The sequence below is a fragment of the Schistocerca cancellata genome, chromosome 5, assembly GCF_023864275.1.
Source record: "Schistocerca cancellata isolate TAMUIC-IGC-003103 chromosome 5, iqSchCanc2.1, whole genome shotgun sequence".
Lineage (NCBI taxonomy): Eukaryota > Metazoa > Arthropoda > Insecta > Orthoptera > Acrididae > Schistocerca > Schistocerca cancellata.
In genome coordinates this window covers 16,564,953-16,637,041 of record NC_064630.1, presented here as the reverse complement: position 1 = coordinate 16,637,041, position 72,089 = coordinate 16,564,953, and the positions used below count along the sequence as shown (strand labels likewise).

The 72,089-nt window shown below is 43.5% G+C and overlaps 1 protein-coding gene across 1 annotated transcript; it reads right to left on the bottom strand.

Moving 5' to 3' along the window:
* Nucleotides 1-25,249: 25,249 nt before the first annotated feature.
* Nucleotides 25,250-70,348, bottom strand: LOC126187759 (serine protease persephone-like). The gene is made up of 6 exons (XM_049929020.1): nucleotides 70,264-70,348; nucleotides 29,789-29,877; nucleotides 27,882-27,997; nucleotides 26,208-26,458; nucleotides 25,538-25,689; nucleotides 25,250-25,408 (listed from the first exon to the last, which is right to left on the bottom strand). The coding sequence occupies exons 2-6, from the start codon at nucleotides 29,855-29,857 to the stop codon at nucleotides 25,250-25,252; spliced, it is 747 nt and encodes a 248-aa protein (XP_049784977.1). The 5' UTR covers nucleotides 29,858-29,877; nucleotides 70,264-70,348.
* Between the last annotated feature and the right edge of the window lie 1,741 nt (nucleotides 70,349-72,089).

The window sequence follows — 72,089 nt, the reverse complement described above, 5'->3', positions numbered from 1 at the left end:
CAGCAGTTATAGTGAGAGTTTTCACCATGGTGTACAAGTGTTGTGTTCCTCGCTGTAACGGGAATTGTCCAAATGGACCTAAAGCCGTCGGCACACGGACCGTGCTGTTGAACGTTAACGTGGAGCGTGGCAAGTTCAACGTGCTGCTCAACGCTCAGGAACGATGCGACTTGTGCATACGGTACGTGGGCCCCAACGTGGTATACGCGATCGCAACGCACTCCAGCGGCAGTTGAGGGATGCTTCTAGTTCGTAATCACACTGTTTACTCAACGGGAGCGCGTAAAATTTCCACGCTAGCTCTATTAAAACGCACATTTCCTCCATCGTCCACGAAAAGGAAAGTACCATGTCCAATTAATGACACAGGCTTATGGAAGTTCCATTACAAACAGTGCATTACAAATTTGGAATACTTCTCCACATAAGATTTCATCATTCCCACATTTTAGTAAAAACCCCAAGGTCAGTCTTACTTGATCACTGTTCCTACGCAGTAGCAGAAACTTTGCAACATGTGAACTACGAGGCGTAAAAGAAAAAGGAACAAAATATCTTCATACAAGTAGCGCAAGCTGTCCTGTAGATTAAGCCAATCCAACAAAGTCAAACTAATAATAAAGTATCAGAACCTAATAAAAACACGAATGTTAGGAAAAAATTTTGGGAGAGTCAAAACGCGAACCACGGCCTCGTTATAAAAGTCGTTAGGCGTCAGTGACTCTACTTTTTTTTTTTTTACTCATTACGCTAAACCAACATCGCACCTTTGTTACCTAATCAGGTCCAACATCGCACCTTTGTTACCTAATCAGGTTATATTACCCCTTGCTGAAATCCTTAATCGTAGATATGTTACTACCTGAAATTTAATTATAACAAAGTGTACCAAGATAAATACGTTTTGGGTCGATCTTCAGTGTGTCGCTGCCTTCAAATAGCCTACTCTCACAATACGCAAGTTACAATAATTCTTTTGCCACGAATATGATGTTTGTCATTATTTTATTGTAACGAATTACACAGTTAACAACGGGTTTTCCTGTGATTCTCAATTTGCTGGTGCTCAGAAACGGCATATATACAAATATGCTTGAAATGAATGCCAATATGGTGCCTCACAACTCTGTACTGAAGGGAGACGGAGTGCGTGTGACGTAGGTGCCGTTGTGTCATCTCATTGGTCAACGCTCAGACGCACGCTCAGAATATCTGACATGCTAGATACTGCTCTGCACGTTCGGAAAGACTCCCGAGCGTGCTATCCCACGGTATGACGTCAGAAACTCGGCACGCTCAACGCTCAACGTTCGGATGCACGGTCCGTGTGCCGACGGCTTAAGGTCCAAGAGTTTTCGTTTCCTAACGACGAAGACCTTCGTCGCAAGAGGATTGCCGCCATTCACAGGGTTGCATTTTCACCAACCAAATACTCCAAAGTAAGTAAATCCGATAGTGTACCATGTTTTCAGTTTTTGTAGTTCTTTATTCTTTATTTATACGTTTTTAAGACCTGTACGATATTGTACCCAGGCACCACTACTGGTTTTGTGTCGTCAGTCTTACGTAGTAAACGAATTTTGACCGGTCATTTCAGCAACTAGTATTCACACTTGAATAGACGAAATCGCGTTTTCTACATTACTTTTTATTTACTGTAAGGAACGATTTCTTTGACCTGCATGTAGGCAAAGACTTCTTTTCAGAGTAAAGATCATACAGTTAGCTGTGTTGTGACAAGTCAGGTTTTAGCAAAGATTTCCAATGAAAATAATAGTACGATGTGTAAATTCGAGGTTATGAGCTCTAATACAATCGAATTAGTGTTCAACTTCAGTCATTATTTTCGAAATTATTTTCAGGTATGTAAACTACATTTTGCAAAAAAGAATTCAGTAATACCTGACACGTTCCACATCATTACGAAGTGTCGTATTCATGATCTATGGAACAAGTACTAATCTAATCTAATCTAATCTAATCTAATCTAAGAACTATGATCTTCATTTGTAGCTTTACGATAGTAAGAAAGTCTTTCATATAAATAAAACTGCTGAATCCAAAACAATACCAAACATTTATGTCCAAAAATAAGAGATTTATAGTGATGAGCACGCCCAGGCGTTTCAGCCTGCAACAGACCTGGCGTTCGCCGTGCCTAGCTGACGTGACGTCACCAACAAGCGCCGAGGCCTTCCTTTGAGTCGGTGTTGGTTGAACTCGGCACGCTCACGTTAACGTTCGATAGCACGGTCCGTGTGCCGACGGCTTACAGGGAGGGAAGACCGTTGTGTTCGGTGTATGGGTGTGGCGCTCGTACTGCATCTGCAGCAGCTGCAGTCTGAGCAGCAGTTGGCACCACTGTGACACAACGAACTGTCACAAATCTGTTACTTCGAGGACAGCTCCGAGGTAGATGCTCTGTAGCGTGCACTCCATTGACCCGAAACTACCGCCGTTTGCGACGTCAATGGTGTCAAGCCAGAACTCATTGGAGGGCGGTGTTGAAGTCTTGTAACGCCGGAAATGCATATCCTCCTATTTCCATCTATTATACTATAAATTTGTTTTCCTTATTTTTGTTACCTGAATATATAACATTTCTGTGTCTTCGTATATTGTAATTGTTTTACTATTTGTATATATATATATTTATGCATTTATGTCGATGTATAATTGGTTTGTTTCGTAAATATTATTTGTATTTTTACGCTGGGTCTTGCCTAGGGAAAACTGCTATCGAACGATTACATCGATAGGTCGTGTGAAGAATCAAAGTGTGTAGGATCTTTGGTAGTGTTAACTCTGTCGCGTTGGGTGCGGGCAGGGGGGGAGTCTGGCTGGAGTAGCGAGTGGAGCAGGTGTGTTGTGTGAAGCTCCCGCGAGTTGCCGCGCTTTCGGGGTTTGGCAGCATGTAATTGCGCTCGACTTGCGATGACAGTTTCTGACATGGTGTCGCGGACGGGAATCATTAGCTGGCGCACATCAAGAGCCCGTTTCGTCTGGTGACCGTGTCGAGAAGAAGGCGCGCCAACATCCAGCTTCTGCAACAGCGACGGCCGACAATGAGTGACTGTCGCCACCTCCTCGATCGACGGCTTCAAACCTTCAATCAACTAACAAGGAAGACTGGAAGCACGTAAAGTTTTAGAACTGTATGGCAGACCTCAGCTTTTCAAACTTTTAAAATTGTCGCATCACAAAATTACAGCTACTTAGCATGAATCTTTGTTGCTCATTGTCCCAATTGCATTACCAAGCAGGGTCCCTTCCTTTTCCGGAGTGAACCCGAGTGTCGTTGAAATTCAAACGCCAGCATTAAAATACAATCATTCCATTTCACTACTTTAATTTCAAAGTTCAGTTAAAGTATTCATAGCTGCCTACAATACTTTAGATTACACAAGCACAAATTAAGAGTGTTAGTTTTGTTACCATATTTTAGCTTACCTGTGACTGCAGCTCAGCTTGGTACATACTAAATTTTACTATTGTTAATTGTTCAGAATCATTTAATTCAAGTTCAAAGTTAAATCTCTTATTTCTAAATTGCGTAGATTCAAGTAGCTTTGGAAATGATTGTTGAGGTAGTCCAAGACTAACCGTATTTTACTGAATTTCAATGTGCTTCAGAAAGAAAGCTCACTATTAACTTCAGTCACTAAATTAACTTTCGATTTTCCGGTTTTATTAATTCTTTTGCTAAATTAAGTCAGAGTGTAGCGAAATTTATTACTTCTGACAAACTTTCAGTTTTCACACTGCACTTGTCAACCTTCAGTTGCCACGCTTCTAGTGCTAATTATATGTGTAATAATCTTTCTTTTTCAGTTACTATAGTAATTGTCCTTAGGACTGGCGACCGTAATTTACCCCAAATCTCAAATATCTAATTACCGCTAGCTGATTGTTAACGTAACGGCCGCACATTTACTTTCTTTATCAACTTTACCCCTATTTCAAAATTAATTTCCACCAGTTTCATTAGCATTTTTCCTTTCATTTAGATGTAACCCTTTCCTCCCTCTTTACCGACAAATTAACCTCGGTGACGATTGCTTTTCCCAAATTTCCATTAGGTAGACGCGGTTTAATTTTTCACTGTCATTAAGGTCGATAAGTGAGGGGGAGGTTACAGTCTGTTGTGTTTTATGATGAAATCCAGTTCTGTCTCGGTGCCGGTGATGGCCGTGTGTTGCTTACAAGGAGGCCAGTTGAGGGCGTGCAGTCATCCTGTCTGCGTGCTAGACCAACACCGACTCCGAGGAAGGCCTCGGCGCTTGTTCGTGACGTCACGTCAGCTAGGCACGGAGAACGCCAGGTCTGTTGCAGGCATACTCATAATGGTGGTGTCTCCCTCTCTGACACAGGAAAATGTGAAACTACTGGTGGTAGTTGACCAACACACATTGTTCTGAGAGATTTCTGCAAACAGTTAATCGTGCAATTCATTACACTTCTTAACAAATAGTGTACTCCTGAACTTAAATTTCCACCTGTTTTAAGGATTGACATACAAAAACAACTTCATGGTCCAGCAGCAACAGAATTCGTGCTTCTTCAGCTTATTTGTAAATCCGAGGAAGTTGCGTTTGTACTTGGTTGCTTTTACAAGAAACTGTGAACATATTGGTGGTCTTCTTTAGGTATCACGGTTGACTGTGGGGTGAGGAGCACTGAATGTTAATGAAATATCTTACGATTGTACACGTCGGGGAGGGGGTGGGGGACAGAAGAAGAAGAAGCAAAAGAAAGATACTTGTTTTATCAAACTAATTTTTTTTATCTTATAAAGTTTCTCCTTTCAGTTGCAAGAGGGGAATATTTATCTTTTCTAATGTGCATGTTTAAAAAAGTTTAAGCTCAGCAGTATTTTCGATGTATGAAGCTATTTTGTTTCCTGTTTAGAATTCCTTTCGTTGAAAACGACTGTGATCTAATGACTGGCAACAGTTGGACATTTACACAAGTAAATTAGTTCACATTTCCAGTGACGATGTCAAACGAAAATGAATAAATAAATAAAAGAAACGAGTTCATTGTAAGGGGGTTGGGGTAAGTTTCGATAGCAAAATGGATCAAGTAAATATAGTTGCTTGAATGTAAAATTTCCGAAGCTTGCAATGGGGCAAAGCATCTTCTCATATTGATCTACGTTTGTTTTGACAGGATTCAGTAATACAGAACTATGATCTTCATTTGTAGCTTTACGACAGTAAGAAAATATTTCATCTGAATAAAACTGCAGAATCCAAAACAATGCCAATCATTTTGTCCAAAAATAAGAGATTTATAGTGATAAGCAAGCCCAGGCGTTTCTGCCTGCAACAGATCTGGCGTTCGCCGTGCCTAGCTGACGTGACGTCACCAACAAGCGCCGCGAGGCCCACGAGAAAGACAGGCCGCGGCGCGTACGTCACGAAGGTAGTCCTGAACTCGCGCGCTCGCTCAGCTCAGCAGACAAATTGCGTTTCTAAACCTGTTAACTCGCAGCTGGGCGTGTAACTACTAACGAGAATTACATCTTCCACTGGAATCTGCTATTATGAAGTTTTGCTGATTAATAGTACAACAGCAAAATTTAATTTAAGATCAACACTCGATATAAATAGTATAACGGCTTGTTTATAGCACTTAGTCTCTTCTGCTTAACAGTACTCATTACATGCTAGAAGTGGTGCCTTATGCAACTGATAATCATTTTAGCATAATTTTATTTTATTGTACAGCAGTACAATCGTAACAAATTATAAGTAGGCCCATGGACTTCCTATCATTATAGGACTAATAACAGTAAGATTCCATAACAGCGGATTCCAGTAGAAGATTCAGTTTTCGTTTGTACGGACGCGCCTAGTTACCAGTTAACAGGTGTAGAAACTTAGTTTGTCTGCTGATTTGATTGAGCGAGCGAGCGCAGGACTACCTTCGTGACGTACGCGCCGCGGCCTGTCTTTCTCGTAGGTCTCGCAAGCGCCGAGGCCTTCCTTTGAGTCGGTGTTGGTTGGACGCACTGGGCTCACACCTGGAGCTGTGGTCTGGCGTGCAATTTCGTACGACAGCAGGACCACTCTCGTGGTTAGCCCACGCAACTCAATTATTTGCTGATTATATTTCGACTTTTATCCATTCTGTACCTTCTTCTACAGTTTGATATGTTAGACTGACGATTCGGCCTGTTATGCTGCCATTCGTGAACAGCATTCCGGCGGGTGTTTCCCAACAGGATAACGCTAGTCCCCTTACCGCTGCTGTAACTCAACATGCTCGTGGAGAGTGGACATGTTGCTGTGGCCCGCTCGATCATCAGATCCGTCTGCAGCCGACCACGTGTGGCACATCGTCGGACGACTAATCCGTCGCAATCCACAACCAGCATTAACTGAACTGCATTGACCGACAGAGTGCAACAGGCCGTGGATCTCCGTCGCATAAACTGACGTCCGCCACTTGTACGACACGGTGCACGCACTTTCGCGTGGCTGCATTCAACATTCCGGCGGTTATACCCGTTATTGCCGGACCGGCATTTCGCATTTGCAGTGGCTTGTATGGAAATTTGTGGTAAGTTCCTACAGGACCAAACTGCTGAGGTCACCGGTCCCTAGGCTTACGCACTACTTGACCTAACTTTAACTTAGGCTAAGGACAACATCCACACCTACGCATGAGGAAGGACGGCGTGGGGATCCGCGAAAACCGTGGCAAGGCGCCTGAGACCGCGCGGCTACCCAGCGCGGCTGCAGTGGCTTATCTCACGCTTACATTACCGTCTGATCTTGCTATGTTAATCACTTAAATATATTACTTAGACAAATATATTACATGTTGTTGTTGTTGTGGTCTTCAGTCCTGAGACTGGTTTGATGCAGCTCTCCATGCTACTCTATCCTGTGAAAGCTTCTTCATCTCCCAGTACCTACTGCAACCTACATCCTTCTGAATCTGCTTAGTGTATTCATCTCTTGTTCTCCCTCTACGATTTTTACCCTCCACGCTGCCCTCCAATACTAAATTGGTGATCCCTTGATGCCTCAGGACATGTCCTACCAACCGATCCCTTCTTCTGGTCAAGTTGTGCCACAAACTTCTCTTCTCCCCAATCATATTCAATACTTCCTCATTAGTTATGTGGTCGACCCATCTAATCTTCAGCATTCTTCCGTAGCACCACATTTCGAAAGCTTCTATTCTCTTCTTATCCAAACTATTTACCGTCCATGTTTCACTTCCATACAATGCTACACTCCATACAAATACTTTCAGAAATGACTTCCTGACACTTAAATCTGTACTCGATGTTAACAAATTTCTCTTCTTCAGAAACGCTTTCTTTGCCATTGCCAGTCAACATTTTATATCCTCTCTACTTCTACCATCATCAGTTATTTTTCTCTCCAAATAGCAAAACTCCTTTACTACTTTAAGTGTCTCATTTCCTAATTTAATAGCCTCAGCTTCTCCCGACTTAATTCGACTACATTCCATTATCCTCGTTTCGGTTTTGTTGATGTTCATCTTATATCCTCGTTTCAAGACACTGTCCATTCCGTTCAACTGCTCTTCCAAGTCCTTTGCTGTCTCTGACAGAATTACAATGTCATCGGCGAACCTCAAAGTTTTTATTTCTTCTCCATGGATTTTAATACCTACTGCGAATTTTTCTTTTGTTTCCTTTACTGCTTCCTCAATATACAGATTGAATAACATCGGGGAGAGGCTACAACCCTGTCTCACTCCCTTCCCAACCACTGCTTCCCTTTCGTGCCTCTCGACTCTTATAACTGCCATCTGGTTTCTGTACAAATTGTAAATAGCCTTTCGCTCCCTGTATTTTACCCCTGCCACCTTTAGAATTTGAATAATATTACATAAATTTCATTATTCTACATTAATTATTTTTTGGATCTGCGCTTTTTGCCGTTTGTTTGTTTTGGTTGGTTAATATGAGGCCTGTTTCTTTTTGTCGTTTTGAACTTAAAAAAAGACGTGCTAAGATATCTCAATAATTTTATATGAAAGCCTGAACCTTGATCTACGCACTGACACCATTACAGTCTGATTCTTCCTTGTCTGAGTTGTGTACAGAGTGTTTAACATACCTCCGATAATCGTGAGTCCCGCCGACTGTGAAGTACGGGCTGTTATAAGAGTTCTTAGTGCTAAAGGCCTAAAAGCGATCGATATTCATCGTAAGTGCAGTTTACGGAGAAAACATTATGAGTGATGATGGGATGGTAAGAAAGTGGGTGAGAGCCATTTAAACATGGCCGCACAAATTGTAAGTACGCAGTTTAGATTTTTATATTGGTAACGCCACGTAGCGCTCTGTATGAAAATCACTGGCTGTGCTGTGTGCAGTGTGTAGCTAGTTTGCATTGTTGTCTGCCATTCTAGTGTTGGGCTGTTGGCTGTTAACAGCGCGTAGCGTTGCGCAGTTGGAGGTGAGCCGCCAGCACTGGTGGATGTAGGGAGAGAAATGGCGGCATTTTGAAATTTGTAAGACTGGATGTCATGAACTGCTATATGTATTATGACTTTTGATGACTATTAAGGTAAATACATTGTTTGTTCTCTATCAAAATCTTTTATTTGCTAACTACGCCTATCAGTAGTTAGTGCCTTCAGTAGTTTGAATCTTTTATTTTAGCTGGCAGTAGTGGCGCTCGCTGTATTGCAGTAGTTAGAGTAACGAAGATTTTTGTGAGGTAAGTGATTTGTGAAAGGTATAGGTTAATGATAGTCTGGGCCATTCTTTTGTAGGGATTTCTGAAAGTCAGATTCCGTTGCGCTAAAAATATTGTGTGTCAGTTTAAGCACAGTAATTCAATAATTTTTCAAAGGGGACGTTTCAAAATGTGTGTGATGAACAACAGTGTGGACGTCCTTCACTCGTTAGTGAAAATTTGGTGCAGGAAGTGGACAATAAGGTGAGAGAAAACAGACGCTTTACGATTTCCTTCTTGCGGGATGACTTTCCAAATGTTTCTCGTAGTGTTTTGTATGCCATTATGACCGAGCACTTGAATTACCGAAAATTGTGCGCACGTTGGGTACCGAAAATGTTGACGGATGTGCACAAAACCAAACGTTTAGACAGTGCATTGACTTTCCTTGAGCGGTACCACAACTACGATGATGATTTCTTAAGCCAAATTGTTACGGGCGATGAAACATGGGTGGCCTACGTCACACCAGAATCAAAGCAACAGTTCATGGAAGTTGAGCAAGGGCATCCTTTTGCTGCAAGACAATGCCCGTCCGCATGTGGCGAATCAGACCAAAGATGTCATCACATCTTTTCGATCGGAAACTCTAGATCATCCTCAGTACAGCCCCAATCTTGCACCCATTGACTACCATCTCTTCCTGCACTTGAAGAAAAACCTGGGCGGTCAGCGTCTTCAAGACGATGACGAAGTCAAAACAGTGGTGATGCAGTGATTAACAAGTCAGGCGGCAGACTTCTATGAGGAGGGTATTCAAAAACTGGTACAACGTTTTGACAGGTGCCTCAATATTGACGGAAATTATGTTGAAAAGTACATTAAGGTACAGGCTTTCATGTAAAAATAAAATTATTGAGATATCTTAGCACATCTTTTTTTTAAATTTCATAACGGTACTTATTTAAAAAACACACCTCGTAGTTCAGTTCTGAACTACATGTTCCACAAACATAGAAATTTATAAAATCCCTCCCGCATCCTTCTCCAACAAAAGCAGTTAGTCATCTGTAACGAATTTTTTGACGACGATACTGCAAGATCTGCCGCTATTTCATTTCTTTCTTTCGTACGAATGAACACGCTGTCTCATAGGTAATGTGGCGGCTTGATCTAGACAGTTAAGACGTCTTAGGTAGATGTGTACCTTGTTTATTAAGAGGAAAGATCAATCATATGACATTGTTCCTATGTTTCGTAATATGACCAGCCCTTCACTTATGTGTAAAGTGCAACTGATGCATGACATGTACCCTCTTGTATGTTCCTCCATATTGACGTGGCGCTAAAAGATGTTTCGAGGAGGCTAATCGGTCTTCGTAAAATAGGAGCGTTGGTTTCATGAGCTCCAACCCCGCTTTTACTGACGCCCACAGCGCTTGACTCACTCTTCCCTTCTTCTTCACAATGACAGTCGTTAAGACGTTATGATAAATCAGTTGTCACTGTGTTCAACAAACACGGGAACGTGCTGCTCAACGACAGCTTGATCACAAGAAGGAAAATTGAAGTCTCGGTTTATCTGGCTTTTGACGGCAGCAGTGCCGACCACAAAATCTGTGCCCCTTCTGAGCTGTCAACAAGGGACGGTAATTCCCCAAGGCGTTGACGAAGCAAAGGTCAAACTGGCGGACTGAACCGGTGGTGCTTCGCAACAACAGACCACAAAACCGGAGTTTTCTCGTCACATTTCATCAGTAATGACAAATCACAATGGCTGTAGTGAAGACTAATCACACTTCATTCATGGGTTTAGTATCGATGGATCAATTCTGATGAGATCGTTGGTTTACGTTCCTCCAGCAAATGAAAATCGTGTACTCTGTCAATTCTTCCCGATTCACAGTAACAGAAAGAATTCTACTAGGAAACAAACAAAAAATGCCATTCACGCGCAAAAGATCATTATCGGCAGCTCAGTATCTTCAAGAGGCACTGCACTGCCTTTAGTAGACGCGCCCCAAGCAGCATAGAATCTGATCACATAAAACGACACGTCACAAATTTTTTACACTAGCGTGAGGTGTATGACTAGCGGCAATATACATAAAAGATTGAAGTATCAGATCAACATGTCACTACTATGTGAAACCACCATAATCAGGTCGCTATGCATGACAGCGTCTATGAAGCAAGGGGCTGATAATTCGATGCTGCGTCCGCAATGGCAATGACAATGACATTGTGCGCCTGCGCACACTACAGGCAAAATCACTGACGCGAATGACAGCCCAACACTTTCAGCCAACCCGTGAGCCAAGCAACTCTCAAACCTGCTGGACACACTGGGACTTTATAAAACAGCATATGCAGGCACCCGCTATGCCTTCTGCTTCCATGTCGACAATGATGGCCGACTCCACTGCAACATGTGTAATTTATAGTGCTACCAGGATAGTTTATCATACCAGAAGAAAAAATCTCAGCACAACAGCAGCAAGTCAAATATGTTTTTTTTTTTTTCTTTAGCTATAAGTCTTACGACTGGTTTGATGCGGCACACCACAAGGACTCTTCCGAGCCAACCTCTTCACTTTAGAGCAGCACCTCCACACTACGTCCTCAATTATTTCTTACGTATATACCAATTTCTGACCAATCTCTGCCTTCCTCTCGAGTTTTTACCCTCTACAGGTCCCATGAGTACCCTGGACGTTGTTCCCTGATATCTTAACACATATCCTATCATCCTGCCGCTTGTTTTTGCTTGTCAGTTCACCTAATTTCCGATATTATTTCGTAGCACATCTCAAACGCTTCGATTGTCTTCTGTTACAGTTTTTCTGTAGTTCATGATTCACTGCCGTTCAATGCTGCGCTCGGAACATACATTCTCAGAAATTTCTTTTTCAAATTAGAACCTGTGTTTGATACTAGTAAACTTCTTTTGACCAGCAGTGCCCTCTTTGCCCTAGTTCGTCTGCTTTTATGTTCTCGTTGCGTCGTCCGTCATGGGCTATTTTGTTTCCGACTTCGTCTACTCTCTGGTCAAACATTTTGATGTTAAGTATCTCGCTAGTCTGATTTCTGTTTCTTCTCATTAATTTTATATTTCTCACTTTCAATCCATATTCTGTCTTCATTAGACAGTTAATTCCTTTCAACGGGTGTAGTAATTTTTCTTCAGTTTCGCTGAGAATAGCAATGACATCGGTCAATGTTGTTACACACATCCTTGCGCCTTGGATTTTAATACTATTCTTGAACCTTTCTTTTATTTCTGTCATTGAGTCTTCGATGTTTACACTGAAAATTAGGGACAAAAGGCTGAATCCCTGTCTCACTGACGCATTACTAATCGGTAAAAAGATTTAAAAACTGAAATTTCTAAGATCTGATGCAAATTGGAAAATAATTTGTAATAGGGGTAGACGTTACCGGGTGCTGCTTTTGCGCGTATTGTCGTCCACAATACGTAGGACTCTGCGGATAAAAAGTGTTTGTCAGCGCTTCGTGTCGAGTTCAGCGAGAAACGAAATGCATAAGATATTAAACCCACCATCAAATGCAATTAATCATGGCTGCCTGTGTTCGACTGATGTAGGCAGTACGACAACATCGTTGGTAGAGGACAAATGGGCGAATCATCCAATGTACGGCTTGCAAGAAAAAATCCATAACATACAAGAAATGAACGGTACAGATATCTAGTGACGTACTGCGTGATACGCAATGAAAAACAATGACGGTACACAACGAGTGTTCAGTCCCTAACGTCCACCAACGATGTGCCGTTGACTCCCGTGTTCCAGCCGCGCATTTCCGAGAACGTATCATATGGAAAAAAAATGGAGAAATGAAGAGGTTTAAAATATAATTGAAAGGCAGAACAATGTTGACGTTGTATTATATTAAGAAAACTTACATAAGATTTTCATAGGAGTCTTTACAAGAGCGCAGCAGAATGGCTGCGGTATTTTACCAGTCTAACACACGAAAGACGACTCTAACAAAATTATTCGAAACATTCGCAGAACAAAAATAGCGAACGAACGAATATCTTGTAGATATGAGGTTTCAACGATCGCTGCAGCAAAATAAGTGAGTAAATTCAGAGTAAGTACGCATGTACATCGTTTAAGTACTTATTGTATGAACAATACGTATGTGTAAATTCTGGCAGACAAAATGTAACAGAACATCACCCACTTTTTAATGTGAGCACTGCATTCTTGGTTTTCCAGTCTTACAGCCCCCTCAGTGTTTCTGGTACAATTGCATATTACTCGTATTTCCCTACAACTTACTCCTTTTTTTCTCCGAATTTCGGACATCTTGTATCACTTTACATTGTCGAACGCTTTTTCCAGCTCGACAAATCTTATGATTGTTTCTTGATTTTCCTTGTGCCATTATCAAGTGCAACGTCAAGACTGCCTCTCTGGTTTCTTTATCTTTCCTAAAAACAATCTGATTGTCATCTAACAGATCCTCAATTACCTTTTCAATATTCCTGTACGTTATTCTTGTCAGGAGCTAGGATGTATGAGCTGTTAAGATGACTGTGCTATAATTTTCGCTCTCATCTGGCCTTGCTATCTTTAGAATTGTGTGGACGACATTTTTCAGAAATCATGATGATACATCACCAGTCTTATAGATTCTGAACAGCTTGAATACTGACTTGATTGCCACTTCAACTAAAGATTTTAGAAATTCCGATTGAATGTTATCCATCCTTCCTGCCTTTTTTAATTTCAAGTCTTCCAAAGCTCTTTTAAATTCTGACTCTAATACTGGAGCCCCTATCTCTTCCTTATCGAGTACAATTTACTCTTCTATCATGTCATCAGAAAAGTTCTACCCCTCATAGAGGCCTTCAATGTGCTCTTCCTATCTATCTGCTTTCTCCTCTGCGTTTAATAGTATAATTCCAATTGTACTCTTAATGTTGCCATCCTTGTTTTTAATTTCACCAAAGGTTGTTTCGATTTTCTATATGTGGAGTCAGTCATCGCAACAATCATTTCTTTTTCGATTTCTTCACATTTTTCTGCAGCCATTTCGTTTTAGCTTTCCTGCACTTCACATTTTTTGCATTCCTCAGTAATTTATTTTGCTGCATTCTAATATTTCTCTGAACATTGTTATTTTGCCTTCTGTCATCGATCAGTTGAAGTATTTCACCTGTTATTCTATGTTTCTTCACAGTTACCCTCCATATGTCTATGTCTGACTGTTCATCACCTGTGATTGCCATTTTTAGAGATGTCCACTCGCCTTCAACTGAATTGGCTGTTTTGGTGTTCGTTATCGCAGTAGCCACATTTTTAACGGATTTCAAACGCATATCATCATTCCTCAGTACTTCAGTGTCCCACTTACTTGCACAACAATTCTTCCGGACGATTCTCTTAAACTTCGATCTAATCTTGATCTTTGAGAAGTTCTGATCTCAGTCTGTATTTGCTCCAGGTACGCCTTACAGTCCAATATCGGATTCGGAATCTCTGTCTGACCATTCTGTTAATCCAGCTGGAATTTTTCCGTGCCTCTTTTCCCCATGTGTATCTCTTTCTCTTATAATTTTTGAACAGCGTATTTACTATTACTAACTGAAATTTATTGCTGGATTCTATTATTTTTTTTTCTGTGTCATTCCTGCTACCAAGCTCAAATTCACCCACAAATCTTTGTTCAGTTCCTTTCACTACCACCGCATTAAAATCCCCCATGATTATTAGATTTACATCTCACTTTGCGTACTGAATTACTCGTTCAATATTGTCATATCCTTTTTCTATCTCCTCATTTACTACTTGCAACGTCGGCATGTTTACCCGAACTATTGTTGTCGGCATTGATTTGCTGTCGATTCTGATGAGGAAAAACCTATCATTGAACTGTCTGCAGTAACTCACTCTGCCTGCTGCCTTCCTATTCATAATGAATGCTACTCCCGTTATACTGTTTCTGCCGCTCTTGATATTACTCTATTCGTCTAACCAGTTATGTTTATCTTCTTTCCATTTCACCTGACCGGCCCCTACCGTATCTAGATTGAGCCTTTGGATTTCCCTTTTTACATTTCCTAGCTTCCCTAGAACGTTGAAATTCCTGATATTCCACATATCAATTAGTAGAGTATCACCCTTTCGTTCATGATTCTATATTTTTCTCATGGTCAGCTACGGTTCAGTGGAAGGTAAACGAAGTTGGTACACCTAGATACAACGATCACGTAATGCTATAGATTCTAGAAGCATCTCTCATGCTAAAGTCAGCTGTATTTATACCTGCAGAGACGGCAATCCGTGAAGCTTGGGGCGAAAGTTGCAGTGGTGGCGACATAGGCGACGGTATCTGTGACAGCACAGTAGGCAGTTGGCAGCCCTCACTAGCAGGCATCGACGTATGAGTCAAAATCTGGTATAGACGTCATGTAACCATGAAAATCTAAAGCGGAGTTATTTCATTTAAGACAATAAATGTACCATGAATGTTTGTAAAATAACATTTTTTTTAAATTTTATTCTGTACACTTTTCATTTTTCACTTGTTGAGCTACCGTTTCAGTCCTTCGTTCGGCGACACACTAGCGGTAAGCAGACGTGATGCACGACTGGAAGTTCCCTGTCGCCTGTTGGAGACGCCGATAGCGGCCTCTAAATGCTCGGTTAACTTCAAAAAACTGCAACTGGGACGCGAGCCAGTCTCTGACACCAGTTGATGCTGCAGGGGAATTTCGCAGGAGATATTACCTTACCTATAATTACCGGCGTTCAGCTTCAATCACACAAGTAATTTCAATAAGAACTTGTTACAAGCTTCGTGACCACACGGATGGGGCCGTCCTACGGCTGGTGGTCATAGAGTTTTAATTACGACCGCGAAGATATAGATGTAGGTAACTATTTTATGATGTTAGGAAGAAATCCGCTTACGGCTGGTGTAACTGTTGTTTATTAAAACACAACGGGTTTCACGGCTTAAAGCAGCATCATCGGGTGCAACCTACACGATAAAAAGCAAAGTACAGTGTCAACACCATTGGAGGGTATCAAAATTGATGACGGAATGTCTGAAATTTACTCGGAACGTTAAAGGGTCGTAGGCATACCCATTACTGCTAGTCAAAATTTACTATTCACAGAATATCGTCAGTATTATGTTGACCGAATGGTAAAGAAGACGTGCTGCATTCTTTAAATTTTTCCTGCATCTAAAAAACGAAAAAGAAAATATTTTATAGTGAGCAGACGATAAAAGTTTTTAAAAAGGGGCCCGATTGGCGATAAAAAAATTGTCACTCCTTATAGAGGTAGCAACCCAGAGCTGGTAGTAAATGACGTCACACTGTCCAGACGGATAGCTTCCGTTCCACCAGCCAGCTGGCCTCTGTTTGTCGTTCGTGCGGACCGCTTTTGCCTCGCCCTACACTGAGCTGCCCTACTCTCACACTGGTAAGACACTGCCACCTGATACTCTTCACGTAGTGACTTGCATAGTGCAGCGACTAATCATGTTAGCAGCCAGAATTTTTTATCGCCAATCCGGCCCATTTTTTTAAAACTCTTACCATCCGCCCAATATAAAAAAATTTTTCTTTTTCTTTTTAGATGCAAGCAGATTTTATAGAATGCATCACGTCTTCTATACCTTTAGTTCGACATAGTATTGACAATATTCTCTGAATCGTAAATTTTGACATGGAGCGATGGGTCTGGCTATGATCTTTTGACGTAGTGAGTATATTTGAGAGGTTCCTTTATTAATTTTAATATCCACAAAATGTGGTGACACTATACTTTTCTTTTTACCGTGTAGGTTTTACCTGATGATGCGGCTTTAAACTGTGAAACCCGTTGCGTTTTAATAAACAGCAAGTACACCAGCCGTAAGCAGAGTTCTTTCTAACATCACGCCTTTCAACAGCTACATTTGCCGCGAGTAAAGAATAGTTTGTAACTATTTTATTTGTGCTTCTGCAGGAACTTGTCTGCAGCCGTGGTTCACGTTAAAATACACGCGAGACAGTACCGTAGTACGCCGCTAGGAGAGCAAAAACTAGATGAAGCACACCCAATTACAAAAAATTATTACTTACGTAAAAATACTTTTTCGAGGTGACAGCGATAATCTTGTGTCTGACTACCTTCTGAAATGTTACTTCTATGAATGTTGGTATAACTCTCTCTGTCTCTCTCTCTCTCGCAGAAAATTAGTCGCCCCAGGAGACCTCCTGGCAATACGGTAAGTGTCGCTGCGCTGCCGGTCCGCTGACGAGGAACACAGTGGCCGAAGTCTCTCGCTGGTGATGAGGTTCCGTAGAGATAACACAGTTCCGCGATGTCCACTGATACGTTTCAGCCGCTGCTCCCTATACGCCTAGACGTTTCCTGTGAGATTAAGGTCGGATTATTTACGGTACCAATCGAAGTTCGCTGGGACACCAGAGTGTTCGTCAGAGCAAGGCCTGATGCGTGCATCGCTGAGAACACGGCTGTTGTCTTGGAAGACGGGAAGGTCCACGACAAAGAGGGCACCATCTGGTCACCGAGAACGGCGTCATTCAGTAGCCTGGTAAGTGGGTACACGTCGTGGCGTGAAAAACACTCCCAAATCAGAATGGCGTCAACGCTCGGTTGAATGTGCGCTGAATTCCTCATTGGGGTGTTGGTGCACTGGACAGCTTGCGTCATTTGAAAACAGGCAAAATCGTGACTCGTCGGATGGTTCTACACGCTCCAGACAGTGGCTGCATACCTTCTGTGTCGTCTGGTTCATTGAAGGTATCGCTGTGAGGAGTGGCGTTTTGAGAGGTACTCGGTGTCCAGAGCACCCCGTTCCCTTCCCAACGCACGCTCGGTAGTGGATTAATATGGATCGGCATTCGCTGGCAGCAGCGATTCCTGTGCAGCTGCAGACAGCCGCCTCCGGCCGCTGCCGCCTAGGGTGTTTACACGGTCACCGTTCTTACGCCCGGCTGTTTACGAGTGGGTGGTGCACCACCGCTTGTACAAGGTGCGGCGCTTAACTACGGACAAATTTAAATCTGAATCTCCCACCACACCGTAGTTCCGCTGGAGGTTGCGACTGGTGTTCTTGAAACTCACAGGCATCTAGTGAACAGTCAGAACCTCAAAATGTCCGAGGCGTTACGTACGAGTGCGGAGTACAACACAAGTTGCAAGTCTTGGCGCTGGGCGTTCTCCCACTGAAATAGTTCGATTCTTCGAGTACCGGAGACTAACTGTTTACGATATTGTGGGCAACTATAATGCTTCGGAGATGTCTGGGGTTTACATCCCAGGTGTGTCCAGTGAAAGTGATATCATGCCGCCACATTTTTTTTAAAAAAGGGACAAACTGTCACAAAAGAAGTTTATCTGCAAGTTTTGACGAATGTGACCTGTGGCCTCGGGAAGACAATATGTCTTTCAACAGGACGGGGCACTGGCTCACAAGAGCCATTTCGTACATAACTGGCTCTCGAATAACGTTGACATGTTCTGGTCAAAGGAGTTCCGGCCCCGAATAGCCCGCATTTGAATCCCCTCGAGTTCTACCTTTGGAGCGTGATCGAAAGAGTTACCCATTGACGAGACACACTCACGTCGCATCTCTAAGGACTGCTGCCGAAGCAGCATTCGCGAATATAGAGAGCACTGTTTTGAAGAGTGCGTGCGATCGCTTCAGGACGAGACTGGAGGTGGCCATTGCGTCTGACGGGAATCACATCGAGTAATGTTACTAGTCAAAGATAACACCACTTGTATAATGAAGTTCCAAAGATACTGCAACAGGCATGCGTACTCAAATACACAGATATACTGTATAAACAATCGGAATACGGTGCTGCGTTCGGCAACGCATATATAAGACAAGTGTCTGGCGCAGTTGTTACATCGGTTACTGCTGCTACAGTGGCAGGTTATGAAACTTTAAGTGGGCTTGAACGTGATGTTATAGGTGGCGCACGAACGATGGGATACAGCATCTCCGACGCAGCGATGAAGAGGGCATTTTCGTGTACGACCATTTCGCGAGTGTACCCGTTTCGTGATGTACTATTTGGAAATAATGACTAACAGATGAGTTTGCAGAAAAATCAATTTATTTATGAAAATACAAAGTACAGTCACCGACAAACTTTACATATTCACATACTCCTTTACCTTTAACCCAAATGAACACAGACTCATTTAGAGATATTTTCCTCTTACTACGAGTATACAAAGACAGTGCCGATGGAGACGTATACGCTGATTTACCAAAGTCTTTATTAGCAAGTTCGGCTACATGGTAGGTACGATAGGCAATAATGTCTCTATCAACAAAACTTTCAAGTCCAGGAACACTAGGTACACTTGTACCTCCACGTACAACAGCTACGGTAAGCCACCCATTACCGTGCGAAAATGTATCATTAATATCAATACTAAAATTAAGTCTACACCACAGAAAACACAAGGTCCGTCGACAAGTGCAGCAGCAGCAACACTCTTCACTGGTATGCGGTTCTTCCTGTCCCCAGCTGTTGTGGCGAACTCGATGTTCTCGATGGTTTTATACACTGTCTGCTTAGAACGGCGACGAATTCTCCTATAAGGCATCGTGGGTGCGTTCATCAAATCTCCGACACCGCTGCGGCCGGAGAAAGATCCTACAAGAACAGGACCAAAGACGACTGGAGAATCGTTCAGCGTGACAGAAGTACAACCCTTCGGCAAATTGCTGTAGATTTCAGTTCTGGGCCATCAACAAGTGTCAGCGCGCGAACCATTCAACGAAACATCATCGATACGGGCTTTCGGAGCCGTTGGCCCAATCGTGTACCCTTGATACAAAGCTTTACGTCTCCCCTGGTCCCGTCAACATCGACATTGGACTGATGACGACTGGAAACGTGTTGCCTGGTCGGACGAGTCTAGTTTCAAATTGCGTCGGACGGATCGACGTCTACGGGTATGGAGTCAAACTCATTAATCCATGGACTCTACATGTCATCAGGGGACTGTTCAAGTTGGTGGAGGCTCTGTAGTGGAGCGTGTGCCGTTGGAGTGATCCGAGATCCTTGATACGCCTAGATAGACTCTTGACAGGTGACACGTACGTAAGCATTCTGTTTGATCACCCGCATCCGTTCATGTCCATTGTGCATTCCGACGGACTTGGCCAATTCCAGCAGCACAATGCGACACCCCACACGTCCTGAATTGCTACAGACTGGCTCCAGGGACACTCTTTTGTGGTTAAACACTTCCACTGGTCACCGAACTCCCCCCAGACATGAACATTATTGATCATATCTGGGATGCCTTGCAACGTGCTGTTCAGAAGAGATCTTCACCCCTCGTACTGTTACGGATTTATGGACAGCTCTGTAGTATTCATGGGGTCAGTCCCTTCCAGCACAACTTCAGACATTAGTCGAGACTATGTCGCGTCGTGTTGCGGCAGTTTCGCGTCTCGCTGGGGCCTTTCACGATGTTAGGCAGGTCTACCAGTTTCTCTGGCTCTTCAGTGTAGAAGGAAGTTGTTGTTTTAGAAGCCGGCTCGGCTGAGCATGTTGCATTGCCGCGTGACCAGTACAACTAAGTCGGACTACGACCTTGGAAGGCCGCTAAGTTTCAGTAGCACTGTAATTGATGCACGTATTCGGCCTCCAAGAAATTTTTTTTCTGATTTTAAAACCGTAGCTTTGTAAGGTGTCAGGCAAATCCAACACCTTCCATGAAAACCCTGACATGATAAGCAAATGCAGTAGTATGTCACATAGCTCCGAATAAATCGTGACATTAAATTAACCAAAGTAATACGAGTAACGAGTGAGCAAATGGAATACCACAGACTAACACAAGAATGCCTAAATGCATGTCATACCTTCCCACCGTGAGACAGACGCAGTTCCGAGGGGAGAAACGAGAACAGAAGCCGAGAGCAGAACCGTGTTAAGCTGGAAGGCCCTACGATAAGGGACGGATGGACACCCACGTCACCAGCTAACTGCTAGGACCACACCACCCGCAAGTTTTAGCGTGAGACTTTTTCGCGACTCTGTTACGTTAGGACAACCCCCCAGCCCATGTTAAAAGCTAGAGCCCTCCAGAAGAGCAGTATAGATCTTACGATAACACAAAATGGGCTACACCACCCGCAAGTTTTAGCGTGAGACTTTTTCGCGTCTCTGTTACATTAGGACCACCCCCCAGCCCATGTTAAAAGATGGAGCCCTCCAGAAGAACAGTATAGATCTTACGATAACGCTAAAAAGACCACACCAGCTGCAAGTTTTAGCATGAGACTTTTTCGCGTCTCTGTTACGTTGCAAACAATAAATACATGACCCCACCACAAAAAGTATAACGTTTCTCATTGGATAGACAGAATTTTTGTAGGCGGAGTTTAAGGTTAACATTGAGACCCTCATTGGTCAGATGAAAACACAGCCAGATTGTTTTTCTTTAAACCAACTTCGATAAATTGTAGTAAGGAGAAGTTAGGAGAGAGTTGCTTCTGAGAGGGCGAGCTGGATGGAGCTGCGCCAGCCGCCGCCCCCTGACGAACACCGACAAGGTAATGAACGCACGCGATGCCGCATTTTTAAGCGCATAAGGCTTCACTCAGAACTGCAGAAGTCTCATCTGTTACATCCCCTTTTTACGTAATACTAGTGTCGATCGTCAATTAAATCTCATGGTGTTCACATTTGCCACTTGAAGTAAAAATGTGAAACGCGATGATTTTTTTGTTATATAATTATTAAGAAGCCACATCAGCCACTGTAATTTACGACAAGACAGATAAGTAATTATAGATAATTGAGGGTCACTTTAGACCATTTTGATAATTTTCTCTTTTGTGAAACTTAATTTAAACCTAGATTATAGATGTGATATGGCATAGGTCATCCTTGGATCCATTGTAGAACTTGGAAACACATTCAGGGAATATTCGTTCACATGTTGAACGAGGTTGGTTTTTATCATCCTGTATTAAAACATTTCCTTTTATCAATTGTGCAATTTATAAACAATGTTTTGTGAGTAGAATAAAATTTCCAATGGTAAACTTAACTGCTATTTCGACGTTATTTTACCAGCTAACTAAACATAGGAGAGCCTTGAACCCCTTCCACTAAATTTTGTTAGTATTAAGATGCCTTTACAGGGAGTGCAGTGGAGCTGACGCTGAAATCATTAAGTATTTGGTTATATCATCGCTAGTCTCACTGAACTCTTCTGAACTCTACATGTCATGTGTGGTCTGGCGTCTCCTTATCGGCAACAGGTCCCAGGTTCAAACTAGTCAATTCCCTAAAAAACACGCTCATCTTGCGAAAGTGGTAGGGAGACACGACATAGAAAAACAGACACTACGCAGAATGTTAGAGCTTGTAAATCATGTTTTTTGGTGTTTTAAACTATTCAAACTATTTTAACCCCTTTCGGAGCTGCTAGGTTTATTAGTCCTCTGTCAAATAATTTTGTTTGCGTATTTGCAGTGAGCAAGTAGAATATCTATTAATTCTTTTTTTTTTAAAGAAACTTATTTTACAACTAAGATCTGTAGCATGCTGTTATTCAAGAAAATCACTGCCAGTTGTCTTAAAGCGCATGTTCTTAAACGTTACACTCATTGCTTTGCAAGATTTTCTGAATTTTTGACGTCATTTATTATTTGAACAATTAATCAGTTGTAATATCATCGTGTCTCTGTGTTATTACCAGTGCTGGTTGTTTCGATGCCTGTAAGTAAAGTCTTTTGTTGAGAATCCTCTACCGACTTGGCGCTTTCACTGCCCGCAGCCTTGAGACCTGCTATCAACATATCAAAAGTGGTAGAAAAACGTTGCAGCTACCGCAAATGCTTACATTTTGCATTTATTATTACCGAGTATACACACAAAAAGGTCATATTTGAGAAGGAATTGACGAGAAATTTATGGGATTTGGAGATAAATTTCTAAAGCTGATGAAATGCAAATACCAGGTTTATAACAGCAGCTCTTCTGTGGGCTGTGTAGCCGTACCAAGTGTGCCACCTCTATCTGTCACAAACAACGATCCCCTCTATTAAGACTGTTCCATATTGTCCCTCAGACTGTGAAATAATTTCCTAATGGTGAAGCTCTTATAATACTCCAGTATTACGGCATCCCATTCCAATATAACTTCTTTTTCACGAGCTTGGTTTTCTACCTATGACTTGGAATATAAAGTAAGAACAGAACGAACGCTTGCTTTCAAAGTAATATAATTGTACAGCATCGGTAAATGATATCTAACAGCTTCGGAGCGTGTTATGCGTACCCGTCCTCAGATGGTGTGGTAGCGTTACGGCGTGGTGGACAGATATCTCTATTACATTCCAATTCCTGCATTTTTCTTATTACAACTGAGTCTTTGAGCATTTAATATAGTATAGTTGTAGCTTACTGTCTAAACAAGCGTATACCGTAAGTTATTGAAACACATGGTACTGTTTTTTGCTGTTAAGTGTATTAAACGGCACTGCGTTCGTAGCCTGGAGTAGGCGTATTTTTTGTTTTGATTGAATGAACATTGTAGAAGGCGTCAGATAGGTTCTACCCTAGTACCACCGTAGCCTGTGTGGTGCACGCATTACTATTACCCAAAGTTCAGTCACTAATAATAAATTAGGAATCAGATATCTACGTACGACATTAGATCTCCGTCTGACGCTATTTGCAATCCGTTGCTTTTTTAAGCAGCACTGTGACACAATGAAGCCTTCCGCTCAGTTGCCTTCTTTGACTGCACATCTGAAAAGTGTTGTGCTTTTGTCTCAATTCGTTAGTAGACATTTTCCAAACCCAGAAACTCTATAGCCCATTGTAACTATTATCCCCAATTTATACGTAACTAGCTAGTACATTCCCGTACTGTATAAATTCTGGTTGCGAAATGGACAAAGAGCGTGCGGTATAATGAATAATAAGAGTGTGATACACATTTTTCAAGAGCGGCTGAAACAACGCAAAAGTAAACCAAAATAGGGAAAAAATCTACATTGAGTCAGTATGCATTTAAATACAATGGCGCGTGTGCTCTGTGTTCGTCATATTTAAGACTTTGTGTTACCCCATGTACTCAAAGCACAGACTTTTAGCAATATATTATTTCTATGGGTACTACTTTTCGCACTCAGTATTCATACATCAGTTCCATTTGATAAAACATAAAAGACAAAAATGGATAAAATTTATTTTTATTACAGAACTTGATAATAGATGAACAATAAATTATGGTACATTATATCAGAATATGATAATGATATTTTGGTACAAAATTATAAATATATGTAAAACGTATAAAACCTTTTTAAGGCTTAAACTATTCATTACATAGAGCTTACCACAAATTCAGTTATATCACAGATTTTGTACAATAAATAATAATTTAATGTAAATGCTTTCAGAATGTGACGATGGCTAAACAATAATTAAGCTACGTCATATTATGTAAGCAGAATTTGATGGTGATATTTTAATACAGAATCCTAAAAATATGTAGAAGTTAATAAATTACAACTGTAAGGCAGCTACAATGAAACAGGGTTTATCTTTTCAACATTTAAACTATTCATTAAGCAATGCTTTCTAGTCCAAAAGGATGAAAAATGGGAAGCTAGCAAGGTATCATTCTTTTTTCACTACTTTAAAACGTTACATATTCATTTATATCACAGATTTTATACAATAAATAACAATGTAAATACTTAACATTATTATTCCTCGAAGCTATTTTCTAGCTTATTTTTGTACTATAAGTGCAATTTGCACGACACACTTTCTATTAGCTTTGAACTTGTGTACACATCGAAATCTGTTGGATCTGACGTTGACACAATAGTCATAAATCAGATAAACATTAAAGTTTCACGAATTTTGCAACCAAACCTTATTAGAGTATGATTCAGTCAGGATAAAAAACTGTCAGTAGTCTTTAAGTGAAACGGAAACCTAAGAGCTAATTGAGCAAGTTGTTTAGTACGTTTAGAAAATAATTCTACTTATGTAGTACCTATTTTATTACGGAACAGACTTCTGGGAGTGCAATTCCCAACTAACAGATAACTTCGTATAAATATACCGACTTATATCACATGTAACTTATCACAGATTCACAGAGTTTGGAATGCAGGTGAGTTGAGGCTCCGAGCCGTCCTTCGGCCATGAGCGCAGCGGTAGGGCATTATACTTCTATACACTTGTCACAAATATGATGAACTATCAAATTGTGCTAGCGAAGTACTTCAGGAAATGATAGCCTCAGTAAAAAAAGAAAAGCAAAAACGTAAGAGAGAGTTGTAGTGAGCTGTAAAAGTAAGTGATAATCGAGCAGCAATTACTTGTAGTAAATATTATAGAACAGACTTTCGGAAACACAATTCTCAACTAACAGGTAACGCAGTATAAACACACAAATATATCACATGTAACGTATCACAGATTGGCAGGTATCCTGTACTACTCAGGCTACGAAATGCAGACGAGTTGGATCTCCGGGCCTCCCTTTGGCCACGAGCGCAGTGGCGCCGCTAGGGAGGGCCTGTGGCTAGGGCCAGACGCGTCCCTCCAGCCAGCCGAGGTGTGCGGAGACGCGCGTGTAGACGCCGGGCAGGGCGCCGCCGCAGGGCCTGGGGCCGACGCTGGTGACGCCCACCGCCGTGTAGGGGGCGGAGCCGCCAGTCACCAGGGGGGCGCCGGAGTCGCCCTGCAAAAAGTAAACACGCCGCACTGAGGGGCAGTCGGTGGGCACGGCTCACTGGAGGAGTCTCCAGTTGTCTGGTGCTGTGGGATGCATCAGGTACGATGCGTCAGGTGACATAAAGTGGGTACTTACAACACAGGTGTCAGTCTTCCCCTGTGGGTCTCCGGCACAGATAACTGACGAGTCCATTCCCTGTGGAAATCTCTCCTTGTAGGCATTCTGGCACTGGGATAACGCACGTGGGTAGATGGTGGTCTTCAGAAGCACAGGGCTCAGTCGCGTTCCTGGAACAAAGGGAGAGTGACGACTTTGTTTCTTTGTTTCAAATTATAACATGCTAAACGTGTGGCTTGTACCAAGTATGATGTAACTATCATATGTTCGGCAGAGGAAGAGTCAGAAAAGGTAGAGAAGGATGAACTGAGTGGATGTTGAAAAGTTTTTGCATATGAAGATACTCTGCTTTCAGTCTCAATGGATAGTTCTGCTTATAATGACAATGGATCCACATGCTACGAACACTCAATGTTTTCTGATATTCCTTCATTTTAGAAGTTGTTAATCATACTGACACAGTATTTCGGGTATGATATGAAGAGTTTCCTTTTCAATTGAGGAAGCGCAAGTGACGATTTTTAAGGTTTAAAACAATAAGTGAAAGATGATAATTGTTTGGATACGTTGAACTGGGAACGATAGAAGGAAACGGATATTTTGGAGCTCACGTATTTAAGAAAACGTTGATTGGCACACGGCGCTGTACATGAGTAGGACTTCAGACAAGACGGCCCCCTTCGCTTACCGGCAGCGTTCGTGGCCCCCCAGCCGGCGGCGGTGAAGCTCGGCGGGTCTCCGTCCTGCGTGTTGAGACAGGCGGGGAAGACGGCGTCGCTGAACTCCACCCTCCTGTCCAGCCTCAGCAGCGCTATGTCGCCGTACGACTGCCGCTTCCTGTAGCTGGGGTGCAGCACGATCTCCGAGATCCCGTAGTCTGCGCCGTCTGCTGCCGCCGTGAGGTTGTTCACTCCCAGGCGCACCGTGACTGGCCTTCCCCTGGAACAATCACACACAGTGCTTTTCACAGCTGCTTTGACCGCTCTTGACCTACAGTTAGTGCATACTTGCATCTGAAATATTGAGCTATCATGTTCATTCCTTTCAAAGCGTTAGAGCGAAAATGTAAACAATAGAAATTTGAACCTCCAGTTAACTGATCAAGACGTGCTTCGTAATTAGAGGACACTGAAGATGGGCGCACCATTGTCCATAATATACCGAAATAAAGATCCATGGCTTCCCTAATCTCTCGTACTACGAACGTCATATTTCTGACCCCTAAATGGTATCAGAGAGCAGAAGTAGGTCTCACATAACAAACTCTGTTCCCAGACATGTGTGGCATTTGGTGGATAAGGGCATCAGGGTCTAAATATAATGCAAGTGTAACTTTCTTTAATGGGGTCCGTTTTCTAAAGACTGATCTATGCTCCCTGCTTGAAACTTCCTCCGTCTGTCCTTCCACCTCTACGTTCGCCGTCTTTACGAGATGTGCTAGGTTTGTCACCTATGCCAGTGTGCTTACTACGTCTTGCATCATGGGAAAGTGCCTCATACTTCTAAAATAGCGGTTGATCAAAACATCACTATAAATTTGAAAACTGAATAAATCACGGAAAAATGTAGATAGAGAGGTACAAGTTGACACACAAGCTTGGAATGACATGGGGATTTATTAGAACCAAAAAAAAAAAAAAAAAAATACAAAAGTTCAAAAAATGTCCGACAGAATAGCAATAATAAGTATAACAAAGTAAGACAAAGCAAAGATGATGTTCTTTACAGGAAATGCTCAATATGTCCACCATCATTCCTCAACAATAGCTGTAGTCGAGGCATAATGCTGTGAACAGCACTGTAAAGCATGTCCTTAGTTATGGTGAGGCGTTGGCGTCGGGTGTTGTCTTTCAGCATACCTAGAGATGTCGGTCGATCACGATGCACTTGCGACTTCAGGTAACCCCAAAGCCAATAACCGCACGGACTCAGGTCTGGGGACCTGGGAGGCCAAGTATGACGAAAGTGGCGGCTGAGCACACGATCATCACCAAGCGACGCGCGCAAGAGATCTTCCACGCGTCTAGCAATATGGGTTGGAGCGCCATCTTGCATTTTGGTTCTAATAAAACCCCATGTCATTCCAAGCATGTGGATCAATTTCTGCCTCTCTATCTACATTATTCCGTGGTTTATTAAGTTTTCAAATTTATACTGATTTTTTGATCACCCGGGTAAAAGTGATATTTTTTGTGAGACACTGAACTAGCCATGTTATCGAGTCCCGAGTCCTTCTCGCAGTTCAGTGAACTACCAAAAGTGAAAGTACGCGACTCGTGACAGGAACATTATTTTTTTACGCGTGTGGAATTAAAAGTGCATTTCAGTTCTCTTGAGGAAATGTGTAGAGAAGGCTACTCACGTGATCCTGCTGGCGCAGCAGTGGGCTGCGGTGAGGACGAACTGGTCGCTGATGAGGGTCCCTCCGCACAGCCAGCTGAGGCCCTCCGTGTTGGGGACGTTGAAGCCCAGCGCCGCCTACAACACAACAGGTTTCCCTCCTTGTACTGCCAGGCAAACAGAGAACTCACCCACAAACACCTGTATGCATTTGTCAAAAGTACTGTACAAGGTCGTTAGAAGCAGTCTCAAAAGCTTGCAAGGCTATTGCTGTGAGGGGGGGGACTGTGCTTACAAATAACTCTTAAGAAAAAAAAAATTCAATGATACGTTGCGTCGTTCGCGAGCTATTTAGGATTGAAACTAGGTCGTTGCGCTTGCATATTCAAGCCCTTGCAGGCTCTAAAATGCGGTAATGCACTGACATCCGCGGGTCTGTTAATTACTACTTGTCGAAATACTCATTACCAGTTCAAATATGCCTTTTTCAGAAGCGATAAATTTAAGCTAGGTGAGCAAAAGCTACGTATGTTCATTTTGAGTACACCAAACGAAGAACACGTTTCCCGACATCGCCTCTGTCAGAATGCTTGAATTTGGACGTGCGACGACTTGCTTTGCTAACGTCAGTGTTAAATAACTCTGAAAAGGCGCAACGTACCGAATTTTGTTCTTAACAACTATTTCTCAGCAGAACCTCCCCTGCTTCACCCTTACAAGCTTGTCGGACTATCAGACTCTGGATTCGCATTGGGAGTATGCCGGATCAAATCCTCATCCACTCATACTGTCAGAGTTTCTGTGGTTACGCGAAGTCACAGAAGGCAAATGCCAGGATGAGTCGTTTAAAAAGGACACATCTTTGTCCAGCTCGAACGTGTGTTTTGCGTCTAATGACGTTTTGAAGTCTGCAGTAAGTCAAACCTTAACCTCAATTCTGAAGTATTAAGAAATCGTACAATAATTCTGACGTTTGCGTAACGCTCGCTATAGCTGCCCCGTCCATAATCAAGTGTTTCTCGCTTCCCTCCTGTACTCCAGAGTTGTCGATCGTTGCAGACACCTGCCACGTCAGAGCTAGTTTACCGCAAAAGTGAACCATTGAGTGTTAAACTTGCATTGCATTCAACGAGAGTTTCAGTATACAAATTTTTGACAATATCATGGGTCGATCAAAGGACGTTGTGTTTAACATTTAGCAACACTAATATTAGATCCAAAGATGCTAAAATGTTTGGCATGGTGACTTAGATTAATAATCGTGTTATGCTTCTGAACGCAGTCACTTGACATAAGACAAATTAGATGTTTGTTGACAACAGAGCCCCAAATTATTTTCTCTGATGAACGACGTTATATTATTAACTAAGGTAAACATATCTAATATGATAATTCTTTAAATGCAGTGCATCAGAAAGGTCGGTGGATCACCTATGTTTTGGTTAATAATGCATGATGAAATTAAGATTCCCATAAAATGGGCGTATCACTAGCGAGAAACGCCTTCTCTCAATATTTTATAGAAAGTGTACAGGTTTAATCACTAAGGGCACGCACAGCATTTTTAACTGTAACGCGTAGCCTCATTCCTTTGTGTGAGCATTGCTATGATGGATATTCTTGCTTAAACAACTCCTAAAGAATGAACAAGTGTCTCTCACATGCTTCATTACAAAAACACAGTCTCTTAAGAGGCCCAATTAAAGAAAACATGGGACACCATTGCATAGCTTCTGCAGCAGAACTGCTGTGCTCTCCTTAACAGATAGTCGCTACAGTTGTACGTTCTCTATTGTAAAAATGAAGATTCATTCGTTCAGAAAATTTATCCTTGCATCACGTTATGTCAAATAAAATTGTTTACGACGTCATTCACACAAGGGTAGATGGCGACGCACATTGTTGTAAGAGTTTTCAGTCTGAACTCACCATGTGTGGAAATTCATGCAGCTCAGCCAGTTTACCACGTAGGATGTAGTCTTCCAGACCATCCCGCATGGCTTTGTAAGAACTGCAGGCTGTAGATAAGAGAAAAAAAATTAATGTAAAACATGCTGCATATATCCATTCCACTCATGTAAGCGGCCTCATTATCACCACGGAGCAAACTGTTCATGACTTACGTTAAGGCATGCACAGTTTTCGTAATGCGCGAAAATGACTTCACAAAATAAACGAATACAAAACTTTTTAGAAGATACCTGTTCCATTTCTAAATGGATAAGTTAGGCTAATGGGATTAAGTGAAATAAATTTGCTGTAGGCTACGTCCCTTCTCTTACTGAATGCTTATCACTTGGGGAGTTCCGAGTAGCTTAGCAGTGGTGGTTCAAACTCTGATATCATGTACCATGAATGAACGAATGCCGGAAAACGAAGCACTTATCTGACAAAAACTATGTGGTTGATGTCATTACAGTTGTCGAATTCTTATATATATATATATATATATATATATATATATATATATATATATATATATATATTTTTTTTTTTTTTTTTTTTTTTTTTTTTGTCGGGTTCAGGTGCGCTGTAGTCTGGAAGTAACTGTAGGCTGTTTGGTGGCTAATATGATGCTTGCATTGTGCCAGGGAGACGAGATATTTGCCAATAAGGGCTGCATAAAATTAGTAGAAACAACGAGCCCGGGTTCCCAGGTTCGATTCCCGTGGGGTCAGGGATTTTTTCTGCCTCGTGATGACTGGGTGTTGTGTGATGTCCTTAGGTTAGTTAGGTTTAAGTAGTTGTAAGTTCTAGGGGACTGATGACCATAGATGATACGTCCCATAGTGCTCAGAGCCATTTCAAATAACGAGCTTTTCACATTCTTGTTTGAAAATACGGAGACGTTATTTTTTGCTGTATCCTTTGGTGGTGTTCTTACACACAGATGACGTTTGTATGAGGGACGGAGATGTAACTGAATGCAGCAACGCGCTTTTCACGGCGACACGATAAGATAAGTGCTGATTAAGCGTGCGAAGAAAATATGTGATCTTCTGAATCCAAGTTAATGCAGTATTGGGAGACAACACGAGAGATTATCATTACACGTGTCTGTGTCATAAAATAGCTATACATATTGGATTGTAGGAGAGGGACAGCAAATGCCACCCTTTAGATTAGATGGGAGGAAAAGAACTCAACATATGTGTAGGCCCATGCCATTTGTGGGCGAGAGGCTGAAGGCATTACAGAGGTCTTTGATCTTAGGTGGCGAGGTGTAGCAGATCGTGGTGGCTGCCCTGGAGCTAGGGGTCAGTGACTCTGCGAGGTACTCCCCCCATGAACAGCATTGGTGGAGGCTGCCTACAAATGTTAAGCCTTTCGTGCAATACTATTCTCGTCTCTTAATACTTAAATTGAGAATTTTAAACATTTACTTTCCATAATTAAAGCTTCAACCATATAAAGCTGCAAGTTTTGTAAAAGACTAAGAAACCAAATCGGTAAAAAGAGGCAAAAAACAGTGTTTGTTTAGTTAATTTAGAATGTTTCACCAAGAACCCACAGTTGATTCAGTTACGATAAACAAATTAGCTCCATTTTTAGTATATATACAATATGATATAGTGAAAAGACGACTTTTATTAGTAAGAAGGTAGTGAGTCAGATGTAAACGATAACAAGTAAAGCAGCAAGATTGAGGAGTGATGGTCCACTGTGAGAGAGAGAGAGAGAGAGAGAGTGAGTCCAGAGGAGTGGTGGGGGTAGAGCAGGGCAGAGCAGAGGGTGCGGCGGTCTCACCTGCCTCGCTGGGCCGCCGCTCTGCCGCAGGGAAGGCCCAGGCGTCGCCGCTGGGGATGTCGTTGGAGTCTCCGGCGGCCTCCTCCGCCCCCGCTTCCGGGCAGCAGACGACCTCCTCCAGGCCGGCGAAGCCGCAGCGCGGGGGCGGCGGCCGGCGCTGGCGGATGGCGAGCAGCGCAGCCGGGCAGTGGCGGACTCGGAGGCAGCTGCCCGAGGGGCAGGCGGAGCCCTCTGCGGACACCAGGGGAGTCACCTCCACTGTCAGCTGTGGCGGCCGAGTTACGTGACGAGCACACATACTGTGCGTTAAACACCTCATTCGGCCGTCGCCGGCACGACGCCCTGCTCCATTTCAAAACTCGGAAAATGACTCCTCGGTCCACACGAGATGCCCCTACTGAGCTACTGTCCAGTTTTTCCGTTCTATGCCCCACTGAAGTCGTGCACTACGAGCAAGGACATTTTCTGAGGTACCCGACTCAGACGTCCATACGACGCAGTTCTCTTCGCAATGTTCGCTTGGGAACTCGTTCAACAGAACCAGCATCCATTGACACCAATGCTGTTGTGTTTGAAACCGTTTATTACTGACAAGGCGTGGCGCTCGTCTATGTTGTCTGTCGAATACGCTACTGTTCATACGCCGTGTCACCTCACTCTGTGTGGTACACCGTTCCTCGTTAGACAGCTCGCAGTGTGATCGAGGACAAGCGTACACACGACAGCTCTCTGGAATCTACTGGCACATTTGCGCCACTACGCTGCCATGACCTACGGCACTGGTCAAGGGTCACGTAAGCGCCTCATACCAGTCCCGCACCTCCTGTAGCAGGGCCGGCCAGAAATTCTGCACGCGTGCGGTGCCTCTGCACATGTGCAACTTCTGGGTCACAGCGTGCACGCCGCAGACGTCAGTCTTCACGTAGTGCATGTTTGTACGCACAGATGTCGCTTTATCCACTTGCTGAGATACTCTGTACCGGCGCATTCTAGTGCTTTTTCCACAGCTTGCAAGCCAACCATGGGAAGGTATTTCGCGTATTGAACATTTAAAATACTGTCACAGTCTACTCATTGAGACGTATACTTTTATATTAACAGTTTAACCCAATAAGACAAGTAATACAGTTAACAACCATGGGTTTTTATTAAGGCAGCTTGATTGACGGCACGTAAATACGCGTAATGTTTTTGATCTAGTATTTAAGAAAGAGAGCACTTAGCGACTTCCAACGAACCTTACTCATGATTTCAACTAACATTAAACCAATGCAAGGTTTCCTATAACTAATTCTCGGTGCCCTCAGTTACACCCACATAATTTCTGTCTCACTGACCTCTCGATGAACACCTGTACCATTACTGCTGTATCTTTCATCAGCTCCGTCTGAAATCTGCGTAATAACCGACAATTAGATGAATGTCATGTTTTATCGACTTCAACTGAGCTTAGCCCTTCACACATTTTTAAAAAGAAGAACCTAAATGTAAGTATACAACAATCGGTTTAATGACCAATTGCCGGCCGCGGTGGTCTAGCGGTTCTGGCGCTGCAGTCTGGAACCGCGGGACTGCTACGGTCGCAGGTTCGAATCCTGCCTCGGGCATGGGTGTGTGTGATGTCCTTAGGTTAGTTAGGTTTAAGTAGTTCTAAGTTCTAGGGGACTTATGACCTAAGATGTTGAGTCCCATAGTGCTCAGAGCCATTTGAACCATTTGAATGACCAATTTTCCTGATAATAATGTAACATGGAACAGAATGAGGCAATACACAGTTAGTAAACACTAATTTTTAATTATGAAATGAATAAATCCAAATACGTTTATCACTGGCCATGCGAAATGAAATAGTTAATATCGGGCACAAAAGCACGGCTCATTGACAAACGCAAGCAATTGCGGGAGATTTTCATCACTGATGCTTGATCGAAACGACCGAGAACATAGATCTGCCGTCCGTGCTTTTTCACAGTACCTGACATTTCTCAGTACTTCTCTGTCAAGGTTACGGTCACCAGGGGGTAAACGAGACTGGGTATGTTGCGCTCTTGCTTGTACCACATAAACAGGGAAGTGGAGCCGCCGCCGTTCATTTAGGACGCATGTCTAACAACAGATGTCGCTGTCGCACACGTGCGCACATGTGCAGCACTTCCGCACTTCTGCACACTGTGCAGCGTGCGACCGAACCGCCGAATCTTTCCATCAGTAAATGGGGTATGTTCTCAACTGACTCGGTTGTTTTAACCCCCTCCACTGACGGAATGATCCGCTTCCTAATTTCGTATGTACAAAACCAATACGGACTTGTAGCTGTCACGCCTTTGCGCTTACTGCTACGTATTTTAACTGTAAATAGCTCAGTCCTAATGGTAAGAGGTAGTAGTGAATTCACGTTGTTAATATTTGAATACAGCACAGCTGCCACAAGCTCAGCTCACTTTTACTCCACTCCTACCCTCGCCATTGCACCACATTAACTAGGTGCTACGTGGACCTTGCTAAATTCACTTGCGTATATATTTTTGACCGTTACTCGTTAGTATTTACCTAATGATTAGTACACTCCTAACCGGACTATTTCCCTAAGAGCTGTGACGATTGAACGGGTTCGATCCACGGCCTACAGTGCCCTACAGTTCACACGGTAACACTGCCTACCTGACCCACTTAACTTGGTAGTGAGCTTATGTATCCAATCACCACTGCTAGCAGCAGTGGATAATCCTATCAGCACGACGAGAGCAGCAGACTTACCGTCGAATCCTCCTGAATACTTATAACTATGGTCGCCAGCTCTGAAGGAGCAAAAGAATAAATCGATTTTTGGTTCGTTTCAAAGTGAAATGGCTTGAGTTGAATTTAAACTTAATTCTGAATATTACTATTTCTGATCATTCTAGATTTCTGTGAGTTGGCTTGGTAATTACTACCAAGACAGTTTATGCAACTTGGGTTAACAAAATTCTATCCTTCAACTTATTTAATGATTTTGGATATTACTCTTTGGACAATTGATACAGAATTAGTTAAGTGACTTTACTTGAAAGGTTACTCAGAAAAATTTAAGTAACTATAAATAGGCGACTCATTCTGGTGTGATCATTGCTCTTTTCAACATTCTTATACGCTAAAGTATTCTACAACCAAAAGAATTGTAAATGAAAGAGGCGATGTTGGCCTCAGTCCGATTTCACTATACTATGTTTGAGGTTACTACACTTTACAATGAACAACATGCGTCGTAATTTTACTCATTACTATATTCTGTCCTCTGCACTTGCATAAAAGAAAACTGGTATTCTCCTTTTACATGTATACAAAGTTTGAGTTAACAATTGGGTAGACGTGTCGGTGCTGGTGGTAAGTTGCATGTGGCTAACGCAGCTCTTCACGCCTCATGCCCTTAATGGCGGCTGGGACTACGAGCTGTAGCACTCGTATAAGCTACTGCCCGTCCGCCATAAAATCTGGGTGCAGGAACTCTTACAATCAGCCCCAGTGGCATAGAGGCGGCTTCAACAACCATTCGTCGCGTTTTACTCCAAAAGCGGAGACAATATTCGCCTTTTCGCTGTTGCACAATCACTTTTGCGTGAGCACAGTTACGCACGTCCGATCACGTCAACACTCCCCAGGCCATTGCATTGTTCAGTCCCTGTGTCTCCAGCTACCCCTAGCTACACTCGTATCACCAAGAGTGGGGGCGTTCCCCTACCACCTTCTTACCGAAATCATTTAGTATTTAAGAATATTTATATTTATTACCCTGGGGTTCATACCAGTCATAATGATTTACTACTAGCGCTTTACAACATTAAATTATACAGTAATAACTTATGATTACCAAGAAAAAGAATACATTTGACTCCGAGAGCTTAGTGCATTGTCTGACAGGTAGCGCTAATTCCCAGTTTCGCCAATAGATGGCATCAGGGTGCACTCCCTGGCAGTCTCACACAAGCGCGCCCGTTTCCGACGCACGGGCTCCAAATTACTGTCAGCCCACCATCATTTCAGTTCTGTTACAAGCGTTTGGCCGGCCCTGGCCTATAGCGTTGGGAGGCAAGCTGTGTCCTCTTTTAAGGGGAAGACTAATACTTTTTCCGCTGACCTTCAATAAGTTTGACTTCACAAAAAAAGTTCTTCTCTTTGATGTGGAAAAAGTCTCCTGGACCTCTATACCTCTAACATTAGTAGCCGCTGTACAAACACACAGTACTGACTCTGAGCAAGCACTTCCGTTCTACGTCAGCACTTCCAGTCTACTGAGGCTGTGTGTTAACTCTGTGAAACTCACTACCCTTCTGAATGGTTTGTTATTGGTATCTAGCGTTCATTGTTCCACGGAAATACTTTTTCTTCCGACGAACTCAACAACTTATGAATGGAGGGGCTACAAGCCGACGAAGTTCGTTACTACGATCACGGCTTAGCACCTGGAATCACTACCGTTTGTACTGAACATTTCACCCAGACAAGCTAGAACCAGGCAGTTGTTCAGAAGTGCTCTAATAAGCAGTTCTTGACGGGTATGCTGCAGTTTTCTCTCACCGAATGCGACAATCTGTGTAGTATCACAGATGTTCAGCCAACCTAATAACTCGTTGTCTAGCAGTGGGAAAGTCTTCGCAATGCTACTACAGCCGTTTATTAATATTTCATACCCTGTAGCAGCAGGCATTTCTTTCCAGAATGTTCCTGTACTCGGGAGTGAAGACTATAGTGTTCTAATAGGAGACCTATTTGTCTTTAGGCTGTCTAATTTTCGTATCAGTTATGAGAGTAGTTGGAGCAGGTATCCAATCGTACAGTCCAACACTCCAGTTCTATAAACTTAGCATGTACGGAGTGGGAAGAATATTCCCCTCACTGTCTTGTTCGCAAGGAATAGAAAAACGAAGCAAACATCAATATAGAGGAAACAAACTCGTGCATAGACTCACCTTGCAGGAAGAGAGGGCTAGACGTTGCAAGTTCCAACAGCAACATCAACACGCAAGGCACAGTAATACGCATAGCTGCAGCCGCCATTTTGTGTGTGCTCGACTGTCAAACTTCGCCGACTGAGTTGGAAGTGGCGCCGAGACACGTTATATAGCGGCGGTGGAGCAGCTGAAGAGATCGAAGGTGGTGGCAGATGACGCGGCGCAGAGGGGGGAGGGGGAGGAGTGGGGGAGGAGCCCCAGGCCGCTGTCCCCGCGACAACACGCCGCAACACGCACGCAAGATTCGCGGCGCACACACGAGGAAGGAAGCTGTCGCCGACGTCGGCCGATCCGGGTCCGCATCCCGCTTTCCGTCTGTCCTCAGATTTGCTTCTTTCACCGCAACTATGACGAAAACACAGGGTGACTATTATTCAACTGTACGAAGAAAAACGCGAATTAGCTACAAACTACTGAACGCACACACTGTATTCAACATGTAAATGACACTACAGACATTCGGATTTTCGGATTTAGGTTATGACGAAACGTCCCCTTAGAACAGTTATACAAGACTGTGCTTAAACTGACACACAATAATTTTAGCGCAACGCAATCTGACTATCAAAAATCCCTACAAAAGAATGGCCCTGACAAACATTAAACTATACCTTTCACAAATCACTTACCTCACCAAAAATCTCCGTTACTCGAACTACTGCAATACAGCGAGCGCCATTACTGCCAGCTAAATAAAAGATTCAAACTACGGAAGGCAGTAACTACTGATAGGCATAGTTAGCAAATGAAAGATTTTAATAGAGAACAAACAATGTATTTACCTTAATAATCATAATATATATATCAGTTCATGACACCCATTCTGTACTCAAAAATCCGCCATCTCATTTCCCACATCCACCACTGCTGGCGGCTCACCTCCCAATGTTCGACATGCCTTCCATCATTGGCCATGATGTACCGCAGACGAGCAGCGAAATTCTGTGTGAAGCAGCTGAAGTGTCGGAACACCGATCCTGTCGCTGACCTCCTGAATGGCTGTTTTCAGCTCAGCAATGCTTTTGATGTTATTGCCCTACACCTAGTCTTTAAAATAGCCCCACAAAAAGGAGCAGTATGTGTTCAGGTCTGGAGATTCTGGCGGCCAGTCGAGGCCCACGCCAGTGGCCTCTCCGTGCTCCAGAGCCAGAATGCGGGCCCCAGAGTGCTCCTCCACGGCATCGTACGCACTCCTGCTCAGAGGGAGTCGAGCTCCGTCTTGGATGAACCACATCTCATCGACTTCAGGGTCACTTTGGATAGTGGGGATCAAATCATATTTCAAAACCTTCACGTTGTTGTTGTTGTGGTCTTCAGTCCTGAGACTGGTTTGATGCAGCTCTCCGTGCTACTCTATCCTGTGCAAGCTTCTTCATCTCCCAGTACCTACTGCAACCTACGTCCTTCTGAATCTGCTTAGTGTATTCATCTCTTGGTCTCCCTCTACGATTTTTACCCTCCACGCTGCCCTCCAATACTAAATTGGTGATCCCTTGATGCCTCAGAACATGTCCTACCAACCGATCCCTTCTTCTGGTCATGTTGTGGCACAAACTTCTCCCCAATCCTATTCAATACTTCCTCATTAGTTATGTGATCTACCCATCTAATCTTCAGCATTCTTCTGTAGCACCACATTCCGAAAGCTTCTATTCTCTTCTTGTCCAAACTATTTACCGTCCATGTTTCACTTCCATACATGGCTACACTCCATACAAATACTTTCAGAAATGACTTCCTGACACTTAAATCTATACTCGATGTTAACAAATTTCTCTTCTTCAGAAGCGCTTTCCTTGCCATTGCCAGTCTACATTTTATATCCTCTCTACTTCTACCATCATCAGTTATTTTGCTCCCCAAATAGCAAAACTGCTTTACTACTTTAAGTGTCTCATTTCCTAATCTAATACCCTCAACATGACCCGACTTAATTCGACTACATTCCATTATCCTCGTTTTGCTTTTGTTGATGTTCATCTTACATCCTCCCTTCAAGACACCATCCATTCCGTTCAACTGCTCTTCCAAGTCCTTTGCTGTCTCCGACAGAATTACAATGTCATCGGCGAACGTCAAAGTTTTTATTTCTTCTCCATGGATTTTAATACCTACTCCGAATTTTACTTTTGTTTCCTTTACTGCTTGCTCAATATACAGATTGAATAACATTGGGGAGAGGCTACAACCCTGTCTTACTCCCTTCGCAACCACTGCTTCCCTTTCATCCCCCTCGACTCTTATAACTGCCATCTGGTTTCTGTATAAATTGTAAATAGCCTTTCGCTCCCTTCACGTACCGCTCGTTATTCGCCGTGCCATCAAGTAACATCGCATCGATTATTTCGTGAGACACACCACGTTGAGGGTGAAGAGACTTCTCGATCGCGAAATGCGGATTCTTCAGTCCATCGAATGCGCCAACTCTGCTTACTGACGAAGCCATCCAAATGAAAGTGGGCTTCGTCGCTTTTCACGTGACGAATTCTCGACTGTTGTAGCTTCATATTATTATTAATCTCGTAGCTGGTATCCAGCTTGGCACTCAGTAATGTTAGTTGTACCCCATGGCACACCATAGGCCCCGCACTGCTATTCCAGTTCAGGCTGTTGCAGGTCATGTCAGCAGGTATGACCGTTCTTCATGCCGTCCCGTTCCGAAGCTGCTTCGCTCTGATTGATTCGCAAATGTGAGCAGTAGATAACTCAGGGAAGAGTCAAGTATATTGACATCGACATTCATTGATCATCTGTACATAAATAAATGACACAGGCGTCAGAAAGTATTTTCAGAACTCATTAGTATCAAGTGACCAGATTGTAATTTGGTGATGAGCAACAAAGGAATGCACAAAAACAATGAAATCTAAAGAGGCAAAAAATAAAATTTGAATAAAGATAAATTAGTTTTATACAGCACTAAAATAACCACTCATAAACGTCGACAGTTTCTTTACGAAACACCTTTCCCTTTAATAGCAAATTTTGGCTCTCTTAACATTTGATGGAAAAACTAATAGTAAGGGACAGACAAAGAAATAAACAATTTTTTTTGTAGCAAGATGCGTTTCATAATGGAGGTCTCTCCTGTGGAACAACTTATGATAAGGTTGATATTATAGTTGTACCAAGAATGGATTTTCACGTATTGATTAGAAATATTTTAACAGTTACGTTTAAATGCGAATGTAACACTATCTCTGTTGGGCAGTTGCAAATCAGATTTGCACATTTCCGACATACGTTTCAGTTAAAGTCATGATCAGTTCCTGCAACAGATTTTTCTAATGCCGCTCTAGAAACAGAGAATAAAACCCACTCCTTTGGTATCGATGCTCTTGAGACGTATACACGATTTATATATTACCATATGCACACACACACATTTCATTGAATTTGCTCATTATGAGAGTACCCAAGGTCGATCTGTTTCAATTGTTGAAAACCATTAAAAAACCAAGATCGCACAAAATATTTTTTGTCCGAGACAACAGGTTTCAGCACTCATATTCAAGTCTTAAACATTTTATTTTTAATAAAACATGTTCATTTTAAGCTGAACCTCATGCACAAGATGTCAAGTCGATTGTTGATGTTGTTGTGGTCTTCAGTCCTGAGACTGGTTTGATGCAGCTCTCCATGCTACTCTATCCTGTGCAAGCTTCTTCATCTCCCAGTACCTGCTGCAACCTACATCCTTCTGAATCTGCTTAGTGTATTCATCTCTTCGTCTCCCCATACGATTTTTACCCTCCACGCTGCCCTCCAATACTAAATTGGTGATCCCTTGATGCCTCAGAACATGTCCTACCAAACGATCCCTTCTTCTGGTCAACTTGTGCCACAAACTCCTCTTCTCCCCAATCCCATTTAGTACCTCCTCATTAGTTATGTGATCTACCCATCTAATCTTCAGCATTCTTCTGTAGCACCACATTTCGAAAGCTTCTATTCTCTTCTTGTCCAAACTATTTATCGTCCATGTTTCACTTCCATACATGGCTACACTCCATACAAATACTTTCAGAAATGACTTCCTGACACTTAAATCTATACTCGATGTTAACAAATTTCTCTTCTTCAGAAACGCTTACCTTGCCATTGCCAGTCTACATTTTATATCCTCTCTACTTCGACCATCATCAGTTATTTTGCTCCCCAAATAGCAAAACTCCTTTACTACTTTAAGTGTCTCATTTCCTAATCTAATTCCCTCTGCATCACCAGACTTAATTCGACTACATTCCATTATCCTCGTTTTGCTTTTGTTGATGTTCATCTTATATCCTCCTTTGAAGACACTGTCCATTCCGTTCAACTGCTCTTCCAAGTCCTTTGCTGTCTCTGACAGTCAAGTCGATAAGGAGTACATATTGTGCATGAGGTTCAGCGTAAAATGAACATGTTTTCCTTAGATATATGTTTAAGACCTGGAAGATTATAGCCAAGACTGTTGAAACCTGTCGTCTTGAACAAAAAATATTGTGTGCGATCTTTCGTTATCAAATAGTAGCTTCTCCGGTTACAGCACTCTGCGATTGTGATACATTCTCGTCATTATAGGCGTGTAGGGCGATCACTGCTTCTGGTCTAATCTCCCATGGAATGCAATGACAGAGAGGTGTGTGCGAGGTGCTTCCGAAGCTGACAGCGACGCAACAAGCGTGCAGGAGCACACTTGAGACCGGCCAGGGGTTCCCCCCACACACGCGAGTCACCGCTGGAGGCTGCCGCGTGTCTACCGTTACGTTACGCCACTCTGCTGCAAGCGTCTGCGCGCCTGCTCACTCGTCAGGCAAAATTCGTCTTCACCGCTAAAAGTGAGTCACGTGACAGCCAAAGCGGATATAATTCCGGGTCTCTTGCTTCCCTTCCCGGCACGCCGTCTTACGTTGGACAAATCTTGTGCAAGAGTCCGGATGCGTGGCTCAGTGGTCAGCGGCCCTGCTTGCGTCGCGGAAGCCCTGCACGTGGTCCTCGGCAGGGGCTCCACTGTGTTCTGAAAACCGAGGCCAGTGAGGCAGTCGTGGCCCTCGGTTGCGCGTCCTGGTGATTTGGCAGCCAGGGGAGAGGGCGTGAGATCGACGCAGTTTACTTCAAACTCGGCGAAGCACGCGACGATGACGTCAGTCAGAGGTCGTGCACAGAAATCGGCGTTACCTGAAATTTGTAACAGAGAGAAGTTCTGCTGTCGTTCCCTAGGCAGGAGTATGCCTGCATCACCAGCCGTGTCGGTGACATAGTGGGCGCCGAGTGGGGGCGATGCTCTGGAACTACCCGCCAAGAAGCGGTTGTCGTGATGGAACACGAGGTGACCGCTAGATGGGCAACGTTAGCGAGTACAGCTGTTACACGATCTGCTCCGATAAAGACGATCCTCTCACTGACTGATAATTAGCGTAATTCGTAACGTACGCGCGATATATAGTTACACGTGCTTCCTGGTTGACTCATGAAAAAGCCACGTGCATTTGCTGGCATTCCGACGTCATCCGGGCCACTCCCAGCGAAGAGATGCAGGCACCACCGGGGTTACCACCGCTGAAGCAACCTGTAACGCCGGAAATGCATATCCTTCTATTTCCATCTATTGCACTATAATTTTTTTTCCTTATTTTGTTACCTGAAGATATGACATTTCTGTGTCTTTATATATTGTAATTGTTTCACTGTTTGTATATATATATTTATGCATTTATGTTGGTTTGTTTTGTGAATATTATTTGTATTTATACGCTGGGTCTGGCCTAGGGAAAACTATGCTATCGAACGAATACATCGATAGGTCGTGTGGAGAACCAAAGTGTTTAGGATCTTTGGTAGTGTTAACTCTGTCGCGTGGAGCGCGGGCAGAGGGAGAGTCTGGCTGGGGTAGTGCAGTGGAGCAAGTGTGTTGTGTGACGCTCCCGCGAGTTGCCGCGCTTTCGGGGTTTGGCAGCATGTATTTGCGCTCGACTTGCTATGATAGTTTCTGACACGGTGTCGCGGACGGGAAGCATTAGCTGGCGCACATCAAGAGCCCGTTTCGCCTGGTGACCGTGTCGAGAAGAAGGCGCGCCAACATCCAGCTTCTGCAACAGCGACGGCCGACAATGAGTGACTGTCGCCACCTCCTCGATCGACGGCTTCAAACCTTCAATCAACCAACAAGGAAGACTGGAAGCACGTAAAGTTTTAGAACTGTATGGCAGACCTCAGCTTTTCAAACTGTTCCATTTTCATAACTAAATTACAGCAACGTAGCATGAACCTTTGTTGCTCATTGTCCCAATTGCATTACCAAGCAGGGTCCCTTCCTTTTCCGGAATGAACCCGAGTGTCGTTGGAATTCAAACGCCAGCATCATTCGATTTCACTGCTTTAATTTCAAAGTTCAGTTAAGGTATTCATAGCTGGCTACAATATTTAGATTCCACAAGCACAAATTAAGAGTGCGAGTTTTGTTACCGTATTTTAGCTTACCTGTGACTGCAGCTCAGCTTGGTACGTACTAAATTTTACTATTGTTAATTGTTCAGAATCATTTAATTCAAGTTCAAAGTTAAATCTTTTATTTCTGAAATGCGTAGATTCAAGTAGCTTTTGAAATGATTGTTGAGGTAGTCCAAGACTAACCGCATTTTACTGAATTTCGATGTGCTTCAGAAAGAAGGCTCACTATTAACTTCAGTCACTAAATTAACTTTCAATTTTCCGGTTTTATTAATTATTTTGCTAAATTAAGTCAGAGTGTAGCGAAATTTATTACTTCTGACAAACTTTCAGTTTTCACACTACACGTGTCAACCTTCAGTTGCCACGCTTCTAGTGCTAATTATATGTGTAATAATCTTTGTTTTTCAGTTACTAAAGTAATTGTCCTTAGGACTAGCGACTGTAATTTCCCCCAAATCTCAAATATCTAATTAGCGCCAATTAATTGTTAACGTGACGACCGCACATTTTCTTTCTTTATTAACTTTACTCCTTTTCAAAATTAATTTCCACCAGTTTCATTGGCATTTTTCCTTTCATTTAGATGTAACCCTTTCCTCCCTCTTTACCGACAGATTAACTTCGGTGACGATTGCTTTTCCCAAATTTTCATTAGGTACACGCGGTTTAATTTTTCACTGTCATTAAGGTCGATAAGTGAGGGGGAGGTTACAAACCAACTCTGCAATATGCAGGTAAACTTCCCGTCAGTAGCAAAACCCCTGAGTTATCACTCAAATTTCACCTATCTCATAGAAATTATGTGCGCTTTTCATTCTAACCTGTGCGTTGAAATTTATTAAGAATTTACGAAGTTTTTACCACGCTCCTCGCTCTCTCAAGAAAAAATAAAAGTTGCTCTGTTGCCAGGTCCGTCCATTTTGTAGTTCTGCAATCGATCCACTGCCACAAATAGCGCTGTTCACTTCCCAATGTAGTGTCGAGCGATACCCCATCTATCCAGAATATTTCTGCGAATATTGCTTCGACTAATGTGAGGAGTCACTCTTTCGGACGAACCGTGCGGCGAACATCACTCTGGTGACTATACTTCATTCAATTATACTGTGCGGTAAAGTGCCCATATTTCAGATGGCTGCCTGATTCTGGGTACCTGAATATCTCTCTTACTCGGTGCTGCAATGCGTAGCCACCAGTTGTGGAGGTCATATTGATAGGTCATTGTGAATTTGGTGCCGGTGCTGTTTAACATTTCGTTCTGCACAGTTATTTTTGAATTCTGGTCAAGACAAACATTTTCTCCTCGCCGGTGGTGGCGGGAACCGACGACCGCGCGCCAGGCTGTGGCGGAGCGCCACGCTGCCCAAACTAACTTCTGAAGAAGGGCGCTAAGTGCCCGAAACCGCTAATGAAGTTAAATTTCCTGTATACACGTGGTTGCTGATTATTTTGATATATTTTTTTACAGAGTTCAGTTGGATGTCTTTCCTCAAGCCATCAAAGATGTACTTTCAATGTATTTCATCTCAAACAATAATTTGAAGCATGCCCTTTCCTATCTAATTGATGAAGCGAATCGCCCAAATTTCGCTTAAGGGGCTCCGGAACGCCCTATACTTGCAATGTTAAAATAACGCTTATAAATTACATCTTTCCTCAGAAAGTATTTGAGGTAGGAAGTTGAACTTTTTACAGATTATTTATTGGAATATGGGCTACAACTTAACACAGGGATTTTACAAAATTTTAGTTCAGTTATTAAAGATGATTTTTTTCAATTGTAATGGAAATTCACAACATTTTTTTGCAATTTTTTATTTATATATTCAAAAATATACAGTTTTTTGGAAAAATGCTGTGTTAAATTATGCAGAAGGTACTGTGTAAGATTTACTGAAAGTTTTAAACAAATATGTTTGGAAGATCCTTAGAAAACATGTAATTAGAATGAGAAAACAAAAGTTTTGGGAATCGAGCGACAAAGATTGGATTAACTTTTTAGTGCATTCCAGGTCCATAGGATGGATTATCTTCATCCTCTGCAAACTCCTCCTCCAGCTTCCTCTTGTTCCTCCTCCTGTTTACTCTTGCTTGTATTTCTAGACTCTTTACAGCCCTGTCTGCAGCCCGAAGGCGTTCCTTGTCTAAAGCAAGCATCGCTCGTACCATGTTAGAACCTATCTTCATTCCCATATTTCTAAATACCTTGCACCTTACAATGTTGCCATCATTGAAAGTCGCAACAGCAACTTTACTTTTACTCATTATTATACTTCAACAAAACAGAGACTCAAGAAACAGAATTAATTACGAATATTTTCGAGATAACGACAGAGTAAATATACATGAAACAATCGACAATCACACCAGCGATATATATTGAACCATCACAGGTTAGCCACAACACATACTTTATCTCACATCACTAAAATGTACCTGATGAACACGGACGTTAATAATAACACCATTTGACAGCAGTTCAACAGCGCCACAGTGGGTCACGCCCATGTAGAACACATTTCAAAAAAAATTAAAAATAGTTGTAGTCTTCGGAATTGAATAAATTATATATCTATTAAAAGGTAATAGTCTGCAGATTCAGAAAACGCAAAAAAGTAAAAATTGAACTTTTCATGATTTTGAGCCTTTCCGGAGCCCCTTAAGGGTTAGGTAGTGCCAGAATAGAAATAAGGGATGGTTCCTAATAGCGGATAGTAATAAGTTGCACTATTTCGTGTACACAAAATTCTGTCGTTAATTTATGCAAACAGATATTCTGAATTTTATTCCAGACGCCACTTTTCCAGTGTTTGAGATACAAAAGGCGTTCGGCCATTGATGGGTTGGGCGTTTTGCTGAGCCGCAACAATGGAAGTGGCTGCAAATGGTTTCAGAAACTGTGGCATCAATCGTTTTGTTCTCCTGGTTTCTTCATCTATGAGTTTTCCTTTTCATCAATCTTCAGTAAATGCAAGTAAGGTCCCAGAAGCCCCAGTGGGTCCATTGTCCACTGCAGTTACTGAAAAGGAAGAAACAGCGGTTCCTACTTTTGAAATCAGCCCAGCTCCTGTATCTCCACCGTCAAACCCAACACGAAGAGCAGGTGAAGCAGTAGTGCTGAAGTTATCTACTTTTAAAAAGGGTTTGGTGGGCTCCCTGGCTGAGTACCAACACTACGGCGAAGGAACCACCCTCAACAAAATCTTCTGCAGGAGGTCCATTTGAGGCATCTGGGACTACCAAATAGAAGCTAAGAAAGAACCAGAGAACCACTAATCGGCGGGATCATGGCGAGAAACACTCCGAATGAAGCCTTCACGAAACCACGCTGAAAGAATCATCACCTAATAGGAAGAGGGCTAGGGGCTCGCATATTGCAGCCGGAAGTGATCAACAAAAAACTCTAAAGAGACCTAGATTAACTGCATCGGTTGCTTTCTCTGGTGTTTTGAGTTTCATTAGGGTGTGGACGATGAAGCCTGGAAGGTTTTTAAATGCGACATCGGTATCAAAAAGCAAGAAGTCAAGCATTTTTCTTGTTATAGCTGAAACGCGTGCAGAGTAACCGACAGTTATGTACAACTTTACTTTTGGAACAAACGTTTGACATGAATAAAGGCTGAGTTACTAGTTCACTAAATTTTAGAGTTTATTTACAAACAGTAATTAGGAAACTCGAAAATCCTGAAACTAGGAACCATACAGGGTGACAATTATTGAATATATGAAAAAAAACGTAAATTAGTTACACACTACGGCATGTGCATACTTTGATCAACACGATCAACGTTAAACGTCACTACAGATATTCGGATTTAGTAGGTTATGAGTTGTTCGATATGTCTGCCATCATTGGCGATGATGTGGCACAGGCGAATAGTGAAATTCCGCTGAAGTATCGGAACATCATTGCTGTGAATGACCTGAATCGCTGTTTTCAGTTCAGCAACAATTTTGGAGTTGTTGCTGTACATCTTGTACAACACCCGGAGAACGATTGGATCTGGAGAATACGGCGGCCAATCGAGGCCCATGCCAGTTGCCTCTGAGTGCCCCAGAGTCAGAATGCGGTCCCCAAAGTGCTCGTCCAGGACATCGAAAACCCTCCTGCTTCAATGGGGTCGAGTCCTTTCTTGCATGACCCACGTCTTGTCGAAGTGATGGCTCAAATGGTTCAAATGGCTCTGAGCACTATGCGACTTAACTTCTCAGGCCATCAGTCGCCTAGAACTTAGAACTACTTAAACGTAACGACATCACACACATCCATGCCCGACGCAGGATTCGAACCTGTGACCGTAGCGGTCGCGCGGTTGCAGAGTGTAGTGCCTAGAACCGCTCGGCCACCACGGCCGGACTGTCGAAATGAGGGTCACCTTTTATAAAGGGGATGAAATCATCTTCCAAATCATTCAAGTACAGTTCAGTCGTCACCGTGCCATCAAGGAATGTCGCACGAATTATTCCGTGACTGGGCTTGTACATCGCACACTCAATCGTTGAGGGAGCAGATACTACTCGATCGCGAAATGCGTATTCTCAGTCATCGAAATGCGCCAATTTTGCTTACTTTTTGACATTTTCACGGGCAAATGGCTGAGAACAACAAGGCGCTTGCTCATTTGCTTACAGATTCGCATCATGCCCCCCAGTGAACGTCCTAACAGAAACCGTTCAGAAGTTATGACGATTATAGTTCATACACTTCAATAATTGTCACATTGTATTTTCCAGAGGTATAATTTACAAAAGAAATGGCTCTGAGCACTATGGGACTTAACATCTATGTCATCAGTCCCCTAGAACTTAGAACTACTTAAACCTAACTAACCTAAGGACAGCACACAACACCCAGCCATCACGAGGCAGAGAAAATCCCTGACCCCGCCGGGAATCGAACCCGGGAACCCGGGCGTGGGAAGCGAGAACGCTACCGCACGACCACGAGATGTGGGATATAATTTACACATTTTAATTCTTTGTTCTGCAATTACAGAATGAGAAAATATTCGAGACTTTTTTTGCAAGGGTAATATTTAAAAATTCCCCAGTAATAGTATAACACACTTTACAACATAATTTAAAGACTTCCAACTGACGGGTAATTTTAAATTTAAAAAAACGGTAGCTGGTGATAGGACAATTTTCCCTATAGGCAGAGCTAATACATCGGTGAGTCATGAGCTGTTGATTACTCGCAGACAGACACTAAGATACTAAGATACTTCGTTGCTCGAGAATTCGGTCTCCATACCTGTTGTCAGAACAGGTATGCGTCTATGTACTCCCTGGGTGTGGTCTCGAGTCGGTAATTTAAACGACGCTCTTGCTGCCTCAGGAGCGTCGGCCCGGAGCGAGCGCCCACTTGGTGCCGTGTTCCGTGCCGCCACTCCCCTCCCACACTTTCTGCCCAGGCGCCGCCCCCTCCTCGGCGTCTTGTCTGCTGGTGTGCAGAGCGGCCGCGGGGATTCACCGCTGCCACCTGCCAGTGGAGAACGCCCCGGGCGGCTGCCGCAGTCTCGGCCTCGCCTCCGCCACTTCGCACGAGAGGCGCAGAAATTCTGCGAAGCTCGCCTGTAACTGACCTGCGCAAAGTTGGCTACACATCCCACTACAATACGTTCTCTGCCGTCACGTTGCTTCTCACCACAGTGTACTGCGTGAGGTTCTGTGCGACTGATTACCGACCCTTCTAACCTGTAACTCACATAAAAGTGATAAACATTGTCAGTGAACACTAACACATGCTAAAAGCAATGTGTCTACTGTCTAAAAGTCCGGTGTTCTGCTCAATATTTTTTTTAATTATAAAATTTTAATTATCGCTTCGAGAGAATATAGTTACGTGGCAAATATTTTGCTCGTTTGTTTACAGCTACACGTCCGCAGTTCTGGTACACACTCAACAACCCGCAGCCACAGTGCCGCCCCACAGTACTAGAGCAGCCAAGATCAAAACCGCGCAGCCCACTGCTGTAGCGCCCTTTGTTCTCCATTGCACTGGCGGCGTGCTACTGTGCTGTGGAGCCGAGATCTCAACGTCTAACAGTACCTGCAAACAAACGAGCAAAATATTACGTAACTTTATTTCTTCAAGATGATGATTAAAACGTTATGACTCCCCTTTCCAAATTGAGTGTCGAAACTGAGTTTCACCGTTTAAAGACTACTTTGTACGTGCGGCGTACGGTGCGCACGTGGACACAATGTCTGAGCAGTCCGTAACAGACAGGTGTGTAGTCGTCGAGGGAGCACGTCACCAGTTAATCAGCTGTGGACGCGGGATGACAATCGCTGCAAGACACAGGCGCTACAATATATCACAGTACACAAGTATTCCTACACTCACGTTCAGGAAAGAAACTGAAGACTTTGAACGACTAGAGACAGGATCTTCATTTTCACAAGACACGTACATTAGTATGTGCTACAGAAATGATTAGCAGTTGAACCGCATCGGCCCGCGCGTTCAGTGTCAACATCGATATCGCGGCGCAACACCAACCACCGGTAAAATGTGCCTCAGCCGCTCGTTGTCGCTGTAAACCGAAGGTAATGGATGACTTGTAACGCCGGAAATGCATATCCTCCTATTTCCATCTATTGCACTATTATTTTTTTTCCTTGCTTTGTTACCTCAAGATATGACATTTCTGTCTCTTTGTATATTGTAATTGTTTTACTGTTTGTATATATATATATTTATACATTTATGTCGATGTATAATTGGGTTGTTTCGTAAATATTATTTGTATTTTTACGCTGGGTCTTGCCTAGGCAAAACTGTTATCGAACGATTACATCGATAGGTCGTGTGAAGAATCAAAGTGTTTAGGATCTTTGGTAGCGTTAACTCTGTCGCGTGGAGCGCGGGCAGAGGGAGTCTGGCTGGAGTAGCGAGTGGAGCAGGTGTGTTGTGTGAAGCTCCCGCGAGTTGCCGCGCTTTCGGGGTTTGGCAGCATGTAATTGCGCTCGACTCGCGATGATAGTTTCTGACATGGTGTCGCGGACGGGAAGCATTAGCTGGCGCACATCAAGAGCCCGTTTCGCCTGGTGAACGTGTCGAGAAGAAGGCGCGCCAACATCCAGCTTCTGCAACAGCGACGGCCGACAATGAGTGACTGTCGCCACCTCCTCGATCGACGGCTTCAAACCTTCAATCAACCAACAAGGAAGGCTGGAAGCACGTAAAGTTTTAGAACTGTATGGCAGACCTCAGCTTTTAAAATTGTCCCATTTGCCTCGCAAAATTACAGCAACTTAGCATGAACCTTTGTTGCTCATTGTCCCAATTGCATCACCAAGTTGGGTCCCTTCCTTTTCCGGAATGAACCCGAGTGTCGTTGAAATTCAAACGCCAGCATCATTAGATTTCTCTGCTTTAATTTCAATGTTCGTTTAAGGTATTCATAGCTGGCTACAATATTTAGATTACACAAGCACAAATTAAGAGTGCGAGTTTTGTTACCGTATTTTAGCTTACCTGTGACTGCAGCTCAGCTTGGTACGTACTAAATTTTACTATTGTTCATTGTTAAGAATCATTTAATTCAAGTTCAAAGTTAAATCTCTTATTTCTAAATTGCGTAGATTCAAGTAGCTTTTGAAATGATTGTTGAGGTAGTCCAAGACTAACCGTGTTTTACTGAATTTCGATGTGCTTCAGAAAGAAAGCTCACTATTAACTTCAGTCACTAAATTAACTTTCGATTTTCCTGTTTTATTAATTCTTTTGCTAAATTGAGTCAGAGTGTAGCGAAATTTATTACTTCTGACAAACTTTCAGTTTTCACACTACACTTCTCAACCTTCAGTTGCCACGCTTCTAGTGCTAATTATATGTGTAATAATCTTTCTTTTTTCAGTTACTATAGTAATTGTCCTTAGGACTGGCGACCGTAATTTCCCCAAATCTCAAATACCTGATTACCGCTAGTTAATTGTTAACGTAACGGCTGCACATTTACTTTCTTTATTAACTTTACCCCTTTTCAAAATTAATTTCCACCAGTTTCATTAGCACTTTTCCTTTCATTTAGATGTAACTCTTTCCTCCCTCTTTACCGACAGATTAACTTCGGTGACGATTGCTTTTCCAAAATTCCCATTAGGTACACGCGGTTTCATTTTTTACGGTCATTAAGGTCGATAAGTGAGGGGGAGGTTACAGACTGTGGCGCGAGGAGACGTGCGGGATGCCTCGCAGATCCACGCGCTAACCGTGCCGTCAAATCAGTGAGTTTGAAAGACGAGGCATTATCGGCATTAGAGAATGTGAGGCATTCATCGGGGAAATTGCTGTTAGTGAGAAATTGTTTCGCCAGTGCAACACAGGTGTGTGCAGAGTCGTACACGGGAGTGCGTAGAACACGACGAGAAGAGTCAGATACCAAGATCGGCACCACCCAGTTCCTCCCCACCCCCCCACCCCCCCGGCGCGAGGGGTCGACACTTATCCCAATGGCACTGCAGGACAGATCTGGCTCTTTCTCGGCTCTGGCGCAACACTGGAACACAGTAATCCATCACACAGTATCAAGGGTGACAGTCCGTCACCGTTTATTACGGCGCGGGTTACGTGCGCACCGCCACTTCTCTGCCTACTTTGACGATTGTGCAGAAACATGCTACACGTCAAATATGTATTGAATGACATCACTGGGACAGCAATGACATTAGATACTGCTTTTGCATGAGTCTGTGTTCTGTTTGTTTCAAAATGATGGCCCCATTTTTGTTCGACACACGCAGGGCGAAAGGCATGACAGTGACCTGAGTATTGGAACAACGTTCATACCAGTCCAGAGTATCGTTATCCAAAATGGCGAACACGAGGTCATCCAAGATGGCGGCTGTGACGTCAATCAAGATGGCGAATTTTGACGGGACATTTGAATTTTTGTGGGAAAGTGCCACGCCCACCCCACCCCCATAAAAATGGCGCAAAGTTAAATTCCAGCAGGATAATGCATCACTCCCCTGTTATCTCTACTGAGCAAGGAGAATGGCGGGAAAAAAGTACTTGTCTGTATTGTTCCAACAATTTCCAGTAGTTCTGTTCTCCACTGGGTCTGGACTCCAACTGCCTTAGTTCATATCATCGCCACCAGAGAACGCCACCGTGAAGTCAGGTGATGACGCAAGTAGCGTCATTCAAGATGGCCGTACCCAGTGTGTTCACCACGAGCTACAGATCCCAAATGGCTTAGTTCATATCGGTGCCCCAGAGAACACTCTCCTGACGTCAGATCGTGATGCAAGTACCAGTATTTGAGATGACGGCACCCACTCTGTTCACCACGAGCTCCAGAGCCCAACTGACCTAGTTCATACGGTGGCCACCAGAGGGCGCTACCGTGAAGTCGGGTGACGACACAAGATCGTCTGCTGTTTCTGGCTCGCGCATTGTAACCAGACACACGCCGAATGAGCGGCCCGCAAGCGACCGCTTACAGCACAGCCTCAAGCCCGCACCTTTATACTCGCGCCACACATAGTCTTCCGTAAATATGCTATCCAATTTAACTGAACACAAGTGACACCAACATCGCTCATCTAACCTATCAATTAGCTAAGTACTTAATTCCAATTCAATTTTAATTATATTCAATAAGCGAATTTACAATTTCAAAATTCAGTGATCAAATGAGAAGTTCCACATTTTCGCACTACGAGCGCAGTGTTCATTCATGACCTAGCACCCCCGACCCCTAGAATGCTGCACTCCTATTGGCTACTGCATTAGTCATGTGATTGAACTTCATAGAACCTAGGACTTGGAATCAATTTTTGCGAATGCCACACCCACCTGGACTCGGAATGAAATAGTTAAAGTCTCCACCACTATCCTCAAGCGTCCGTCACATCCCCCTATCAGCCCAAGTTGTCGCAGTATCGCGCACTAACGTGTACTAATGTCCACAGCGCACGATGTCATCCGAGACAAGAGATCTGAACACAAGTCTTTATTTTGCAGTGTCCCCACCACGAGATTTAGTGTCCAACTGGCCTACTACACATTATTGCCATCAGATCGTACTGTCACCCCTCCTACGACCTAATCCCAGGTTGTGGTCTTTAGGGGAGAGAATGGTGCCAGGCTGCGCTAGGCTGCTGGGGAGAGTAAAGAAGAAGTGCACTCTAGTTATTTTGGAATATTTTATTTAGAGATCGAATATATTTATCACACTGAGGCAAAACACTCGCCATCTTATGCTTGCGCTCACAATACACAGTCAGCAGACACCCAAACAACTCTTAATTTACGTAAATAATTTAATTACGAACATTGAGACTCCTCCTAAATAATGTTTGACACTCACGTTTAGACACGCTCAGTACTCGTAAACTGTCCAAATAGCGCATAGCATGGCCTACAGACCTGCTCGCAAAATAACTCAATCAACGCACGCAAGCACAGTCCGCCGCCCCCAGTACACAGGAGGCAGCGACAAGCGACGCTTCCGTCAGACGACAAACTGCGCACAGGCCCACACCCGGGTCCCACAAGCGGCCACACTCTTCTCATACTACACACGTGAGAAATTGCTATCGCCTAGTTAAATTACACCATAGATTGAAACTCCACTCTTGATCTGCACGCTTTAATAATAATACAATAGTGATCGGTATTGAAACAGGTTATACCTCATGTCTTCTGAATAAACTTGAAGATAAAAAATTCACGCAAAAAATCCGGTCATATGTTTTGTAAAATGATTTATCTAAATCTAAGAAATACAGTAGAGTAAGGAAACGCATTACACTCCTGTGAATGTGAGAGGTGGCATGAGCCCCCTCTCATATTTCTAACTTACGATTTTCTCTCTAATTGCATGCAGTGAAAAGTCGCTATTCCTTCACACATGGACTTCCCACACAGCGTCTCTCGTCACCCGGGTGGTCCGGTGACAGGCAGGCTCTGCTGATCTGGAAAGGGTTAAGCCGACGGGTGTGAGGAAGTCGAGTGAATGCTTTGCAGACGCCGACATTGTCAAAAGACACGCCCCGAGGGGTCTGAAGTAGCGGCTGGGCTAGAGGTTCCGTTACTTCGCAGAAACTTAGCGAAAACACTTTCTGGTGGGCTACCAGCGAGGCGTGGGAAGGACTTGTGTACCCAGGCAGTTGTGGCGGGAAAACTCCCGCGCTTTCTGCAAAATAGTAACTGTGATTAGCTTTCTCAGGGCATAGCTCCGTGACGTAGCAAAATCAGCGCAGAAATTGGCGCCAAGAATCTCCATTGGTGGAATGGTACTGCTCTGGCAATAGAGTGGAATTTTCCGCCGGTTTTCGAGTTGCTGATTGGAACGTTTAACTGCGGCCACTGTCGTGGGGGCGGGAATGCGGTGTGTTCGGCCTGTACAGGTGCTCGGGGTAGTCGGCTCTCGCCTTTCGGTCGAGGACGTCGAAGCAACCAGCCATCGCCTCCGGTACGCCAAATCGTGTTCTTGCAGTTAAGAAGACAGATTGGTAAGGTATGTCCGCAGCACCGGCAGACAGGGATTTTCCTAGGTGATAATCAGAGCTCAGCAGAGCGCACCTGTTCGTCTTTTTCTAACTTTGTTCTGTCTTGGGTTGCAGCAATTAATGTTGGGTTGCCTATGTGTTTTCTCTTAAGATTTGAGTTGCAAGGAATTGGCTCCACATACCACTTCGTCATAATCCTCACAATCTAGTTTAGGGACAACTTCACATTCACAGCGTTTGTTTGAGTATTCAATTTGAGCCAATTTGATGTATTGTAAATGTTTCATGTGTTTTTGTTTATTATTTTGTGTTTAATCTTAATAAATCATATTCTTATTTTGGACAGAACTTTCATTCTGTTAATCGGTAGAGCAACCCTATCATTCCACACTATGTTAATGAAACCTTCGTTTATTTAACTTATTTATCAAATTAAATTATTGCAGGTGCCAAACTCTCTTCTAATCCACTGGCAGGGTTGATTAGAGTCAGTTCGCGTATTTTTTTTAATCCTTGTGCAACAGAAAAAGTCGGAGTTAGAATAGGGGGGCTTAGAGCATCATTTACATATGTAGATTCTAGAAGAATTTAGTGTTAAATACACTGCTAGCCCCGGCACCTCGCAAATGATTCTCCATGGCGTGTACAGTAAGTGGGGCAGGTAAAATGCTTCGCTGACCTACTGTATATTCTTCCTTTCAGAGAAATCATTTGCCCAGATTTTTCCAATTTTTAGGGTTCCGTCGTGCCTCAGTCGGTAAAAGCGGAATCTTTACAGTGTGCCTGTGTTGTCCGTCAGTCAGCGTCTCCCCGACTGCTAAAAACCCTTTTCCTCATGAACGGGTCGACGTTTCAGGCTGAAATTTATTTCACAATACATACTGAAGTCTGGTCTGCGAATGTTTGTCTCACCTACAACTTGAAGCTCCATCTCTACGTGCAGTAATTGCTCCTGGATGTCTGATGATGGATAAATTCCGAAATATATAAACAATAAAGACATTCCTTGTCCGAAATTTGGCTTTCACAATTACGACTCAGCCTTCTGCCTCCTGCATGATTTTATGTCACATTTATGTTATTGCAATTAAAACATTCTCGTAAAGCTTGGAATCCTGCATGATTTTTTGTCACATTTATATTACTGTAATTAAAACATTCTCGTTAAGCTTGGAACCCCCGGGAAAGATATCTCGCCAGTATCGGCGTCGGTAACACGTAAGAATGGTGGACATTCTCGCTTAGAGGAACAGATGAACTGCCATACATAATTAAGTTTGTGAGGAACCCTCAAAGTGCGAGACCTACTCACATGTGGCCCTCTTTTATTTTATTTTATTTTCTCTTTTTTTTTTAACTTCACTGTGTCACCACACCTATCTTTCACTGTTTCTTCTGAAGAAGCGCCAGTAAATGAGAGGCCAACACAGTAACCGACTCTACATTTACGTAGATACCCCGCAAATCACCTATTCGGGTGCTCCAATCTAAGCCCGCAAGATCAATTCACCCAATTTACGGCAGCATCAGTCCCTGAATAATTATACGCATTTCGGAGAATTACAATGAAACCATTACTGCTGGCAGTTTCACATTTCGAAATGCAGGTTTCCAGAGGTAGTAGAGAGCACCTAGTAGACAAAGTTCTTATACTGCACCCCTATCCTAAATTGTATCGGTCCCGATGTGAAAAATGTTTAAAAATAGGATCGCTGTCGAACCATCCGCTTTGCGGCACGCACACAGCGGAGTGAATGAAGTCAGACCAGTGTGTGCTCTACACGCGCCGCTGGCATAGCGGACGTGTCTAGCATTTGTGGTCGGGATCACTTCCGTGTGACGAAGCGCCGCCTCTACAAAGGCGACGGTCCGGAGCGTCCGTGGAGCACAGCAGTCAACCTTCCGCGTTCCGAACGTACCAGCTTCTGGTAGCCGTTGTTCTAGATGGAAGAAAAGGGTATGTGAAGGACTGGAGTGATCCAGAACCGTTCCAGATACGTTGATTGTACATTAGGTATCGTACCATGAAGCGGAAGATTTCAAAATATCCTGATCTCTAAACTTGATGCACATCCAAACCGTACTTTTCCCGACAGTGGTTCCTCAACAGTACCTCATCTACTAAATCCCCTCTACAAACCCTAGATGCCTGTAATAGGAATTCTGAAACACCATGTGTATTAGGAAAGTGTAATATTAATCCACAGTTCCTTTTATTGAGTAAACACTCGATTCACAGTATATGTGTCATGTAAACAGGAGGGTAAAATTTTTAAGTTACATGTTGATCAATAACTACCTAATTATAATAGAACTAAACGAAAACTCCGTTTCAGCACAAAGGGACTCACAATGTACAAAAATATTGTCAAATCTAGTCTCTCTCTCTCTCTCTCTCTCTCTCTCTCTTTCTCTCACACACACAAACACACACACACACAAACACACGCACACATACTCACACACGCACACACGCACACACACACACACGCACACACGCACACGCACGCACACACACCCACACACAGCTTTCCGATACCGTAAAACGACTGTACCTTGTACTTTAGATTGATTATCAGTTGTCATCAAGTAGTTGTGGTCTGTTGTAGTGGTTCACAGTCCAGATTTCCTCCTGGAGTCTATTACATCTCATCTGCATATGACTTATTTCTCTGACTTGCGTGAGACTCGATTTATCTGGATCATAAAACACGAGCAAAACGAACACTTGGTTTTAAAGTGTAATATATGCGGAATTTTCTTTAACGTCTGGTAACAAGTTAGGTAAGGTATTCGAGGGAAGATAGTACATTTACTTTCCTCTGATGGCTTGCTTGTGCATAAGCGAGGAAGAACGAGATGCGTATTTTTTTTTTCAAATTTTCTACATTTTCTCGTAACAAAAGAATAGTAATGTTTCGTTGCCCCTTATTTTAGAGAATATAATCTTCGAAAACATGTCAGACTCGTGGTACTGTTTCCTACTCTTCAAAGTATTGTACTGCAATTGAAGTAGCAAAGTTCTTGCTACGATTTCATCAAAACGTATTCGTAAACGTTCTGCTCCCATGCCACGGTACCTTGCGTGATATTGGTCCATAACTCGGTCAGTAACAAAGAACTGAGGATCAGATATGTGCTTGTGATATACGGCGTTACAGTTATTTACCATCAGCTGCTTCTGCGAGCTGCACTAAAGCCAACAATGGCTCTCACACTGTTCCCCTCTTTAACCACACAGCGAAACTGTTGCCTTTTTGTTGCAATTTTAATTTCACAGTAAACCAGTTTCACGTTGAGAAACATGACAGCATTTCATATCTCATTAGAAGTCCGACATTTTGGAATAATCCAGGCACTCACTTTGTGTTTGTAAGCTATGATTTACCATTCATTAAAAGAGAAATAGTAATTTTCATAAAGAGATAGTCAACTGTGAATTCACAGGTGTGTGTGTGTGTGTGTGTGTGTGTGTGTGTGTGTGTGTGTGTGTGTGTGACTACCAACTGAACTGCTGCTATGAGCAGTGAAGATCAAGACCTGAACTTTCAGGCTATGTAAGGTAAGTACAGATATTTAAACACTACAAAATAATTTGGAAGCGCAATCTGACGTTGTATATTTAGCAAAATAAACTCACTCACTCACTCTCACACATACACACACACACACACAGACAAAGCGCAACAAAAATAGATTCTGCGTATTTTCTGTTCGAACATGAAGTGATAAATGATTCACCATGAACCAAATGACGTAGTTGCTTACGGCTTATAGCTTCCGGCAGTACAGTCGTGGATATCTCTGCAGACATCTAAACATTAATTCTAACCACGAAGGAATAAATGAACCAGCAAGATCAACACACAAGTTATGGATACCACTTTCAAGTAATACCTCAGCACAGCGCCTGATCACTCTGTATTGTATTGAGGAAACACACAGCAGCTGTTCTCTTCCTTTCTGCACCTGAAGCCTAATTTCATGCAAAGAAATGTAACTTACTGCTAATACTTCGTAACTGCCGCTTTATTCAATGAATATCGTTTGATGTACCAGAATATCCACGTGTCTTCTTTGGGATCACAAAGCTAGGGTCAACTCGTTACAGCAATATGGTGGCGTGGCAGTCTTATACTGCACCACGTGCAAATAAAAAATAAAAAAAACAGATTTGGACAGAAACAATTCAGAAAAGGGTCTCATAAGCTGAGAGATGTACTGTAATCGAAAGAATGCCGCTGATTCACGATCGCACACGGGCGGCCAGAACAGCAAATACAAATGTGACTCTCACAAACCTTAAGGGGGAATATAAATGTGCTTAGAGGGAAGAATATGTTCAAATAACGTACGGGTTTGCTGCCGGGTGACACCACCGATATTTCGACAAGGGTACACCCTGCCATTCTCAAGGCACAAATACAAGGAAGAAAAAAATGTGCAAGAAATTTAATACCTCGATTCACAGAGGAGAAACCAGGAAGACGCCACACACAGAACAAGTGTCAACACAACCAAAGATAACTAACATCAGAAATACCGATAGTTACTATTAATCAACAGGTGAGGTAGCACTAATTCTGTCCCTCTGTTTTTTGATGAGAGACAGAGCCGGATTCCAAGCAGCATGTAAACGAAATCCATCATCTCTGTTAATAAGGTTGCTTGATAGTCTGATTTCAACAGCTTCCTTAATAACACTATCTCAATAGCTGGACGTGCAAGCCAGAATCTCCGTGTTATTGTATTCCATAGGATGACCGGTGTCAAGGCAATGTTCTGCAATAGCGGATTTGCTCGGCCGTTGTAAGCGTGTGTGACGCTTATGTTCAATAAACCGGTCTTCCACAGTCCTGGTTGTCTGACCAATATATGACATGCCACAACTGCAAGGAATACGATAGACCCCAGCATTACATAAACCAAGATCATCTTTTACGGACGCCAACAGAGCCTTAATCTTAGAAGGTGGTCGAAAAACACATTTCACATCACATTTCCGCAAAATACGGCCAATCCTGTTGGAAATGCTTCCTGCGTAAGGCAAAAAGGCCGTAGACTTAGGTGCCATTTCGTTGCTATCGTCACTCACCCGTTGTACAGAAGGCTGATGGCGGAACGCACGTTTGATCTGCCTCTCACTAAAACCGTTCTGACGAAAGATGACTTCGAGATGTGCTAGCTCAGCTGCCAAACTTTCAGGGTCTGAGATAACGTGTGCCCTGTGAACCAAGGTGCGAAGTACTCCTTCACGCTGAGCTGGATGGTGACAACTATCAGCTCGCAGATACAAGTCAGTGTGGGTGGGCTTCCTATAAACAGAATGTCCCAACGTGCCATCAGTCTTCCCTTTGACCAACACATCAAGGAAGGGAAGGCATCCATTGTTTTCCACCTCCATAGTGAACTGAATATTCGGGTAGATCCAAAACCTTGTTTAAATTCTCAGTACCATGAGGCCACACAACAAAAGTATCGTCTACATATCTGAAAAAAAACACGCATACATTTGTGCCTTGAGAATGGCAGGGTGTGCTCCTGTCGAAATATCGTCGGTGTTCGACGACGTCACCCGCCAGCAAACCCGTAAGTTATTTGAACATTCATTTCGCCGGGAAAAGTTAAGGTCTCACAGGGAGGAATATGTTTGCAGTACACACTTTACCCAGGACAGCGACTGTTTTATAATTCGGGAGAGGACAGTGTTTAATCTACAGCGGTACGCGTCGAAGAGGTAACGTTTGTTCCTACAATCAGTTTCCGTGTAATCAAAAGTGAGCAGACTGTGAAGTCCCGTTTCGCCTAACGGAGAATATTTAAACATCCCCGAGCGCGAAATATTCAAGAATTAAACTGTACAAATATTTAGAAAATACCCTAGAAATATGCTAACCAGTCGCTTAACATTCCCCATGGAATGTAAAATGATCTGCCTGGTATTGTTCGTCGTTCTAAAAACTCTGATGTAGTTCCCACCAACTAGACAAAGCCACTCCTCCTACTAAGCCAAATAGAACTGAAAAGACGAAAAAATCATCAGAATGGCGGATGCATATTGAAACAGCGAACACCCCCTGGTATCCAAACCGCTGAAAGATACCCATTGGCTGATAGAGAAACCCACCTCCGAAAGATGCGAGAATGTCTCAATGGTTATATCAAGAGGTTCCTCAAAGAGCTTATTTCCATCATTAAGAGTTGAGTATAGCAGAAAAAACAGGACGCGTAGGAAAGATGAGATCACGATGTATGCAAAGTGGAAGTGTAGCCGCTAAAATGAAATTGCTAAATGAACAGGCAACATTTACCTGTTCGATTACACCTAAGTAGTCTATTTTCCTTATCGATTAGTTTAGGTTGTGAACTTGTGAAGTAATGTGTGAAGAATGGAGAATAAATTCGAGACCTACAAAGATGTTACTTAATACATGCCCTTTCAAGTACGATTGAGACTCATGCTTGCCCTTACAGAAACACCTGCTTCAAAACAAATCCAATAAAAAGAAGCGACTCTACAGTGAATTAGTCTGTCTTTAAATACAGCAACCAGTGTGCTCTCTGTGTATGACGTCTTGAAATATCTGTTGGCCATCACACACAACGGCCGACTTTTAGAAAGGCGTTATTCCTGCTGTTAGTAATATCAGATTGAACATTCACATAACAGTTGTAGTTGCTAAAAAATATAAGCTAGAAGAAAATTTTGTAAAACTTATTTTTATTACAGAAAGTGATGATCACTAAACAGTATACAACAGCATACAATGTCCAATAGTAGACGATGATGATGATTATGATATTTTAATATGCAGTTATAAAATACATAAAAGTTAATAAATTATCGCCATAAGGTAGTTAAAATAAAACAGTGTTTAAGTCTTTTGAAGAGAAGATAAGTGGTTTCCACTGCAGAAATGATGAAAAAATGGGCAAGTAGTGAGGGTCGTACTTGTTTCTAGAGCACATTTAAAAAGTAAAAAAAGTAAATCACAGGATTTATACAATAAATAACAATTTCATACGAATGCTTGGCATCGTTATACCTCTTTTACTTTTTGTGACTTGTTGTCGGACCTTAATGTGCAATATGCACGATACACTTTCTATCAGATTTGAATTTATGTGTACGTCAAAGCCGGCAGCACTTTAGTTCGATAGGCGTTTCACAAATATGTGGAACTATCAAATTGTGCTAGCGAAATACTTCAGGGAGTAATACTCTCAGAATAAAAAGTAATAAAATGTAAGAGAGAGTTGTAGTGAGCTGTAAAACTTAATGTTAATCGAGTAGCAGTCCAACATAGGTTTTGAAGTTCTTCTACTTGTACTACGTAATATACAACAAACGTTATGAAACACAATTCTCAACTAACAGGTAACGCAGTGTAAACACATAAATATATCACATGTAACGTATCACAGATTGGCAGGTACTCTGTACTACGCAGGCTACGAAATGCAGACGAGTTGGATCTCCGGGCCTCCCTTTGGCCACGAGCGCAGTGGCGCCGGTAGGGAGGGCCTGTGGCTAGGGCCAGACGCGTCCCTCCAGCCAGCCGAGGTGTGCGGAGACGCGCGTGTAGACGCCGGGCAGGGCGCCGCCGCAGGGCCTGGGGCCGACGCTGGTGACGCCCACCGCCGTGTAGGGGGCGGAGCGGCCAGTCACCAGGGGGGCGCCGGAGTCGCCCTGCGAAAAGTAAACACGCCGCACTGAGGGGCAGTCGGTGGGCTCGGCTCACTGGAGGACTCTCCAGTTGTCTGGTACTGTGGGATGCATCAGGTACGATGCGCCTGGTCACAGAAAGTGGGTACTTACAGCACAGGTGTCAGTCTCCCCCTGTGGGTCTCCGGCACAGATCACCGACGAGTCCATTCCCTGTGGAAATCTCTCCTTGTAGGCACTCTGGCACTGAGATAACGCACGTGGGTAGATGGTGGTCTTCAGAAGCACAGGGCTCAGTCGCGTTCCTGGAACAAAGGGAGAGTGGCGACATTGTTTCTTTGTTTCAAATTATGGTATGCTAGGAGTGTGGCATGTACCAAGAACGATATGATCTACTTTCTATCTCACATTTGGCAGCGGAACAGTCAGAAGGGATGGGGAAGGAGGTAAGGAACGATGATAGGTGGCTGGACGTTCATAAATATTTCCACATAAATCACTTTACCTCCATTGCCAAAGGATAACTCATGGTAGGTTTACATTTCGTGAAGACTGAATGCTTTGTCATACTGCTTAATATATTACTTTAGGAAGCTGTTAATCGCTCTGTTCAGTATTTTGAGCTGATTTGAAGAGTTTCATTTTCAGTCAGGCAAGCGTAATTTTTTGATTCTAGTAACTATTTTTGAGGCCTAAAACAATGAGTGAAAGATGATAATTATTTGGGTGACTCGAAATGGCAAAGATACGAGGAAAGGTATATTTTCTAGTTCACGTATTTGAGAAAATATTCAGTGGCATACAGTGATAGGATTTGACACAAGACGGCCCCCTTCGCTTACCGGCAGCGTTCGTGGCCCCCCAGCCGGCGGCAGTGAAGCTCGGCGGGTCTCCGTCCTGCGTGTTGAGACAGGCGGGGAAGACGGCGTCGCTGAACTCCACCCTCCTGTCCAGCCTCAGCAGCGCTATGTCGCCGTAGGACCGCCGCTTCCTGTAGCTGGGGTGCAGCACGATCTCCGAGATCCCGTAGTCTGCGCCGTCTGCTGCCGCCGTGAGGTTGTTCACTCCCAGGCGCACCGCGACTGGCCTTCCCCTGGAACAATCACACACAGTGATTCTCACAGCCGCTTTGACAGCTGTTGACCTACAGTTACTGTATAGTTTTTATATTGCTGAGCAACGGTCATACAACAATTTTTAGATGAAAACACTGCCATTTGACTGTATTATTGTTTATAATTATAACGAAAGTTCTGGCCTTTCATGGCGTTTGAATCACTTGAAAATGGCATAAAAGGCCAAAACGTGGGCCGTAATTAAATAAACAACAACAGAGTCAAATGACGGTCTGTTCATTTAAAAAAAAGTTACTGCATACTTCGAGCTGAGACACAGGTATCACGTTTGTTACTTTCTAACGGACAGCGCACATGCGTAAATGACACATATCTGAACAAGCCTCCAGGTAACTCACCATTTCATGATTAATTGCTAGGGGAGAGTGAAAATTGTTGGACCGTAAGACAGTGAAATTAAGGTTAACTGCTCCCCTGAGATCGATCTCTGAAGGTTTAACAGTCTGTTGATCTCCGACCGACAAGAGAGAGCCAATATACACTACAAACAACAAGACATATACGTGACATCTTGGGTTGTCGGGTGTTCTCCCGGATATCAGCGTTGTACATCCACGATATTTCGGTCACGTAGCTCGTGACCTTTATCAAGTGCGGCCTGAGACTGCTCCTCGACTGGACCTAGTCCAGTATATATGCCTATGGCCTTCCCCCTCCACCAACGGCTGCAGGCGCTACCTCTGTGGTCCGCGCCCATTCCCTGCGACCTGCTGGAGCGTTGCTGCTCCGTTTTCCGTCCGCTGCGGTTCTAGGTGTTCCCTCTGCGGTCCGTGCCCACCAAACCCGCTCCTGGGTGTTTCATCTACGGTGTGGGGTACCAAGCGTTCCCCCTGCGGTCCGCGCCCGCTCACCACGACCTGTTGTAACGTTGCCGCTCTGTTTTTCGTCCGCTGCGGCTTTGGATGTTCCCTCTGCGGTCCGCGCCTACCAGTCCCACTTCTGGGTGTTCCATCTTCGGTCTGGTGCGCCTGAAAGTCCGTCAGGGGCTCGTTTTCCATCTCCATGTCTCTGGTTCTTCTGTTTGTGTAGTGTTGCAGCTGGCCCCGTTGCTCCTTTAACAATTCCAGAGCCGGATCCCAGGCTCTGCTTAGCTGGTACCCTGTGTCAAGGTTCATAAGATCGTCAGCCATTTTAATTTCTATCGATTCTCTTATAACACTGTCCCAAAATCTGGGTGTTTGTGCTAGAATCTTGGTATCCTCATACTTCATGGCATGATCTAGTTCTAGACAGTGTTCAGCAATGGCTGATTTAGTCACCTGTCTTAATCTAGTGTGCCTCTGATGTTCTTTGCACATGATCTCCACAGTTCTTGTCGTCTGGCCAATGTAGGACATGCCACATTGACAAGGTATATTGTAAATCCCTGGTTTTCGTAACCACAGGTCGTCTTTGACTTTCCCCAGCAGTCCCCCGATCTTGTTGGATGGACAGAAAACACACTTGATCTTGTGTTTATGGTGGATCCTACTGATTCTGGCAGAAATAGAGCCATCATAGGGCAGATATGCCACCTTCTTTGCTTCATTATGGTCTTCTTCTGGAACTTGTGGTATAGTGGCTGGTTGTAGTGCCCTCTCAATTTGTCTGTCCGTGTATCCATTTTTGGAGAAAACTGTTTTGAGACGTTCTATCTCTATAGGTAGATTCTCTTGGTCTGACAGGGCGCGTGCTCTGTGGACCAAAGTCTTCAGAACTCCATTCTTCTGTGCAGGGTGGTGACAGCTGCTGGCCTGCAGATATAAATCAGTGTGTGTTGGTTTCCGGTACACACTGTGGCAAATCGATCCATCTGCTTTCCTCTGGACTAGTACATCCAGAAATGGCAGCTGGCCATTCTTCTCCAGTTCTATGGTGAAAGTGATATTAGGGTGGCACGAGTTAAGACGTTCAAGAAACTCATTGAGCCTGTCCATCCCATGTGGCCAGATCACGAAGGTGTCATCCACGTACCTACAGAAGCATGTGGGTTTAAATGTGCCTGTCTCCAATGCCCTCTCCTCAAAACTCTCCATAAACATGTTGGCAACCACAGGGGACAGTGGGCTGCCCATAGCTACACCTTCAGTTTGCTCGTAATATTGGTTTCTGTACAGGAAATACGTGGATGTCAGTGTATGACTGAACAGGTCCAACAGAGCACCGTCAAATTTCTCTGCAATCAGGTCTAGTGAGTCCTTCAGTGGGACCCTGGTGAACAGCGATACCACATCAAAACTAACCACAATGTCCGAATCTGTGATGTGCAGTTGCTTGAGGCGTTGCAGGAAATCTTCTGAGTTGCGGATGTGGTGAATACATTTCCCCACATATGGAGACAGGAGACCTTTCAAGTACTTGGCTGTTGTGTACGTAGGTGCCCCAATATTACTGACAACAGGACGTAGGGGCACGCCCTCCTTGTGTATTTTAGGCAGACCATACAGTCTAGGTGGCACTGGCGCTTTTTCCCGTAGTTGTCTGATGATCTTATCGGGCATCCCTGTTTCCTTCAAGAGAGCACTAGTCTTCTTGGCCACCTTGTCCGTGGGGTCACACTCCAGCATTCTGTATGCAGGGTCCTCCAGAAGTTGGCGTACTTTCTCATCATAATCCACCCGCTGCAAGATGACAGTGGAGTTCCCTTTGTCTGCTGGCAGTACCACAATGCTGTTGTCTTCCCGGAGTTTCTTGAGTGCAAGCCTCTCCTCGGTTGTGATGTTCGATTTCGGCGGCCTGGCCTTGGTGAGGGCCCTGCAGGTCTCTCGGCGGACTTCCTCTGCCACATTAGGTGGAAGTGTGGCTGCAACTCCCTCTACTGCACTGACGAAACCTGAAATGGGTACGTTTCTAGGGGTCGTAGCAAAGTTGAGACCCTTGCTGAGTACCTTTAAGGTTGTATCATCAAACTGTATGCCACTCAGATTCGTCACAGTGCGTGTCTCTTCCATCTGCTGTGCTTTCTTAGTCATGCGGTCAAACTTTGCAGATTGGCGAGATGAGGCATTCCTTCTAGCACACTCAGCTAAAGACCAGGAGGCACGGTCTACCCAATCCCAATCTTGTCTTGTTAAGGAGGCTGCCATGTACAGATGAATGTGTAACAGCTTCCTGGCCACACCATCAAACCTGTGGCGCATATCTCGAATCCTCTCTCTCACCAGTGCCATGCTGGCTCTGTGTTTTATCTTCTTCGCCGCTCTGGAGTTGATGTGATGTTTAATTCTGGCAAATACTGGTACCACTTCTCCATCTCGACACCTCAGCAAAAAACTGAGAGAACTCAGCATCTTCCCTTTCTTCTGGCGTAGCTTGTCCAGCTACTTGATATTCTGATACCTCTCCGTAGAGACTTTTGATGTAACTCTTCAGGCTTTCCCGGCGATCTAATGACATCTTGGGTTGTCGGGTGTTCTGCCGGATATCAGCGGCGTACTTGCACGATATTTCGGTCACGTAGCTCGTGACCTTCATCAGGTGCGACCTGAGACTGCTCCTCGAGTGGACCTGGTACAGTATTTGTGCCTATGGCCTTCCCCCTCCACCAACGACTGCAGGCGCTTCCTCTGTGGTCGGCGCCCATTCCTTGCGACCCAATATGTCATTAGATCGCCGGGAAAGCCTGAAGAGTTACAAAAATATACGTGTTTCTTGGACAGAGGAAGTTGACGAATTGACTCTATCGTAAGTGAACGGCCCTTACTGTCGCCTGCAACGACTGAGCCCAAAGAGACGGCCATCGCGTAAACGATTCGTGTAGTGGAATATACTCGTGGCTTTATAGGCGTATAACCATCTTTCCAAAACTAACTCGTGACAGATGTTCAGAGCAAAATGTGTGGAGGGTAACGCTATGTTCCCCACATTTTCATAGAAGCAGCAGTACAGCACTCACGTGATCCTGCTGGCGCAGCAGTGGGCCGCGGTGAGGACGAACTGGTCGCTGATGAGGGTCCCTCCGCACAGCCAGCTGAGGCCCTCCGTGTCGGGGACGTTGAAGCCCAGCGCCGCCTGCAACACACCACAGCCATCTCATAGTCTGATCCAGGTTTTTATCATCGTTGCAAGAGACAAACACAGATCCTACCCACAAACACCACCATGCATTTGTTAAGAGTACTACTTATTTTCTATAATATGTATTTGAAACGTAAATACTGAGACCAAACGAGAGGGTACAGTTGTTTCGAATCTGGAGAATCATTCAGTAGGTCACCGGATCATATCTTCATCTGATCATACTGAATCAGATTTTCTGTCTCTTCCCTAAGTCACAAAGGCGTAATGCAAAAGGACACAGTTGAATCCTTCCGCCGGCCGGGATGGCCGAGCGGTTCTAGGCGCGACAGTCTGGAACCGCGCGACCGCTACTGTCGCAGGTTCGAATCCTGCCTCGGGCATGGATGTATGTGGTGTCCTTAGGTTAGTTATGTTTAAGTATTTCTTAGATCTAGGGGACTGATGACCTCAGAAGTTAAGTCCCATAGTGTTCAGAGCCATTAGAACCATTTTTAATCCTTCCGCATCTGTATCCGGTTCGAATTTCCGTTTCCTTTCTAATGACCTTTTGATGTCAGTGGTATGTTAAACCTTAATAATAATTCGGTAGTATTAAAAAATCGTACATTAGTTCTAATATCGCCCCAAAGCTCGCTTATCTTGCCACTGCCCCTATTCATATGGTCTTGCCCCCCCCCCCCCTCCTGCATTGCATTCCAGAGACGTCGACCATTGGCGATCCCTCCTTTCTCTGACTGGGATTCCCGCTACATTCCATCCAACAAGAGATGCATTTTACTAACTTTTGGCAATCAAAGGACATTGTGTTTAACATTTAGCAACACTAATATTATATCCAAAGATGCTAGAATGGTTGGAATGGCGAACGAAATGTGTAATGCTGTGGTTGTTCTGCCCCATAGATTGCTTACCATGAGAGAAATTAGGTGTTTGTTAAGAACAGAGCCTCATATTAAGATCCCTCATAACGATAGCAGGCCACTCTCCCATACAATGTTACGTCTGATGACAAAGTGTAGTTATTTAGGGCATTCATAACTAATGCGGTTGCTACAGTAAACGCAGTGTAAACAAAGAAAATGGGGTCGATAACTTGTGTCTCGGTCCAGAGTACGTGCTGAAATTAATATTCCCGTAAAATGGACGTACCATAAGCGAAAAGATTTTCTGTCACTATTTTAGAGAAAGAATAGACGTTTAATCTCGATGTGTAGCCCAAATTCTTTGGGTGAGCGTCACTATGGTGAATTATTCTTGCTTAAATAACTCGCAGAGAATAAACCGGTGTCGCTTATGTGCTTCATTCCAGAAATGACGTGTAACAAGAGAGCCATGAAAAGAAATCGTTGCACACCATTTCAGACTCACTGCAGTAGAACTGATGTGCTATCGTTAGCAGTTTGCTGCTGTAGAAATTCTCCGTTGTCCATTCTACGAATTGCTGATTCATTCGATCTCGAAATTTATCTTTGTATTACGTTATGACCAGTGAATTCACAATGACGCTATTCATGCAGTGGTGAACGTTCTTTTAAGATCTTTCGGACTCACCATATGTGGAAATTCGTGCGGACCAGCCAGTTTCTTACGCAGTATGTAGTCTCCCAGACCATCCCGCATATCCTTGTAAGAACTGCACGCTGTAGATAAGAGAAAAAATGTAATGTAATACATGTTACATATAGCCTTTCCCCTCATATAAGAGACCTGATTACTATGACTTAAGTTAAGACATGTATAATTTTCATAATGTACTAAAATGACTTCAGAAAATGATGGAAGTTTAAGAAGATACATGTTCTATTTCTAAATGAATAAGTTAGGTTTATTGGATTATGTGAAATACATTTGTTGTAGGCTACGACCCTTCTTTTTCGGAATGCTTATCACTTGTGTAGGTAAGCAGTGAAGGTTCAAACTCTCATATCCGGTGCCATAAATGAAGGAATGCCGAAAAACTAAGCACTCATCTGACAGAAACTATGTGGTTGATGTCATTACAGTAGTCGAATACTCATATATTTGTTTATATATTCTGTTTATTGATTGGTTCCAGGCGCGCTATTTTCTGGAAGTAACTGTAGACTTTTTGGTGACTAATATGGTGCCTGCATAGTGCCAGGGCTACGAGATATTTGCCAATGTGGGCCGCATCGAATTCATAGAAATTATGACTTTTTTAGATTCTTGTTTGAAAATACAGGGACGTTAATTTTTGCTGTGTTCTTTGGCGGTGTTCTTATAGACAACTGACGATTGTGTGAAGGGCAGTGATGTTACTGAATCCATAAACGCCCTTTATACTGTCTTACGATTCCATACGGAGTAATTAAGCGTGGGCAGAAGATGTATGACGTCCTGAATACATGTTAATGGAGTATTTGGAGAGAGACTCGAGAGGTTGTAATTAAATGTGTCTGACACGAGCGAGTCATCAAATAGTCGTACATTAGACACTAATATTAGATTACAGGGGGAGGAGAGCACATGCTGGGCTTCACAGTAGATGGAAAAAAAAGAACTCAACATAAGTGTAGGCCGCGCCACTTGTGAGCGACAGGGTGAAAGCATTACAGAGGTATTCTCAATACTTAAATTGGGAATTTTAAACCCTTACTTTCCATAATTACTCTAAAGCTTCATCCATAAAAGCTGCAAGTTTCATAAAACATTCAGAAACCATATTTGTGAATCAAGGCAAAAAACTAGTGTTTTGTTTGTTTAGTTAGAATGTTTCACCAAGAACCCACAGTTGATTCAGTTACGATAAACAAATTAGCTCCATTTTTAGTATATATATAATATGGTATAGTGAAAAGACGACTTTAATTAGTAAGAAGGTAGTGAGTCAGATGTAAAGGATAACAAGTAAAGCAGCACGAGTGAGCAGTGCTGGTCCACTGTGAGTCCAGAGGAGTGGTGGGGGTAGAGCAGGGCAGGGCAGAGCAGAGTGTGCGGCGGACTCACCTGCCTCGCTGGGCCGCCGCTCTGCCGCAGGGAAGGCCCAGGCGTCGCCGCTGGGGATGTCGTTGGAGTCCTCTTCCTCCGCACCCGCCCCCGCCTCCGCCCCCGCCTCCGGGCAGCAGACGACCTCCTCCAGGCCGGAGAAGCCGCAGCGCGGGGGCGGCGGCCGGCGCTGGCGGAGGGCGAGCAGCGCAGCCGGGCAGTGGCGCACTGGGAGGCAGCTGCCCGAGGGGCAGGCGGCGCCCTCTGCGGACACCGTGAGAGTTACCTCCACTGTCAGCTGTGGCGGCCGAGTTACGTGACGAGCAGACGGGGACCCAGGACTCGTAGTGCTAATACCGTCTGAGGCCGCTTCTGCCCCTTATAAAATCATTATTTCTATGACGAGGATTACCCACAGTTTTCTTCATGTATGTCGTAACCAGATCATGTGATACGTTAACGATTAAATCTCATAGCACTACCGAACTGCCCGAATATTGTTTCGTAAGTTCACAACACTCCGAGACATTTCCTGTAAGATTAGCATTGGGTGATTTTGTGCTCTCAATGAAATGTAATGGGCTGGCTAAATTTTCATCAAACTGGGACACTATGCTTCAAGCCCTGTGAACAACGCGTTTGTCATCTTCCACAGTGTACTCATCACGAAGATGAACAATGGGCGACACTTGGTCTCCGAGAACACTAAAGTAAATATCGTGCTTCATGTTCTCTCTACTCTCAATGAGCGGACCAAGCCGTGGTACGATAAACACCGTCCAGATTTCAAAGAATCACCCCTGACATGAAATATAGTCTCAACAAATTATAGTTTACACACATAATTAAATCGTGGGCGAACTCGATGTCTTGCATCATTTCTAGACGGAAAAATGACCCTTCAAACCAAACAAGATGCCTCCACTGACCTACTGTCCAATTTTGGGTTGATTGCCCCAGCGAAGTTGAGCTGTTTTAGCAAGGACCTTTAGAAAAGTACCCGACTCCTCACGTCCGTAACAAGTCGTTTTCTTTGCAATGTTCACTTGGTAAGTGCTACTAATGGACTTGCCTTCACTGACAACAACACTCCATGTCGCTTTTCAAACCGTTTGTCGTTGACAAGGCGGGATACTTGTGCAGGGGTCCCTGTCGGTTGGGACCTTTTCACGACCACCGTCCTTATGCCGTCTGTCATGGCCACGAGTGGTACACCACTCCCTGTAGACAGACTCGTAACTTCTCGTCGCTGTGCGAACAAATTGACAGTGTGGTCACGGACACGTTTAATCACGATGGTTCCTTATTCCCCTTGCATCGCGCCTTCAAATATGCTGATTCCACACACCCGATTCGCACATATGCACCACTCTGCTGTCATGACTTACGACAGTGGACAACGGCCACACGAGTACTTGGTGCCACTCCTACGACGTGTACAGTATTCTAAAGCAACCCGAGTTCTCTTTTAATGGGATAACTGATAATTCCTGTTTTGGACTTTAGTAAATCAGATTTCGCAGAAAACCGTTGTATTGTGTCAACTGGAGGAAGAGCATAGTTATGCTGCACCACGAATACTTTGAGTACTTGATCCGTCGTCCATGTACATATAGCGGGGGGCAGTCTGGACAACATTCCTTGTAGACACATTGCACAGTTCGGCTGGATATACCAACAGATTATCTTTAGTAAATAAGGATTCGTAGAAAACTGTTCTACTCTGTGACGTGGAATAAGGCTACAGTTATCTTATAGTACCTTTTCGTCGAGCAATTGAGGGACATCGTTTTAAAATTAATATCTTCATCCACTTATTACTGGTGCTACGGAAGGCCTTGAATACG

Excerpts from the sequence above, each read along its gene's own strand:
- LOC126187759 (XM_049929020.1), bottom strand. The coding sequence starts at position 29,857 with ATGCGGGATGGTCTGGAAGACTACATCCTACGTGGTAAACTGGCTGAG. Across the intron at positions 27,998-29,788 it reads TGCATGAATTTCCACACATG|GCGGCGCTGGGCTTCAACGT; the intron begins GTGAGTTCAGAC and ends GTTGTGTTGTAG. Across the intron at positions 25,690-26,207 it reads GGGGGCCACGAACGCTGCCG|GAACGCGACTGAGCCCTGTG; the intron begins GTAAGCGAAGGG and ends CCTTTGTTCCAG.